At 47.5% G+C, this 71,612-nt stretch overlaps 2 long non-coding RNA genes across 2 annotated transcripts; one reads left to right on the top strand and one right to left on the bottom strand.

Annotated features, from left to right (window-relative positions):
- The first annotated feature begins 17,939 nt into the window (after window positions 1-17,939).
- Window positions 17,940-35,875, top strand: LOC108502752. Its single transcript, XR_001876587.1, has 3 exons — window positions 17,940-17,951; window positions 31,634-31,647; window positions 35,674-35,875. It is a non-coding gene; the product is annotated as an uncharacterized LOC108502752 (long non-coding RNA).
- A 2,799-nt stretch (window positions 35,876-38,674) lies between these two features.
- On the bottom strand, window positions 38,675-67,624 carry LOC108502747. The gene is made up of 5 exons (XR_001876585.1): window positions 67,406-67,624; window positions 44,541-44,625; window positions 43,998-44,113; window positions 40,328-40,437; window positions 38,675-38,770 (listed from the first exon to the last, which is right to left on the bottom strand). It is a non-coding gene; the product is annotated as an uncharacterized LOC108502747 (long non-coding RNA).
- Window positions 67,625-71,612: the final 3,988 nt, after the last annotated feature.

Below are 71,612 nucleotides of genomic sequence, written 5' to 3'. Positions count from 1 at the left end.
CCAGCTCCTGCTGCTCCCTGTTTTGCAGAGGCTGCTCATCGCTCTGGTTCCCCAGGTGAGGTTAAGGAGAGTTCTGCTACTGAAAACAGGTTTTTTTTTAATTCTCTCCACAGAGCAGACTAACTGCTTCAGGCATGACTGTGTGAACAAAAACTTTCTCCCCTACTTTTCTAGCTCCAGTTTACAGGCCAGCCACCAAACTCCAAGCACAGAGGCATTGCTATTATCCAAAAACATCTAATAATATTTAATCCTGCTAAGCTCCTGAACACGCCGATACCTTCTAGCAATGAGAGCTGCGGCTTAATTAACAGAGGTTAATTAATAAGCCAGAGAGTGGGAGGAGGAGGGAGGGGCAGCTTCACAAGGGAACCTGGTTCCCTCTCCTACACTCCAGCGAGCACCCGATGTGCTGCTGCGACTCTATTCTCAGGACGGTTCCCAAACAACTCCTGCTCAGGGCCCGTTTCCTCGCCGATCCCAAAATGAAGGATGGGGGTGCGGACGCTTGGCTGCTGCAAACCCGATCCCAGGCGCGTGTTCCCTGCTGTCCCCTGGGAGCCCGTGGGATGCTCGAAAAGGAAGAGAGCTACAGAGGGGAAAGCAGCAGGGCTTTCTGCAGGAGCCAAGCCCATCATTATTACGGGTGTTTTACGAGCTTTATTATTCCCATTTTCTGTCTGAAGGGACGCAGCCGACAGGCCAGCTCGGCACAGCGCCCTGAGCTACCCCCCCCTGCCTCTCTGGGGCAAAGCTTCTCCAGGCTGGAGAAAAACCTGTGCCAGCTTCAACATGAAGCCCTTCACACCCTCCTGGACACCTGAGCCCACCCCTGGGATGGCCCCATCCCCTGGAGTTGCCCATCACCCGTGCTGGATCAACAGCAGCCGCGTGTCAGGAGCCAATTCTGCTCCCCGAACAAACACAGCTTATTGTCCCAGTTCTGTTTGCTTTAATAAGATAATGAAAAGCTGGGTTTCTGCCAGGGAACAACAAAAAAATGCTACGTTGCCACCCTGCCAAAGAAGCACTCATGTCCCTGACTTTCCAGAGGGTGTCCTTTTAGCACAGCAGTGCCCTCCCCAGGACCAAATCCTGCAGTTCCAGTGGAGGCAGCACCCACCAAACACAAAACTCAGGTCTGCAACAACCATTTTACAGGAGTCTTGCTGGGGAATAAACAGCTGGCTGGCACGATCTCAGGTTTAAACACCAACTTAGCATCGCCAGAAAAGCATAAGTTATGTTGAAAGCACAGAATATCTCATTTTATCACTCAGATGCATTTCCTATCAAAAGACGAGCACAGAAGCCCAGAGAGCAACGTAGACCTAGAAGAAGATGGCAGTTCAACCATCACCTGGAAGCATTATTCCCAAACACAGACCTCTGCCCCAAAACTGGGATAAAAGTGGATGAAAGGAAATACTATTTTATAATAAATGAACCAGGAAAAAGGCAGAAGAAGCAGCAGGCAGGAGAATGGCTGTGGAAGGTGGGACATGGGCTGTGCTTAAGCAGTAAGACCAGTACGGTCTCCACTTGGTACTTGGCATTATGGCCAGCCCTGTCCTAAACCTTCCACTTTCTCATTTCCTTCCTCGAGAGGTTTTTTAAAGTAAGAAAAAAAAAAAAAAAGAAAAGTAAAGGGGGGGGGAAAGAAAAAAAGAAAACGATAGGGGGAAGAAGGGAGGAAAAAAAAAACAAAGGAAAAAAATAGCAGACAAACCACTTTTTTTTTCCTCCCCCACCACCAAATAATTATTGGGGTTTTTTGGCCAAGAGCAGATAAGGAATACTGCAGTGTTTGTCATCATTAGGTTAGAGGGACTGCCAAGCTGTAATAGTATTACAGCTGCAGGCATTGTGGGTAATGGCATGCAAATTGCTCCAAAGGCATTGGAAAGGAAGGCCATCGGCTGAGCAATGTGAAAAGGACACTCTCAAGTGCTCTTTCCGATGTAACTTTTGTGCTCTGCTTTTTGGGATGCTCTTGCAGAAGTTGGCAGGTAAAGCTGCTGATCCACCTCCAGCTCTAGTTCCGTGTGAATTCCTGCATCCTGTGGTAGGTCCCAGCAGCATTTGACTTCTGGGGACAGCCTGGGGGCAAGAGGAGCTGCCATCACTTACTCCTCAGAGTTCACCTTTGGTTTCTCTCCAGAGTACTCAAGAGAACGACCAAAGGATGGAACAGCTGGAGTGAAAGGTAAGCCCTGGGCAGCAGAGCCTTGCTCCATTAGGAGTGATGCCTGCAGCAAGAAAAAAGGGGGTGAAGCTGCTCATCCACAGCCCATCCGATGTCAGGCTGAGCTATCAGAGCTCAGAAACCATTGGAATCTCCGTCTCCCACTCTCCCAACATCACCACCTGTTTCTGTCTGCTGAGAGAAGAGGGCCCAGCCTCTCTACTCATACCTTTGACCCAGGGGGAATAACCCCCCCCGCCCCATTTAATCCAGCTCTATCCAGTCCCTCGAGTGACCTGAGAATGCCTTCTGCTGAGTTCAAGGGTCTTCTCATCAAGGACTGCAGCAGCAGCTAATTTTTTCCTCTGTCTTTTTTCCTCCGTGCAATTAAGTGCAGCTTCCTAATTGGAGTGCTGTGAACTATTTATAGCTTTATAATGACCGTTTACTATGGCAGCACTTAGATATTAGATAGGGAAAAAAAACGTCAGGAGCCTGGGAGGAAAGGTCAGCAGCTTGGGAAGGCAAAGCAGGGAGAGGCAGCAAGGGGAAAGAAATGCTGTTATTCCCTTTCCCACTGCTGAGGAGCAGAGGGATGAATCTCCACGCTCCAAGTTCACCAAGCACCAAGATTAGATCCTTTCTTTGTCCAGTCCTAAACCTGTGGGTTATGGGCAAAGCCAGGTTTTAGGGCTAAGAATGCAAGGGCATGCTGCAGCCCTGATTTCTGGGGAGCATGCAGAAGCCAACAGATGTTTTCCCAGATTCTCTCAGTCTGTTTGCCAGTTGAACTCTTCGATCTAATTGCTTTTCTGTGTTTTACTAAGTGAAAGAAGGGTCCCAAGGCAGGAGGTTGGAATTAGATGATCTTCAGGGTCCCTTCCAACTCAAATCATTCCGAAAGACCATTTATATGTATATAAGCAATCAGGAGTGGAGACCACAGAGCTCTTCAGGAACAGCATCTTTACAATATTGTGACATGAGCTTCTCCAAAAAGAGGTTTCCAGTCATACCGTTGCGAACAAAAAACCTCCTGCAAAAAGCAAGAATGTGACAGCATTAGGGGAATCTTATTTATTGTAGGTTTTTCCCTCCATCTCCTTCTGACAGGTACTCTCAGAGGGAGCCAAACTACAATCGATCTTCATCTTTGTGACCCTGATTTCCTGATTCTGAACTACGTGGGAAAAACCTAGCACCAACAGTGACTTCCGTAAAATTAAATAACAACAGCCAAAATCTGTGTTTTCCCAGCAGATGCCATGAATTTGAGGTGTTGTTTGTCTGGGTTTTTTTTTTGTCTCATTTTGTTTTTAAAGCAGTTACAATCAAGAGGAGACTCCTTGACAGATGAAGAGAGGCTGGTCCTACCCAACTTGACAGCACTATTTTAATAGGATCTCACTTGGAATCGTTAATAAGACGTCTGGAGCTCGCTTGAGTGATTGGTATGCCAGGACTGAAAACACTCATGGAGAAAGGAGACTCTTGTACACGTCAAGAGCTCTTTGTAAACTAACTTTTTGATGGAAAACTGGAGAAAAGGATGGATACGAAGTGCTGTCAAGGGGAGGAATATCTCAGTTTCTGGAGAGCCCACGGTCCCCTTGGCTCTCTGTCATCAAGGTCTGCCATATCAGCTGCTTCACATGGACAGTTCAGGGGGAAGGAGATCGAGACTGACCTCTTCTCATGCTTCATGCAGAAGAGCATATATCCCTTTTCCAGCAGCACACACACCATTCCTCTTCCCACTCCAATATTTTTAGCAGAGGGAAGCCTGGCCACGCTGATGGAGACTCTACCTGAGGGCACACCCAGGTCTCACCTGCCTCCCTTTCTGCTTCTGTTTCAGCAAAGGGTCTGTGCCTCCAGCTTCAAAGGCATATCTTGAAACTCCCTCTTTCAGGAGACTCATTTTTCATGCTGAATGAGATGAAATCCCCACTGTTACCTCATTTACATCTCAATACTGGTAAGTTATAGGTGGTTATTATTTATATACATGTAAGACATCCATTTCTTATTCTGTGGGATACAGTAAGAAGAAAAATACCCATCTTTCTGTTCGCCTTTTCTGGATTGTTTTTTTGTTTGTTTGTTTGTGTCTTCTTTTTTAATCCTTTGCTCAAGTTTGACTGTTGCTGAGAATTTGCAAATAAATAAAGGAGTGAACAGCCCCATAAAAGCTGATTGTTTCCCCCTCCTGCAAAGATTGTCTTTGTGAAGAAGATTAAAAATCCTTCCGTGCTGCAGAAGATAAAGGTATCCCTGGGCGAGAATAAGACATAAAAGAGGTTACTACATCCATCTCTTGACTGTGTGGACTACTAATTCCCACTGTTTTCATCCCTTCTTGGGCATCTTGACTCTTTCTTCCTTCTAACCATTAAAGGAAAAGTTGCCTTTGCTGAAAGCAGCATTGGCAGCAACAGTTGGGACATGAAGAATATTTGCTTTCCTAGCCAGCTGCAGGGAGATGGGATCTGTGGGACCATCCATAAAGAAAACATCTGCTCACAGCTGGATGTGAGGCAGCAGGTGAGGATTCATGCTCTTGCCTCACTCCGTGGCTTGATTTGGCAGTAAAAGGGCTCACCCCTGAGCTGGAAATTCCTTGTCCCGACAAAGCAGTAACTCACCACTCAGACTCCAAGGAGAGGTGCAATCACGGACCCAGATCACGAGCCTAAAGCTGTAGGTGCGATCCCATGACAGCACCTTCACCTGGCACTGACTGCCAAACCAGCAACCCACAGCCCTGCCAAGGCTGCGTTCAGCAAGGCTCTACAGAGAGCCCTGGGGAACACTGAAACCTCGAAAGCCCTGCTCTGGAAGTTCAGGAGGTTCCTCCTAAGCCCATACACCTAAGCGCCTCCTCCCAACCCCCGTGGGCTGGAATCAAATCAGATGCAAGAAGAAGGGAGCTGTTCCCTGCCAAAGTGCTCCAAGAGCCCCTCAGCACTTTCGCTGCTCCTCCCTCCACACAGCCCAGGGACAGCCCTGCAAGCCTGGGAGAAGCCGTCAGGTCCCTCCTCAGGAAGCACCGTAGGGAGGCCACACCACAGGGCAAACAGCCGGTGGGTTTTCCTTTCCCTGCCCTCCCAAAGTGCTTTGTCAGTGTTCATTAGAGGCACAGCAGGTTTTCCTGGTACCTGTGCTATCAGCAAAGCGGCTCCTTTTCTTCCTTGCTGACAACCTACATTCAGTTTAAGGGATTGAAAAGGCCTCCAGACTCAAAGCCTTGTAATGACTCTCCCCCTTCCTTTCTTTCCTCCTTCCCTCTTTCTCTTTAATGGTTTTCACTAAGGTGTTGTTTTTTTTTTTACCTTGCACATTGAGCAGAGCATGGAAGAAATTCTGTGTTCTCATTTTCTCTCTTCTTCAACGCCCCTGCACCAGCTCCCTGTTGCAGGGGGACATCAGCATCTTATTTCCCCTTCCCCTGATAGGTGGGGGTACCCCCACAAACTGGCCACCAGAGCTGAGAATGGCTGCTTAAATAGACTGCAACACCCAGGAGCTTGATGGACTTTGTGGGGAGGAAAAAATTGCTCCATTCAGGTACAATCAGATCCTCAGCTCTTCCCTTTCAAAGCCGAGATGAAGAGATTTTTTAGGCTGCCCCCAGGAAAACGTTTTATTTCTCTTTTTTTCCAGCCAAGAGGAGTCAAAAGAGATGGACAATGTTTCGTTTAAAAAATGCCAAGCAGGTTAAAATCTAGCCTTGGACACGTTTCTTCACTGCTAAGCAGCCGAGCCCACAGTCTGACTAACACAATTTCCCTCTTTTTCTGAATGATGGGATTTTTTTATTAATTGCCAACCTAGAAATGTGATCTTCTTGAGCAGCCTTTGAGCACAACAGGGAAGGGGAGGAGAGCTGGAGCCATGGTCCTCTAGAGACTCTGAGTAAGGCTGATTGATCGAAATCACTTGAATTTCCCCTATTATTGAACAGAAGAGTGGTCCTGGTTTGTCTCAGAAATGCAGGGAAACAGCTGGAAAGGAATCAGCAGCCCAGAGCAGCAGTGCCTAAGGAGGTACTCATACTGATAATTTTTCTCCTTTTTTTCTCTCACCTGCAACAATTTGTGGTGCCTTTAGCACAAAAATCCTTTCTGGCAAGGACAAAATCAGTCTTCTGTCCTTGCCTAATATTTGTGCAATATGCTGTACACTCCTTAAAATCAAGGGGACCCCAGTCACAGATGTGAAGGTCTCCTCCTCGAGCTGATTGCATGCTGAAGATGCTTCCCATGGGAATTGTGCAGGGGATGAGATGTATTGGCTCCTTATCCGTGCAGGGGTGGGGGTCACAGAGACCAGCCAAGGCTGGAGGTGGTAGAGAGGAGGGACTTTCAGGTTCTCTGCCTTTGAGGCAGTGGCTGACAGGCAGAATGCACATGAAGGAACATGGAAATGATGGAAAAAATAAGAGCACAAAGAAATGCATCACTTCAAATTTTCAGAACTGACTGTTCTGAAACAGAGGGGAACTCTGAGCCATGTGTAAACGTAGTTTTCAAGTCCAGAGTCCAAGAAAGACCTGAAGATCCCCAGAATTACCCTTATCAGAGTATGTCAACATCATGTGCCAGGAATGAGAACTACCCAGAAAACATGAAATGTGTGAATTGTGAGATCTGGGGATTTCTCTTCCAAGAACTTTTAATTTAATGTTTGATTCTTTTGAGAGGGAGAGAGAACGCACACCAGGCTAAGAAACACCACACGCAGCTTGTGAGCATTCCCCTAGAAGATGAAGGATTTTCATGTTTGCTCTGCTGATTCCCTCTCTGGCCCTGTGCATATTTAATTAATGCCAGCTCTCTATCAGGTAGAGGTTTCGAACATGATCCCCATATCCCAGATGGATGCCCTATGAGTAAGCATTTGCTACCTGAAAAAGTTCTGTGAAATGTGTCCAGACAGCTTCCTTCCTTCACTGTAAGTCATCTTTTAACACCAGGGATGGACTGAAGTCTCAGCATAGATGAAAGACCAATTGAAATCCTCTTGCTGGAACCCTCTAGGTGTTCAAAGGCTTTCCCAAGCCATTCCTCGACTAACTTTGGTGAACAGATACAGAAACTGAAGGCAACCATACTTCTGCCGACATCTTGCTGCCTCCCTTCTCCAGCACCCAAAAAGCTGGTGTGCCTTTGCCCAAATTCTCATCCTTGGTGAGGTCTCCCCTCTCTATTTCTTCTCTGCCACAAGCACAAACCCATTCTTTCAATTCCCATAATTCTGGAGATGTCCCTTCCACTCCCACAACCCAGACTGAACAGTGAAACCCTTTAGAGAATTTATCCAAGACCTGACTCACTCTAAAAAAAAACCAACCTGTAGAGACCATGCAAAACCTCACGCAGGGCAGCCGTGGTCGTTAAAGCATCTAATTATGTACTTTGCCATTACTAAGCCTGATTTGATTTAAGCAGCTCCCTGGCTAGAGCTCTGGGATATAACACCATGCTCTGAATCATCCCCGTCCCATCTGCTCCTGTCTTTGCCCTTCCCCACTCGCAGGTAGGATAACACGATGAGTGCCAAGCTAAATATTTAATGGGAGTGCTAATGGCTTTGTTAAGTGAAGCTGGGGCAGGGTGGGGAGCATTTCCTTGGTTTAGGATGACTGGACTGGGTTTGTGCTAATGGACAACCTGTACAGCCAAGTCCTGTGCTGGTTTTGTCCCCAGGATGCAAATACCAGGGCTGTGGGCAGATGGTGCCCAGCACTGACTCAACACTGAACAACAGCTTGCACCAGAACAGCTTTAAAGGAAGAGTATTTTGCATGCTTCTTTTCAGGTGAAGGGATCAGGCAGCCCCCCAAAGCTGTGGAAAATCTTCTTGGGATGATGCTGTGGAGCACTTGACCAAGACAAGGCAACTGAACCAGTAACAGCAAACCTGGCCTTGGAGTGAGCACACGATCAGGGCTGGACCAGCAGCTTGGTGGAGCTGTGCCAAAACTACCCCTTTTCACCTTGCTGGGATTTTCCCAACAGTTTGCAAATCCCATCAACAGGAGATAAAAACACCCACCAACGTTCCAGGGCCAGATGGTAGTTTATGTTATGAAAACTGCGATTTGTTTTCATGGAAACTAGTAAAAGGATAGTGAGCAAACCTGGAAAAACGTGGCTTACCCTTTGGGGAAGAGTATATTTTATGGACAGCATTCATTGCCACCTCTGTCCTACAGCTGGGACACGATACATGAGATCACCCTAAAGGTCTAACCAGGCCAAGAGAGGAACTGTGGGAACCAGAGACCACTGGCTGAAACTCAGCCTAAATTAGGGAGAAGTGGAAGAGAGGTACCTCACATGGTGTGCTGTCTTGCCAGCCAGCCAGCAGAGACAGTTCATTGCTGAACCTTTGTTGTACAGAGAATGAAACCATGGCTCTGCTCCTCATGCCTGGTGGATGAGCCTCGAGAACCACCGAGGACCGCCTACCAAGTGAGACAACAAAATAAAAACCAGTTACCAGCTTTGTGTCTTACAGCTCTCATTCTTGGCATTTTTCATCAAGTAACAGGTACAAATGGACCAGCAAGAGCAGCTTCTCATGCACTGGGCTTCCCCTGGGGCATTTCCACCTCTGGCTGATCTTTCTCGCCAGGTCTCCCCAACAACTGCCCCTGTGGCACAGTGTTGGTTTTGGCTGGATTAATCTCAGCCTGACCCCCTGAAAGCAAGGCCCAGGGCACACAAGCAGCATAAATCCTCTTGGCTACAGTGGCCCCAGGCCAGGAGTGACATCAGTTCCTGAAGAAGACTCATAAATTTCATCTGAGTTTCCTCCTGCTGAGTTTTCGTTTTGCTTGCAAGGGATCTGCAAATGCTTCATCTGTCACGAGGCTCCCCGTGATGTCATAAATTTGTCATCACAATGACATCACTGACAGACTAAGCAGGAGGAGAAAGGGCTCCAGGGCTAAGCCAAGGACCTTCTTTTTAACAAGTGGCAGTGATTCACACCGAAATGCCCCCAGGAAGCACTCGGAAAACGGGAGGAATTCACACTTTTCAGCCCAGATTTATCCTTTCTATTTAATAAAGTGAGACCTGGGCAGTGTGGTGGGCTCGGACACGTTGCTTCCAAGAGCAGGCATGCATCCCTTAACTCTGGAGGTTCACTCTGCTCATAAAACTGCTAAGCTGTCATGTGGAGGAATGGAATTTCTTGGAAACAGAGCAGCATAAACCCAGAAGCAAAGAGAGATTTTGGAGGGAAACAGGGCTGTGACTAGGCAAGACCTCGTTGGAGGTTGCTGTGGTACTGCACCTTAGCCTGGTGATAACCCTGTGGCCTCTTTTCCTTAATATGTATGCACAGAATAAAAGGGAAATGCTCAAAAAACTAAATTCCAGCATTGCTGGGGGAGGGGAGCAGAAGGCAATGATCCTGTTATTTGAAAAGGCTGGTGTCAGCCTCATTGAATTCGTGTAGATTCTCCTCCTTACAGGTACTTGCAAATGTTGATTTTTTGCATCCTTCAACTGCCGCTCTCCCCGGCAGGAGAAGCAGCTTTGGGGCCAGGTAAATATTTGCTGGCACCATTGAGTGCCATCATCTGGAAGGACGGCAGGGTGGATTCAGGACTAGTTAAGGATCTGTCTAAGAATAGTCCTCCTTGTCATGCATCCTCTGCCCTTGAAACCCCCCCCTCCTCCCATGGATACCTCAACACCTGGACAGCCCGGCCTCGGCCTCGCATCTCACATCCTGCAACACTGATCCTGCTGCCTGCCTTATTTCAGTGCTGGTACTCAAGGGCCTGATTTCTTGGCAGGTCATCTAGAAATCAGAAAACAACTCCACAAGAGAGCAGATCTCAGGGTAGGAAAACTAAAAGGGTTTCTGTGCCACAGCCTGTGATTTTCTGAGAGATGTTCAGCTGCTCTCTTGTGCTGTTGGGTGGGAAGAAAGGGCAGGGAGAGGACATAATTCTGCCCTAACTTGCTACATCATCAGTTTTCATTAAAATATTCTTCTGTCACATCTTTGTAATTTTTCATTTTGGAGGCAAATTTATTAAAGGTGTACTTCAGCCTGATTAAATTAAATAATGTGGCATTAGCAAATAAAGGTTTTTTTTTATCTCAGCATACCACCAAAAAAAAAAAAAAAGAAAAAAAGGGAAATTGCTGTAATATAAATAGCTATTTAATACTATAACAGAAGGAGGGGGGAATTCCATTCTTCATAAGCTCCTGACACCCATTTGTTATCTTCCCTTGGCCCCCCCACCACAAATCACTCTGGAGCCTTGCAGCAAAACCAGCCCAAATGTAGAGCAATATAATATCATGTGTTTTGCAAGATAGGTAATAACACATTTTGCACACAAACAAACCTTCGTAGCATACCAGCAGGTCCCTCCCTAAGCCTGCCTGTGCAGCTCGTAACTTCTTAGACTCATTTCAGGGCTATTTCCTGGTCAGAGATGGCTTTGAAAATGAGGCTGAAAAAGGTGTTTTGGCTTAGTTTTGTTTTGATTTCTGCAAGGCAGCAAGAAAGGGCAGGCCCTGTGCTCTGAAATTCTGGACTTGCCTTTGCTACCTTGCCTTAATAGAGCCACTTTGCCCATGTTTTTCCCTCTCAGTCTCTCCCAAATCCCTCTTAGAAAAGTAGAAAAGTAGAAAAGTAGAGTGTTTGGCTGATTTCTTTCCCCTTAGCCCTGATACAGTGTTTGGGTAATTCTAGGGCTATGAACACATGAGCATTTTTTAAGCCATATGTCAAACACAGCTCTCCCCTTCCACAAGCTTTAGATCCAACTGTCCCAGCAGAATGCTCAGATTCAGCCAGGGGAAGAAAGGAAAAGAGGGTTTTCAGAGACAGCCAGGTTTTTTCCTCTTCCTTCCTCACCTCTCTGAGGACCAGGGGAGCTCCCTTTCCCAAAGCCACCCCACTCCTGCCATCCAACCACCCAGGAAGGGCACTGGGGGCCTCTAGTTGGGAGCAGAAGGTGGTGCCTGGCCTTGGGGCTGAGAGGTCTCCAAGCCTTTGCTGCCAAGAGTAGGCAACATATCCAAAGCAAACAGAGGAAAAACTTGGCAAGTTTGTTTTTTTTTTTTTTGGATTGAGAGCTTCCCATCAGTTTCTGCCACAGCCAGCCCATGCCTCTCCAATGCCAGTAGCTAGAGATGACCAGGAAGGAAGCAGACAGACATCTCCAGCATTCCTCACCCAAGGAAAACCTCAGTGGGTTTCTTCTGATGGGAAACAGTCAAAAAGGTGTTGCAACCTCCCCTTCTCCATTCAGCAATCACTGTGTGGAAACCTGCTTAGCAAAAGGCATCCATCCTTCACAGAGGTTCATCCCCTCGGGCACACGCACAGGCAGGAGCACCCACAGTGGACGTCCCCTCTAGATACCTGTTACCCCATCCCCGTTCTTACTCTTGGCCCACTCATTTCCCCACAGGAGGCGAAACCAAACTGCTGCAGCACTGGAGGTGGGGGAACACAACCACCAGGGATTGCATCCCTGGAAATGGCAGGCAGGGACACAGAGCAAGTCACTTCACAGCAGCCAAAGGCCTGCTACCAAGGGGACTTGGTCCCAAGCCAAAATCAACCTCATCAGCTTTGCTAGCACGGCCCAAATCTCACCTTCCCTGTTTATAAACAGAAGCAGATGCAGGGTTGAGGGAGTCTGGGTGCCTTGGGAAGCGTTAAGTTCGGCTTTGAGAGGTAAGGCACCTCCGCGTTCCTTACATGTTTTTAACCAGCACTGAGAGCTGAACGTGCTTTTAAACAACACTAATGATCAGTCATCAGCTATTTGGAAGATTTCCATAGCAGCATTTGACTACTGGATAGCAATCAAGTCGATGAAGGCTTGCCAAGTTCTGGGCACTTGGCTGGCAGGAGAAATGTTTAGAGCTTCAGGGAAGACTCAGTGCGGCTTTTGATCCCCTCTAGTCCCGATGTATTTAAACAAAAATAACCCTTTCCTCCTCTCTCCCTCCCAACCACCATTTTCCTACATTTAATAGTTGAGGAGGCCATATATGTGGTTTTGACACATTTCTGCAGTGCCATTTTTAATGCAGTTGGCCCCCAAATGTTGTTATTGTTTCCCTATTGGTCACACGTCTGCCTGAATTTTAGGCTCTTCCCTAAAGCTCACAAGTTCTCTGCTTCCTGCAGCTCTCTGCTCTTATTTGCTATTGTCTTTTTGAGATATATTTCTTTGTCCCACTTCTCCCTGAAATGTCCAATTTGCTCCCACTTCAGCGTCCCATGAAACAAATGTTCCCTGTGCCTTTGGTCTTACCCAGTGTGTGTTTTTTCATGTGTGTGCTTGTCCTGAGCATCCTTTGCTAGCTCACTCCCTCCTCTCTCCCTGTCCTATCCTATCCTACCAGTCTGTGTGTGCATAGAGGAAGAAAAACCTGGACTAATGCTGACACTCTCCATCTGGAAGGCACCAGAGGGGCCGGCAGCAGCTGAAGCATAAACACCCCTGCCATTTCTTTGGAAAGACTCAGGGTCCAAAGCGATAAAAAAACATGGAAAGAAAGTAAAAACCTGGCAAGGAAGACAAGAACAATAACTTCTGAAGTGGTGAAAAACCCTGTTGGAGTCAGTCTCAAAGAGAATGCAAGAAGGTGGAGATCTCAGAGTGGGAAGCAATCTCTAGGAGCATCTCTCTCCACTGTGGGACCAAGGCACTGTCTGGAGGACTGAAGACAAACAAAATGTGTGGTGCTCCCCACTAACAGCACTCCTCTCCCACACAGGACTGTCCCCAGGGATGCAGATCTCTGGATGCTCTGGCAGCAGAAGGCCTAGTCAGCTCCAGGGGCAACTCCCCAGCCACCAGTGACCTGTATCAGCATCCATCAGCATCCTCACTTGCATTCCCAGTGAGGACTCATCCTGCCTCTGGCAAGACAGCTCTGTCAGCTCTTTCCCAGAGGAAGAGCAAAGTGTTAAATTAAACACCCTCATGTGTTTCTGAGTTCTTCTACACCCTTTGAGACACAATCTTATTCTTTTACATTAGTTCTCGCCTCAGATGTGGGTCGAAAGTCTGAGATTTGTCCCTCTTGTATTATTTCCTCATTTTCCAGCAGGATCTCAGCCGAGAACCACCTGTGCCAGCCTTTTAATGAGATTTGGGCTCTGCAGGGAGAACACCAGCTCCACACCAGCCAGAGTCCCTGGAGAAAGACCCCGTGGATGTTCTCCTGGTGCAGCAGGAGGTCTGTGGGATGAGTATGGGACATTCCTGTCCAGGGATTATCCATGCCCGGACTCAAGCAGAGGCAGAGCAGTGCAGGATCATTGCAGCTCTAATGAAAACCACTCTGATGATCCCCCCTCCCCAGCAGGCTGGGCTGTAAGCAGGGCATAAACACCTCGCAGGTTTAGGGAGCACCAGCTGTGTTACACATCTCTCGGGCACATTCGCTGCGGTGCTTTATTCCCCCGTTGGAAAAAATCCCACTTCTTAGAGCAGTACAGAACTGATTAGATTGAGGTAAGAGAAAGAGTGATGGAAAACGGTGAACAATAAAACCTGGGAGCAGGCTACAGTTTCTGGAGGAAAATAAGAGAAAATAAAGCTGATGCTTTCAAGATTAATGACTAATGACAAATAATTGTGGCTGTGGAACAGCAACGAAAAGACAGAATGGAAACAAGAACCAGACAGAAAAACTAGGCATTAGGTCTGATGGCGAATTTAAGGCCATTAATTCATAATTGCAGCCATTACAGCCAGTAGTTTCAAGTGAGTCCAGCAATATTAAGAGCTGCTGGATGTAGTGCCCTTACAAAAGAATCTGGCTGTTATTTAGGGTCCTAAGTGAAGGCTGAACTGCTGAGAAAAGAGCTAATCCTCATCTCACATCATGGGTGTTTATAGGAATCTGTGCCCTGAAGAAGGAAGGAAGGGGGATAGAGAAGGCACACACCCCCCCATCCCCTTCTGCAGGCACAAAATGAGCCACTTTGCCCACACTTAATAACTCCTGGGCTTTTATTTCCCCCTACATGAGGAGCAGATTCTCTGTCTCTGCTGGAAGCTTCAGAAGGCAGCAAACACCAGTCCCAGGAGCTGAATGTGCCTGTCCTCCCTTGCTTCCCTTTTTCAAAGTGGAAATCAAAGTATTTAGTGACATCCAAAGGTCTTTTCCCAACAGCATGGGGTAAAAGGCAGGGCACCAGGTGAAGGAAGGTGGTTTTCTTGTGGTTTGAACGTGTCCATCCTTCTAAGGAGGTGGTTAATGTGCTGCCTGTTATCGCATCCTCGTGAATCACTTCTATTTAATTTAATGAGAAAATTGACAATTCACTGTTACCAGTCCCTTGGAGACAAAGCTTGTCCTTCTCTGCATCACCTGTGAGTTACAAAATGGCCAGTTCTGCTCGAATCCTGGAATATTTACAGCTTGAGTTGACGGAAACAGAAGGAACACAGTTAAATCTCAAGCAAGATGTGTTCCCCTCAGATCTCGCATTCACAATAGACAGAGGCACTCAAACCAGCCTGACAGGGTATACAAGACACTTGGCAGCCTGGCAAAGCTTTGTTCCTCACAGAGATCAATCAAAGCAAGAGAGAGACTTGTCAGGGAAGTTTGGGATCAGCTGTTTTCTCCTAGTCTAGCAATGGTCTTCTCCTCTCCACTTTATTCACTTCATGCCTTTTTTTTTTTTTTTACCCAGGTAGGAAATCTCATCTGAGACTCTGCAAAGCATTTTATCCACTTAACATCCAGCTGGTTTGAAATCAAGAAGCTCTACCGGTCCCTTGCACCTTCCAGGAGAGCAATGTTATCATGTCATGGGAGTCATCCTGTTCTCTTCACCACTAACTGGGTGAATGACCAACAGCAAAGCAACGTTTCCTTCACAGCCTTTGGCTTCTCCTCCAGACTTTTCCCCTCCCCATTTAATTGGGATCAGACCCGCTTGTTTTCCTTGTGCTTGGAGCTCATTAGAATCCCCATCTATTAAACTGTATCTATTTGATGACAGAGAAAAACACTTTGACGTGCAACCCGAGAACATCTGATACCACAGTGAGTAAGAAGAGGAGGGCGATCAAAGCAGGACGGCAAGATGTTGTTTCCACTTTTTTTTTTTTTTTTTTTTGCTCATAATCCTATTTTTGCACGTGCCTACCAGATGTTCCCCATATCACACTCGGTACAGCCAGATGGCTCCAGAATCTCTTCCCCATCATGTATCATCAGCTACCAGTCATTTCACCAGTGATACATAATAGCCCGGTCCGAGGGGAGCGAGGTGCGCGGGGTAATTGCCTGCGCCTCCCAAAACATCTGCGCACACGTCCCTGTGGCACCGCTCCACATTCCTGCTCGCAGAAGCCCAAGTTGTGGGTGAGGAGTTCCCCCTCCGCCGGCCTAGCCGCCGTTAAACACCCGGTAATTACTGCGGGAGATAACCAGCATGTGTCACTACAACTCAATTACCGCGCTCGCACCTCCGCCCAGAGAGGTCAGAGGTTCAGCTTTACACAGATCGGGCTTAAAGGCGCTGTGTAAGACAAGGTTAGATCCCGCCACAGGATCAAGATGGGATGGACAGATGGACAACCGGAGCTGCTTCACTCCCCGGAAAGAGGCATTTGCTGTGGAGGAAAGAACTGGGACATCTTCTGTGACCAAAATTTGGGAGTGACTGGGCAGAATCTGAGTCCTGCCATCAGCTACGTTACCCTGTACAATACACCCAGTGCCTTTAGGACATGGTTTGGTGCAGATTTGAGACTCAGTGTAGCCTGATCTTACAGCAACAGAGTAATACTTAGAGCAGAACTATAAGAAACACCAGAATTAGGAAAATTTTAATCAATGGCAAAGGCTAGCATGTTTAGGACGAGTATTTGATGCCCCACCAAGGTCGGGAGGCAGTGGTGGGTACAAGTGCCCTTCAGCCCAGTTGCAGATGCAGCAAAGCCCTGAGCACTGCTGGCTGTGTGGTGCCAGAGCAGGAGAGGAGACAATTTTAAGAAGCAAATAAAATAGCAGATCAAATCTGAACGGATTCTTTCTGATAGGCAAGTGACAGTATTAACAACCTGGCAGCTCCCCTGGTGCCCCAACTTCTAAGGTAATCTCAGAGGAGAGCTGACAGGCAGATCAGCATCAAGAGCCATCTATGCAGTGAATGAGAGGCTCATCTCTCCAAACCTCCCCATCATCCAACCAAGAAAACGGAGCCCAAGCCTCTGGCTGCACTAATCCAAAGCTCTTTCCTACTCGATTTCCCTCTTTTTCAGACTGCCACTAGCAGGGCAGGCCTGGGAGGGTGCAAAGCCCCGGTTCAAACGGAGGTCAGGGATGAGGCCGTGCCTCAGAGGGGACAAATCCATCGGCCATTGCTGAGATCTGGGACAGCTGGGCCCCTCTGGCAGCTGCCAGCCCCTCCAAAGGGCTCGGAGCAGGGGAAGGCACTTTGCCCAGGGACGGTGGGGCCACGGGGCGATGGCTGCAGGGCGGAAGAGAGGGGACGGAGGGGAGAGGGCAAGGGGTGTCCAGTGATATAATTGACTGCTCGACTAATTAAAATTCCTGGGCTGCTAATTGGGGCTGGGATCTGCCTGCTGAATGCTCCCTCAGCGGCTTTGCCCAGAGAGAGGGGAGCCGGCATGGAGGAGGGGGGTGAAAGTTTGAAAGGACCCGGGCCCCTCGTCGGGGCTGGCAGAGCCCAGAGCTGTTTTGTCTGAGCAAGTTGCCAAATTACTTGTGACAAGTGAAGGGGATTGGAAATAATGGGGGTCTGTGAAAAGCCCAGGGCACAGACGGGGGGGATCCATGAGATAATGAGGAGGCAAAGCCCTCGCATGGTTGGGGGCTTCCCACCTCCCAGCAAAGCTGCAGGGACCGGGGTGTGAGGGGACCAGGAGGATGTGTGGGACATCTGTGTGACACTCCAGTCAATATTTGGCATGGAAATGCTCTGCCTGAGGCACGATGAAAGCAGGGAATGCCTGGAGGGGATCAGCCTGGAGCTCCCAGGAGCACTTGGCACTCCCTGCTCTCCCTCAGCTCCAGTTTTTAGGAATGGTCTTCAGACCCTCACGTCACATCACCAAAATCATGGTCACTTTTCCATTTCCCACCCCAGGTTAGGTATTTTCCATGTATTGACCAGCTATGTCGACAGAAGCTATGACATCCCAGCTGCTCACCTGATCCAGATAAACTCCACATCCCTATAGGATCCAGGTGCTCTGGCAGCACCAGACATGGGAAATCAGCAATCAGACTGCAATAATTAAAGTGTTCATTTACATACCAATACCCCAGATATGCTCCACCTCATATCCCTTTCACAATCATGCAGTATCCTGATCTGGAGCACGTATGAGTGCACACAGCCTATTTCTTTCTACTCACAAAAAGAGCCTATTTTTTTCCATGTCAACATGCTCTGTGTAATACCCAGTTGGTAATTTTAATATCTAATGCAGCGTCCAGAGAATTGTCACACTCAGTGAAGTGAGATGGGTGCCCTATTCACCTTGATTTGGAGAACAAAAATCCCTCTAATACTCTGGAGACACCCAGGAGATAGAACTTTTCCAAGCAAAGTATTGGGATACATCTGATTAACGCTGGAAATCGGAGCTGGGATGTACCACTTTTGAGAGGATCACTGAGCAGGAAAACATGGCATGGAAAGAGAAAAGAACCTGGAACTGACATCAAGTTTTTCACTTTTCCACGGGATTTCACATCTGTTTCACTGTGGCCTTCAGGTTCTTTCTTTTGGACAGAACAAAAATCCCCAGATTGCATCAGCTTGGTCTTTGTCATGCCCAGACACAGACCTGGTAGGCCATTTCTCCACTGATTTCTTCCTTCATTTTTCCTCCAGAAACTTGGTGGTTTGTTTTTTTTTTTTTCTTAGGGTTGGATTTCCCTGGAGAAGAGCTTCCAGGGAAGAAGCTGCATATTCTTTGCTCACAGGGGCATTGCACCCCACTATTTTTCAGGGCACCGGACACCTCAACTCTCCTCCTCCCCAGAGATAGCTGCCCTGGCAGGGACCAGAAGAAGGGGACAAATATGCCCATTTTTCATCATTTCAGTCATTTTTTTGAACACAGGACATTACTTTAGCCCCTTAGAAGCTGCAGGCCAGGGAGCTGTCGGATGCAGCGGACATTTCCCGGAGCTCTCCACAGCCTTCTTTTCTAGCTCCATCCAGCTGGATTCAAAGCAGATCTAATGTTTCAGCAGCACTGTGGGGACCTCGGGAGGTGCTGACATACTGGGTTTTTTTCCACATCAAGTGATACAAAAGGATGAAACTCATGTTTTAGTGGAGTTTTTTTCTCCCCTTTACTTCTCTAAACTCGGATTATCGAAGCTCCAGCTGAGCTCTCAAACAGGCAGTGTGCAAGTCACATTCTTAGCTTCAAAGTGCTGCAGCAAACCTATGTGGCAGCTCATTTGCTGCCTGGGGTTTTTTTTAAGCCAGAGATTCCCAACGCTACCTGGAAAACAGAAACCTGATTCCCTGTGGTTGCAGCCCTCCTCTCCCCTGAAGGCCACCTTATTCCCAGCACAAAGCAGTGACTCCTAAGCCACTGCTTGGCATGTGTCCTTGACAACACACCACCAATTCAGGACACAGAGGTTGGGTTGAGCTCTCCTGGACCCATTTAGGGCCTCTGATTTTTCCTATTCAGGAGCAAAATAACAAAAACGCTTTGAAATTGAAGCCTGCTGTAATTGTGATGGCAGTGCTCCTTTCCTAGAAAGTTCCAAAAGCCATTCTGTGTGATTCTTGAGGTCTTCATCCCCTCTTTTTTGTACAGGAAAACTTCAAAGCCCTGATGGGGCTGAGGGCTGCCAGAGTCAGCAGTAGCATTCCTGGGTCCTGTGAAGGCGGAGAGAGGGCACAGAGGGGGAAAGGATGGAGCTACAGGATTGTCTGCATTTTTCCTTAACAGTTTGGGGTCAAGCCTGATCCCTGGTGGGGTCAGCTCTTTTACAGTCTAACACGCCCAAGTCAAAGGAGACTGCCTCTTCTCCATGGGAATCCAGCCAGAGGGAGGCTCTGCAGCTCCTCCAGGAATACAAGAGTCGGAGGTGGATGGAGAAAAACGTGGGGAAAGGAGGGGACACAGCAGGGGGGAAGGACGTGGTGATGCTGGACAGCAACTGGATGCACAGGACCTGTCCCCTGCCCGGGGAGGGACCCATCCCATGGGTGCTTCTCAGCAGCATTGCACCCCAGCATCCCTTCTCATAAAGCACTGGGTTATATCCACCATGGGACCTGGTTTGAGAGCAGGTCAGCATAGGAGGTGATGTCAAGAGTCACAACAATCACCTAAAAACCCTTTGCATCATCTACAGGATGCTTCTCACCAGCAAAATTACCCCAGCAAAATTATCCCGGAAAACTGAAGTCATGGTGACTCCACAGCACTTTGCAAAACATTGACATCTCTGATAAGAAAGAAGGGAAGGAAATGAGGAAATCTGTGCAGCTGAGTAATACCTAAACGTGCCACACACCGGTGCTGAGAAAGAGGTTTGGGCAAAACAGCAACTGAAAAGGAGATACAGAGAAAGAAGAGTTGCCCACACTGCCCTGCTCACATGAACAGAATGGGATGTTACGTGCAAAGAGAAATAAGACATAAAACAGGAAGATGTCAAAGTTATTTTTTTTTTTCCAAATGAAAGCTCCATTACACAAGGCAAAAGGTGTGTATTAACTGCAATAAAAAAAGAAGCTTTTATAGAGATGGATTTGTCTGGCCTGTCCTCCTTAAACCAGAGGTTATAAATTGTGACGGATCATATATGTTTTTGGGAAGCGAAGGCAGTGCTCTCAGGAAAAAAAGGGAATTGGGGAATGGGTCTGAAAGTTCTCCAAGAAAAAGGCTTGGGAGACACATTTTACGTTAGGCTTTTTCTCTCATCTTGGAGCTGGTGTCGTTCTGATCCACAGGAGAAGGAAACTTTTTTCACTGTTCTCTTCCTACAGGCTCTGTTTGCAGACCTACAGCAAGGATGAGCTTAAAGCCTGTTGTTTGTGGACTTCAGATTATGAGAACGGGATAAATGATGAAAACACCCCATTCCAGCAGCTGTGTTATCTCCCTCCGTGCATCGATCTCGCCGCAAACATTCCAGCGCCCCAATTCCGCCGGCAAAGCCACTCAAGAATAGCAGAGCTCAGAGCAGCAAGTTTGAACAAAAGATAATCATTTTTATCTCTCCTCTTTCAAGTTTTTGTAACAAAAGCCTGTTCCTGTCTGGCCAAGGAACAGATCCGCCTGCCACAGCCAAACTTCAAATATTTCTGATTGACCTCACCCTGTAAAATAGTCACCATTAAAGTGTTCTAAGAATAATTCTCAGAAATCATGAGTCACTGTCTGATTTCGGCAGAAAGGGCTAAAATTATTAAATTATTCACTATGAATTATTCACTGATAATTACACTGTAGTTAGAGATCTCCGCGTAGACGGTTCATTACGAGCAAACCGCTTGTGCACAGTTAATATTTCACCCAAGACCCCACTTTTGTCACTGCACATCATATATAATGAAGCAGAAATATTGGTGGCCATTGGAGGCAATCAGAGAGAGATTAAATGTGGAGGGAAACTGCTGCTATTTTTAATTCTCAAACAGCTTTGCCAAGTGAAGCACCGGTCAGAGCATCACTTTCTCCGGTTTCAGAGCCAGCCGGGATGAGTTCCTTGGAGAAACACAGCACAGGCAGTGAGAAGAGGAGGAACTGAGCTGGCAACCACAGAGCAAATTCACCTTTTGCTCTTCTTTTGCTGATGACTGCTGGGAATCTTTCTAAATTCAGGCTCTTCAGGACTGCAGACGGTTCAGTCTTGCTTGTCCACCTGCTGCTCACACAGAGCTGTTTTGGCAACAAAACTGCTGTTTACCTGCCATTACACTGGCAGGGGTGGCACAAAAAGCTGGCAGAGAGGAGAAGGCCACCCTGAGAGCTTCTCACCTGCCAGGGAAGTGGGTGGAAATCTCGTCTCCCCCATGCTTCCAGGCAAGGATTCCGGGTTTTGTCGCCAAGAGCCACTTCAGCCTATCTGAGCTGACACCATCTCCTGCAGAATAACCAAAACAGCCCTTAAAGTCTGTGTGGGTTCTATTCCAAAGTGCTCCCAGCTCACCTGGTTGCTTCCCTTTCCTTTTCCCTTACCAGCTTGGCCTCAGTGATGCTGGGATGCAGAAACAGCCAGGGTGGCTTCCCTCAAGCCCAATCCCACAGAACACGCTGCCAACCAGGAGAGGGTCCTCAGGCACAGCTCCAAGAGCACAGCCTGGACCCCCACCAGCTTCTGGAGCATCCAACAGACTCTCCCAGACATTCACCCACAGCTCAGAGGTTTCAGCCTCCTCTGGGAGGCTCTCAACGCCCAAATAAAATCTACATGCCTAATGCTGTGAATATAAACTCCTCATTTTGATGGTCACACAACGTGGCACAGGCACTTGCCACAGGCAGGAGGACCAGGGCAGCTATTGTACATTGGGCCCCTGTCTTGGAAACATCTCGTGCTTTCCAGCTCTGCTGTTTCCTATCACGTGAACACAGCTAAGTAATCACCAACTTTTCTGGGCAGGGCTTGTGTGTCATCAGAGAAGTACACAAGTCACCTGGTTTCTCCAGTCCTTGCTACATCTGAGAAGGTACAACTGGTTCTTAGGGTGCATTTTTCTGGGGACAGCATCACGAAAATAACACCTCTCAGGCACTCCCAACTTGGGAAAAAGAGAGCAGAAGGGTCTATGTGAGAAAGTCTATGTGAGACTATGTGTTTCTATGAGACAATTTTGGCAAGGCAGAGAGGATGAACAGGGAGATGCTGGAGTCACTTCCTTGTCTCTGTGAGATTTTATCACACAAGGCTGGGGATGCAAGACTGTAAGTGTTATTTAATTCCTAATAACTGGTCATCCCATCCTCTGTTTCAGTCACTGCACTTCACAGACACAGGGAATGGATTTAATGCCAAAACCTCTCATCAGACCATTTGTCATGAGAAGTGGGAAGGGTTAAAGGCAGAAAGGATCTGGACATGTGCAACCAGCAATCCGGGCTGGAAAAAAATGTGCTTTCTCCCTTTTTCTGTCACCCCAGTGGGATACACCAGAGCTGGGGATGGCTGTGTCCTCTGATGTGGACAGACGAGGCAGAGGATGGGGACACTGGGATGCAGCTGTGTTGCTACACTCCACAGGGCCCTTCAATTGCATGTTGAGCAGGTGAGAAGTTTAACATCGTCAAAGACTTACAGCTCAGCTACTCATCCTGTTAAATAAAGAGTCATCCTCAGCCCACTTCAGATGTGCTGTCTCTTAGCTGTACTTGATACCCACAAGCTTTTTTAATTGGAAAAAGCAGCCAGCAATCATTTTATGCATTACCTCAAAATCCTATCCTATTTAGCTTCTCTGTGCAAGAACCACTTCCATACCTTGACCATCCCTCTTGCCTCTCCCTGAACCTTTCCCCATCCTCCCCTCTCCTGCCAGAGTCAGTGGCAAGCCACTCATGACGTGGATGCACCCTGTGTCACGGCAGAATACTGTTTGCTATTTACTTCCCTGTTTTCCTAGTAATTCCTATCATTTTAGTCACTTCCTCTGACTGCTGCTGAGAAGAGAGTTGGTATTTTCATCCAGCTCTCTATTATAGCCATCAGATCTCATTGGCCAGTGGTAACAGCCAGTGCAGAGCCCATTACAGCCTGTATAAAATTAGGATTGTTTTCTCCCTGGTGAAGGCAGCGTAGGAAAACAGAGGGACTTGCTCAAAAATCACGTGGCTTTTGTCCCTCTCCTTATCCTGAAGTCCTTAATTCTGCTCTTTTGGAGGGGTGCAATGGGTTTCCATACTTTTCTCCTTTGGTTTGGCTTTTTTTCCTGACTGAAACTCCTCACATTTCTGGCTCTTTACCTCGGGGAAGTTGAAGCAAAGGGCTTTCAAGGATGGAGTCATGTATAGTGTTACCTCAGCGTTGTGTTTTAAGACATTTCTCGGGCTTTTATGCTCACCCTCACTCTTTTTCCACACCAGCATTGATTACAGCAGGTAATTGTTTTCTAATTGGCCCGCAGCTGCTTATCTATCTTAGATAATTAAAGTGAAGAAGTAGAAATAAGAAAAGAAAACGGAACTTTATTCTTAAGTAGCCGCCTATCGACTGCCTCGATCGATTGGGAGGTCACTTTGGGCAGACACGCGAGCGGGGCACGTCCTTGACTGAAACACACACCCTGACAGACCCAACCTCTCACTCCTGCTTCTCTCACAAGGCCCACCTTTATTTCTCACTACACCACAGTTTCAACAACCTTGGCCGGACGGTACCTGCGCGAGACGTTGCAAGGTGCTAAAAAACTCCTCCGGTTTGGAGGACGCCACCCGACCATCCCTCTACCTCCAAGAGGCAACACAAGGAATGCCAGTGGGTGCTACAGACTGGTTTAGCTGGGCTGGCAGGAGCACACACGGACTCGATATCTTCAAGATCTCTACTCCCTTGTCAAGTTGGATTGAAACCAGACAAGGAAATTATCGACTGCTCAACCACGGGGCTAGAAAATCGTTGGGAAGGGTGGAGCCAGAGCACAGCCTGATGCACAGCCCAGCTCCCCTGTCAAGGAAGGCACCCCAGAGCCTCCTCATTGCAAACCTGCTGGATTTCACCTCCAGACCCACCCAGCTGTGTTTAATAGCAAGTGCATCAAGGCACTCCATCTTCTCACAAATGCTGACACCAGTCATAACTCAGACTCCCTTCTGGAAAGCACTTGCTGCCCAAAGCAATCAAGAAATTTTCCAAGAAGCATAAGAGTTCGGAATGAGGCTGTACTTTGTAGAGAGAGCTCGAGTTAAAATCCAGTTCCCTGCTAGCTCGGCAAGAAGGGCTCAGGTAGAGCCTTTGAAAGGCAACTCAAAGCAGCTGGGCTGAGATGGCAAAAGATGTTAGACCTGACCCAGTCTGAACAGCCAGCACATGCTACACACCTCAGGCAACTGAAAACCATGCACAGGGCAAGTGTGACAGAGATCCCACCAAACCTGGCAAAACAGTGCAGGTAAGTCATTATCAGAGCTGAGAAGATAAGCTAATGAGGGTCTGTAGATTAATCTGCTGGCACAACTTTAGCTTTGCACTTGGGCAAGATGTACAATTTAGAGCCTGTCCTTCTAAGAGCAGAAGTCCTGACTGTCTTCCAACATCTACCTCCTGCAATTTCCAAACCCAGCTGGGATGCTCGGCTTTACAGAGGCCAGCAAAACCTCCAGCACCTGAGTTTCAAGCAAACAGAGAGAAGCGGGGCAGAAACCACCCAGAAACCACAGCAGAGATGCGTTTGTCCCGCTGTAGATGTTCAGGATGCCACCAAAACTGTTGTACATTTCCCCCATAAACGATGGAAAATAAAAACACATACTTCTGGGGATTAATTTTCTTTTAAGATCAAAAAATCTCACCCCAGATGCCCCCATTTCTGACCTCTGCCTAGGAAGGGATCTCAGAAGACCAGCTCGGACCAGCAACGAGGACCTGTGAAGGTACACAAGAGGAAAGCCCTCTCCAGCCCAGGCAAGGCTGAAGCTTCAGTGTGGGTTAAGCAATGTGTGTTGACTTCAGCTGTCTAATTTCTGTGTACATCACCCGTAGACCTCAGCACAGCGACACTGAGGTGACACACACAAACCCCCCTCAATCGAGAGCTGACTTTCAACATGCCACTTCCAAAGATCACCTTGTGAACTAAGGAAGTCCTGTTCCACCAGCCACCCAGAAACCCCAAATTACATTCTCTTAGCACACAGCATGATAAAAATTCAAAACCAATTTCAGCAAAGTGCTTTTTAACTAAACTATATGGTTTTGTTTGCTATTCCCCCCACCCTCCTCTGCAAATCGTACTGGAAATGCTCCAAGCAGGAACCTTCTTTGTGTCTGTGCATGTAAAACTTCCAAGTACATGCTAATTCAGTTTAATTATGGATTTACTTCACTGGCTGCATTGCTAATGCCAGCAACAGCCAATATTTGCAGCCAAGGAAATGAGGGAAAAGGAAAGCAAGGTTTTCTGTGCTCGTGTCCCTCTCAAACCCTGTCCCTGTGTCCCCATCCATTCAGAACTTGGTGTGCAGGAACACCACAAAGATAACCCGCTCTTTATTTGTACAATTTATTAGATAATCTCCTTCTAATCGAGAACTAATTAAAGGAAGTGAATGCTTGGTTGGAAACGGGGATTAAAATGTGGATAATTATCATAAACGCTACATTTGTTGTTCCAGCCTGCTCTGCTCTCCTCCTCCCCTCTCCCTTTCCCCCCAGTCCCTCTCCCAGGCTGCTCCTGATAATGCTCAGACTGTCTCAGAGGGGGTTTGCTTTCACAATCAATTATTTTCTTTTTTGTCTCCCTCGCTAATGTTTCGTTTGTGTGAGAACATTAGTGAGAACTATTTTCTTTGCCTTGTAAATTCATTTAGACGACAGTGACAGAAGGTGGGGAGGTGGCAGCTGTAGGAGAAAAAAAAGGAAACAGGAGCATTAAACTGAAGCTTATAAATTATTTCATCTTCTCCAGACAATCCAGATCTGTCACTGCTGTGTGTGAGGGGAATTTTTTTTTTCTTTTTTGTTCAAGAGTTCCTCAGAGGCACAAGACATTGATGTATGTGGGAGGCTGATGGGAGAGTCTCTGCGCAGCTCTTTTTGCCTGCTCACCTGCCAGAGCTGCTAGCAAGGACCATGGTCACTGTGGTCTCATCAGACACAGTATCTAGGTCACAGCCAGCAAGGAAAAATTTAGTTTAACTAGTCCTGCTCGGCTAAAGCACATTTTAAAGTCCGTATCCATGCAGGCAGAGCCTATTGCTTTGTTGTACTGTCCACTCAGGACCACTTCTTGCTCAGGCAAGCATTTTGAGAAGCAGGAGATGGCTCATGTCAAGCCACACCACCTCCAAATGAGGTTTTGTAGCCCAGGAAGCTCTTGCACTAGAGTGATGTGAGGCTCCGTTCCCTCAGTGGCATCCTGCAAGCCCAAGGCTGATGACCCAGTGGATGGGAAGAACAGATGCCACAGGACTTCTCTCTCCCTGGATCAGATGTTACCCATGAGAACATAAATAATTACTCCTTTAAAAGTTCTGTAGGCAGAAGAAAAGGTGAAAATGGGGAAAAATGGGCATGTAGAGAGCAGGTCCCTTGACAGAACAAGACAAGGGATGTTGTTGGAACCATGGCCAAGATGCAGCAAAACGATGGTGGGTTTTCACAAGATACGTGGGACAATTTTTGTGTCTGGATTTTTTGAGGATTAGGCAATAAATAAAGTGCTAAAAGCACATAAGTGACAGGCAGATACTTTCTTTTTTCGTTACTTCTAAGGAGGAGAAAGTCTCTTCCTGCCTAACCTGTACCAGGCATGTCATAGTCCAGTGTGATGGCCTATCACCCTTCAATCAATCCCCTAGATTTTAATGGAAGGGATGTGACAAACCCCAGCTGAAAAAACACACAGTCCTTTGAAACACTGTCATTTAGTTTGCTTACGTGATTTTGCTTTTGGTGGTCTTTCCACCAGTCCTGGAAAGAAGTGATGCTCAGAGAGGCTGGCAAACGGCACGGAGAGGTTTCCTGTTCAAGGCCAGCATTTCCCACACCACCACTGCCACCAGGGATTGTCCCCACTCAATGGGGACAGCAAAACAGCCCTTTCACAAAGAGCACAAGATTTTGATGCCAATCCATTCCACGGCTTAGGGAAAGTACCTCTGACTTAAAACCATGCCTAGCTTTGGCACAGTTCAAACCAGGCCAAGCATAGATTTTCCCCCCTGAATCAGGGAACTCTGGATTTACAGCCATCCAGGAGAGAAGCCCTGTGTACAAATACCCAGTGTGTTAGCATATTGTTAGTTCTGAAAAATTTGAACTGTTACATTTCAAAGAGATATGTAATGCATAAGCATCTGGGCTCATGTATCTTTCTCATCATCCCTCCTGCCTTGAAGGAAGGTCTTGCTCTCTAAGAATCCAGACAAGAAAAACACTCCAACAAAATGAAAAGCAACCTGGCTGGTGATTTATATAAAAGATGACATCTCCAGAAATCCCAAACTTCAAAGGGGCAGCTTTCAGCTCGTGACTATCCACTTCCTCCAGCCCTCAAGGCTAGTGTCAGGATTTTACAGCCACGAGAATCATTTGATCTCTCCAAATGGCAGCTCAGTGGTCTAGCACACTTCTGGATGTCAAAAAAGCATGCACTGCCACCAGCAATATTCTGCAGGGGTTAGTCTTTGAAAGGACAGATTGAGGTGAAACAATTGAAAGATTCAGTGGCAGGAGGAGGAGGGGGGAAAGAAGGATATTTTAAAGGACAGTCGCATGCTGAGGGACTTTGTGGTCCAGCTTACGCGATGCTGGAGCACAGGGTTGGTGGCACAGAGGGATGTCAGAGGTTCCCAGGTGTGATGGCCATGCCAGCACAGTGCATCCACCTCTAAGGACTCCTCCTCATCTCACACAACAGCCTGTGGCTCCTGCAGGAGGTGCATGGAGTCTGTTTACAGGCTTGGGGAAAGCACACGGGACCGGGTGCAGGAGTACAGGTCTGCTCTGTGGCATCCCAGGGAAGCCACCATCCTCCTCCTCACCCTCCAGAACATGCTGCAAGTCCCAGCCCTCCTCCAGGACATGCAAGGGAGGGGACAGAAGAAGCTGCCAGGATAAGTAATTGGCTGCCTGCTGGTGAGAACTCTTAATTAGAGGCTTTTCAGCAACTAAATGTTTATGTGGAGTTAATGTATTTACTTTGTTGCACACACACTGTAATAACAGAGCACCCTTCCTATGCCTCAGCAATTAGAGAAGTGTATTGCAAACAAACAGACCCACCACCTCCCACGGATGGGCTCACACAGTCCCTTTCTCCACGGCCCAGAGCATCCCTGAGGGATGGGGTGGCCACAGCTTTCCCAGGGCAATGCCGTGGGTGACCGTGCTGCTGGAGCAGGGTCCCTTCGTCCAAGCAGGCAAGAATCTTTCCCCCATCCAGCCCAGAAAACGGAAAATCGAGCCCAGTCTTCACGTTGCACACTGGGAAAAACAGCTCTTTCTAAGCAGGGCACTGAATTGTGCACTGGCTGCAGTTTCTGAACAGATTGGAGATGCTGCGCTGCCGCAGTTTAATAGAGTCAGTATTTATTCCTGTGTGGGAGAAACACTCCATTATCTGGCTTATTAATTGTTAGTTAAGTAATGGGAAGGTGCCCAGAGCAGGAGATGAGCCCTCATCACTTGTTATTAGCTTAGAAACCGGCAGAAATAAAATAACTGAAGATAAATTATCACAAGTGCTGCCCCAAGTACCGCAAACTGACAGATCTGCTCAGAGGGGAATTCGCTGAGCGCTCTCGGGGGGAGCAGGGAAGAGAGAGCAACAGTCAGTCCAACTGGATACTTCTTTTTTTAATGAAAAGATTTCATCATCTTGCATTTTGAACGCCACTTTTCATGGCTGGGATCACATGGATATTCATGGCTGAGAGGGTATATCCCTGCTCCTGCAGGAAAACTCAATTTATTAGTCTATCACTGACAGCTTTTGCATTGGTAGCTTAATGCTGCACAAGAGAAAAAGAGGGGGGGGGAGTTATTAAAAAAGCAACTTGCAGCTGCAAACAGTCTGGCCTGGTCACTGCAGGGCTGAAATAGCCTCAAAAAATACAGGCAACCCCATTATCAGCAGCGGGGCCTGGAGCAGGGATGGGAGTCTCCACAAAATTAGTTTAACAAGGACATCGAGCAGCAGCCAAAAAACTACCAATGAAAAGATATGAGAGTCTGTCTTGAAACCCAGAGAGGTAAAAGCATCCAAGTTTCTCCAACCTTGTGACAGCTACCACACGTAAACCAGTAAAATCCAGCTACTTGTTGGGCATCCACAACCATTTCTCCCAAATCCACCTTTCAGTCATGGCCACAGAGTCTCAATTTGCTGGTCTCCATACAGAGTTTTGAGCTGATTGCCCATTCAGGCAGAGAATTCCTGTCTGTGCACAACGACAGGGAGGGACAGGAGGCTCCCAGCCACGTAGAGAGGAAGGTCTTGGATCCAGGGGCAAGAGTAGGGTGCCCACAGGGACCTGGATCAGCAGAAGCCACCATTCATTTCCAGAGGAAAGCAGAATACCATGATACACAGCATAAAGAAATTTATCCAAACTAATGTATTTTGTGATATAATTCAGAAGAGGCAGAGTTCTAATAAAAAGGAAAGTTAGTTGCTCCAGTCTTTGCAGCCATTTGCTCAGAAAGCTCATCCCAGCAGCCTTTTTACAGCACATGCAATATTTTTACCTGCAGATCTGTAGGTAGATAAAAGGGAAAAGAATAGACCAGGACCCTGAGCCAACACGAGCAGCACACTAACATTATCCAGAAAACAGCTACAGCCAAAGCTTTGGGCTAACCTTGCACACTGGAGCTGAGATTGAACCATCATCTCATCTGGGAGAACACAGAAGCACCTGAGGCAGCTCCCCACACTGCTCCCCAAGGAGGCAGCTCCAAGCAGCAAAATAGACACGGATACTCCAGATTGAGGGTCCAGCCCCAGATTGCTCCTTCCCCGGTACTTTACAGTAGTTAAAAAATTAATCCTAGAATCACAGAATGGTTTAGGTTCTCAGGGACATTAAAGATCATCTTGTTCCACTCCCCTGCCATGGGCAGGGACACCTTCCACTATCCCAGGTTGCTCCAAGCCCCATCCAACCTGCCCTTGCAGGCTTTATTCACGTGGTTCACTTGGTCACTAAACACCAGTGCTCCTAAGGCAGTAGGTGATCTCTGAAGAATTAGTTGTTCTGATTTCATTCTCCATATGCAGAGTTTTCCCCTCCCACTGTCCGCACTGCAGACACACAGCACCCTGAAGTCACCCCCAGAGCCCAGAACGAGCCCTGCTCACACCACAGAGTCCTTTTTCTAAAGAAGGTTTACGAGAGTTGTGCCACTTACCAAGCCTTATCATTTCAGGTAAGCATCTCTTACTCCATGTTTCATTTAATCCCTTCTAGCAATACAGCAATAAACGCTGTTTCATCTGCATCCTGCAACAGAACACCCTAGAGCCAAGCTCATTCCCAAAGGTTTTTGTTTGTGAGAGAAAAACCAGCCCTGGAGAACTCCAAAAACACTGCATCTAGCTCAGCCTCTCCACTTCCATGTGCATCTCAAGGCAAAACAGAAGAATTCTTTAGGAGTAACAGTGCTCTGAGAAACAAATTCACTCAAATCTGCTCCCACATCCACAGTCTCCAGATATTTCTTACCTGCTATCCCACGTCTTCAAGTTTCCCCTAACTTCAGCTGCCAGAACAAAGCAGAAAAGTTTGGGAGTGTCCCACTCCTACTTTTATAAGCTCTTGCAGCCACAAAACTGCTCACAGGTGGGCTAAGCAAGGCAGCCCGATTAGGCCTCCCTAACAAGATCATTTCAGTTAAGTGGATACATGTGTACTTTTAATTTTCTGAAGGCGCTTCCTTTGCTGCATCTTCCCAGAGGGGGTGGTCTACCTCCAAATTGCTTATCAATTGAAGAATGCTTTGCAAACCCTGTATTTTCCTGCACCTATCTTGTAACTTTGGGGGTCTATAACTCATTTGAAAGTGCTGGTGCTTGAAAAGGAGCGCTCTGTTCATGGGGACTACCTAATACCACAGAGGTAGATGAGCTTCAGATGAGATGAAAGGAGACAGACAAGCCAGAGAGAAGCTTTCCTCATATTATCTCTGAATATTGATAATCTGGGTTATTACTGCATCACAGGACTCTTCTCATGGATAAATTGTAAGGTTTATATGTGAAAATACAGCACCTGGTATGAGTATAAATGGGACTTCTCACAAGGGCTTGGAGTGATAGGACAAGGAGAAATGGTTTTAAGTGATAGAGGGCAGGTTTAGATTAAATATTTGGAAGGAATTCTTCCATGTGAGGGTGGTGAGGCCCTGACCCAGGTTGCCCAGAGAGGTTGTGGATTCCCCATCCCTCAAGGTGTCCACGGCCAGGTTGGACAGGGCTTGGAGTAACCTGTGATAGTGGAAGGTGTCTCTACCTGAGGCAGGGGGTTGGAACAGGATGACTTTTTAAGGTCCCTTCCAACCCAATCCATTCTGGAATCCTATGATTTGTTTCTTTTCTGGATTCGGGATGCTCTGTGTCCTAATCCCAGATGGAAACAAGGCTCCCTGGCTGCCATTCACACCTCACCCATGGAAAGTAATCTTATCTCTCTGACTTCTCCCTTCCCAGCCTACCTTGCTCAGCTTCTGAACTTAAGACCATTTTTGCTTAATTAAAAGGTTTTTTTCATCCTTCAGGGGCAGTTAGTGCTGTCCCTGCAGGTGCAGTTGTGTCCCTCTGTAACTCCATCCCATTGCAAGTGCTGGGGGTGGGAAGAGCTGCACTGCAGTGAGTTTGTGCTAAAACTTTTGCAAGGATGTAGCTTAATTGGCTGACAGGTAGAGCTAGACAGCACTGAAGAGATGGAGAGGACTTTAGCATCAGAGGTAGAGCGGGATGTGTGCCAGGAAAAAAAGATCCACGTCAAAGGGAGCTGCCCCAGCTCTTCCTCTCGCTGCTCCAGAGGCGATTTTGTCTTGGAGGAAACTCTCACGTACACCGTGATTTTTGTGAGAGGCAGGGACCAGAAAGGTAGGCAGGATGAAAATCAATCAGGATTTGTCAAATACACCGGAGAACTCATTTTTATGAGATAAGTGCCTTCAGAGGAAGTGTTGGTAGACACCTACCACATGTTCAGCCTACTTAGTGGCAAAGTATGCAACATTAATCACTGTCACTCCAAGGGGCCAGGTTCCAGCTGAACCACCTTCCTCCTTCAGCCATCCTCTTCCCCGCCCTCCCCTCCCAGCAAGAGGAGTTGCATCCACAGACCTGTGAACCTGCAAATCAGGCTGATGCTCTTGGCAGCTGCTGTACCAACCCATCACTTACTTGGTGCTGAGCCGCCTGCTGCGCTCCAGCCAGTTATATGCTGAATGGATGCCCATTTTATTCAAAATAATTAGCAGTGTGGGCCAAAACAGTGTTAGAGCTGCCTCCTGCCTCTTAGCAGATGAAGTTCATGTGCTGCTGTCCTGCTGCAGTGGGACCTTGCCCTTGGAAGCAGCATGAAAGGATTAAAGTGACTGGCTTGGCAAACACCTTTTTCTCAGAAAAATTATCAGCAGGCAGTGGAGATGCTTTGACTGTCTGGGCTGACAGCTGAACTCAGGAAGTCTGTGGAAAGAGTGGTTGGAAAGCAAGAGCAGACCATGGGAATCCAGAGCAGCACCGGAACAGAAGAGCCCTCAAGGACCCAAGTTATTTATGTTATAGAAGAGGAAAAAGTGATGTGCTTCCAGGATGTTATCTCCATCCTCCTCCACCTGGCTCCTGCACCTGTGGAGCATCATATGCTGCTGGGAGGTTTTGTGGTGTCTTACACACACCCATCCTGAAGATGAGTGAGGGGATTTCATCACAGCAGGGTGAGAGGACAGCCCTGTCCTAAGGGGGATTCACAATGGACTTCTCTCTTCCCATCTGTCAACACATTGGCAGGCGGTTAATATATTTTTTTTTTTATTGTTGCACTGCAGATCTTGTTCCCGCATTTTAATAGCCTGATTTAAGGGTCTCAGCTCTTATTTTCGAGGTGTGGCCTCGGGCAGTCACACTGGATAACACCTGATAGGTTAAATATTGCACCTGGGGAGCGAGGGAAACTGGTTTGTGGTAAGAGGTGTGAGGAGCCTGTGGATTGCACTGTTAAGAGTAGAAGGAGAGAAAGAAATGGCTAGGAAGGAATAAAAAGACCCTATTTTCAGGTTTTAAGCCAGTTACCATCTTTAGGGATTAGCTCCAGCTCAGGAGCAAATTGCCCTAAGGCCTCCTGTCACAGGGCTCTGCTCTGCACCACTGCAGCTGTCCTGGGGCCACGGGATTAGGGAGATGAGGCTCCACTGGATCTGTTCCTTGCAGCAATGGTGACATCTGTTGCATGAGGAGACGATCAGGATGACACCCCTTGATTTAATAGAACAGCAAAGAGAGACCACAAGGACCATAAACCCACTTCCACTCCCGCCGTCTCCAGAAAAGTTGAGTCAAGAGGTGCAGCCTCCTGCTCTTGCTGATCCAGGCTCAATTTGCCAGGCAGGGCTTGCTGTGGTTTATTTTTTGCTTCCCCCCTCACCCCTCCATGCATCTGCCCTGCCTCTCAAAGGCTTTCTGCTAGAAGGCTGGAATAGCAGCAGCCCCATGCTCGCAGCCCTTCCCCATATTCCCTTCTCTCCAGGTGACTGAAGATGCTGCCACAATTTTGGGAATACCTTTTTTCCCCCATTTAACATCACAATTGACTTCCTTGTATGTGTGACACCAGCCACGAGTCCTGCACCCAACACAAGAGGCAGCTGCCAGAGCTGGAGGTATACAAGGGCCTTGAGACTCTATTACAGGTGGCCACACAGGTTGCATTTTGGAAAAGGGGATCCCAACTGGACACAGAAGGTGCAAGGGATCTCTGGATCTTTTCTAGAGGAGAGATTCAACTTCCAAGCCATGCTGCTCCCTTCCCTGTGGCACAGACTACCGGTGGAACACACCACAAAGGTGAGAAAATTCGTGTGAGATCCTTCTACACCGGGCAAAGGAAAATAACAGAGCTAAAGAGAAGCAAGACTGAGCAAACACCATCCCCACCTCCCCCTTTCAGGGTTGTTTTATAAGGGCATCTGCAGAATCACAAGAGTCTGGGCTTTTTGGGTTATAAAGGGCCTGTGGTCCCATGGCAGGGATGGCACCAAATCCAGCTCTCCAGAAGCTGCCCAGCAGGAAGGTAACTCCTGTGTGTTTTGGGATCAGTTACCACGTGCTGTGGCAGTCTGGGGACAAGACAGACTTAGAGCAGCACATGTCATCCCACAAGGGCTTTTATGAGCCATCCACTCATAGCTCAGGAGTGAGGGAAGTCTAAAATTAATTCAACAGGTTGTAGCAGTGAGGGCAATCAAGGACCTAGAGCTCCATTTTGTGGAGCTGCTGTCAGCAGAAAAATGAAAGACCATGGCACGACTCTGTGCAAGTCTAGGGCACCAGAAAATAACATACCCAGCATATTCTGTGGTTATTGGACAAGGAGAGAAGGAAAGAGAAGGGAAATTAATAAAACTCAGGCTGCCAATGCCCCAGACTTTTCTTCTCTCATTCTAAAAAGTGGTAAGGATTCTGAAAATTAGGTGGAGTTGATCAGCATTAAACATTTGAAAGTCAAGGTTTTTAACTTGGGTTTATCTTTCCCTCTCAATTCCTACATCAGAGAAAGCAAAAAGATTTTGAATGCCATATATACAAACATTTTTTTTTGCCTTTTCGTTTTTGCTTTTGCTTAGCAGTGAATAAAAGCTTGATTCCTACATCAAACCCTCCAGAGCCCAGTCAGTCAACCCCCTGCCAAGGTTATCTCATGGCTTATAGACTGTTGGAGAAATGGATTGCTGCATGGCAGGAATCACACACAAAATAAACAACACTTATTTATGGGTTCAGGGAGTTCAAGGTATGACTTAAAGTCTGTGGTATCTTCTGGCTTTCTCTGGCTCCAAAAAGGCACAAGCCAGGATGAGCTGAAGTCTTGTTCTCACCCACAGGCACAGGAGCACAGGGGTAGTCAGAGGGCTGTTGTCACCATCTTCCAGCCTGGCTTACCTCCTGCTGTCAGAATTTGGTGACCCCCAGGCAGAGGTGCCAAAAGGGAGGGTGAGGAGGCTCCCTAATCTGCTCCTGCACAATGTCCAACCAAACAGTGAAATCTCAGCTGCTTCTCCTCACTCCTTCTGCTCAGAAGCCAGGGATTTATCCAGAACAAAGGAGAAGCAGAGAAAAAACCCGAAGACTTTGGATACAAGTATTTATTTACAGGTGCTAAATGATTTCTTGATTAATTCTGTAACCTGCTACTCACTCCTCTCCAGCCCTCAACATTCGGCGTTTCATGGGGAAAGTGTTTTGGTTCAACAAAGAGAACTTTCAGGCTGAAATGTGCCTGGTGTGGGCAGCAGGGCAGTAATTGGCTCGAAAAACAAAACAGTCAGGAAGAATGTGAAACTAATCTGAAACCCTTTAAGCCAGATAAGTGCTTTGGTTTGCCATCAGCGCATGTCTAAACTTTTCCAGACCTAATAAAGAAGCATTATTGCTGTAGCAGATGTTAAATGTGAGTGGTACTTCAAGGGGAGGGGGTCAAAGAAATAACATGTATATACATATAAATACAGATACCACAAAAGGCTCTCAAACTGCAGGCTTTCACGCCCCTCTGTTTTACAGTGGGATAACATCAAAATTAACAGGACAATATGAAGGGAGCCAACAAGAAACACGGAGAGAGACTATTTACAAGGGCCTGGAGTGACAGGACAAGGGGGAATGGCTTCACTCTGACAGAGGGAAGGGTTAAGATGGGATGTTAGGAAAGAATTCTTTCCTAGGAGGGTGGGGAGGCCCTGGCCCAGGTTGCCCAGAGAAGCTGTGGCTGCCCCTGGATCTCTGGAAGTGTCCAAGGCCAGGTTGGACGGGGCTTGGAGCAACCTGGGCTAGTGGAAGGTGTCCCTGCAGGGCGGTGGAACTAAGTGATTTTTAAGGTCTCTTCCCACCCAGTCATTCTATGATTCTCGGAACATGTGTTTACAGGAAAGAATGGCTATCCCAGCCTTTCACCAGCAGCCCAAACAGGATTTGAACACAGACTGTCTTCCCAAGTCCTCAGTGTTGCCCTTTGCCCCAAGGAGCACACACAGAAATATGTGGCAGATCCAAGGTTTTGGAGATATTAATAACACAAACAGTGTAAACCATTAGATCAGGCTCCTGCCTGCCAGGGAAAAGCCTGGCTATGGAAGGCCATTGACATCCTGAAATCCTGGGGGTTCCAAGGAGCTCTTTTTAGGTTATTCGTGATTTACTGCATGATATGGGATTCCCCTTTCCAGCCTGGGACCAGCCTTACTCAGAAAGAGTCCTGTGCAATTTATTACCTCTTCCCATCTAAATACAGCAGTACAAAGCAGATAATCAGATCTGTGACAATTTAATTATCACCCTCCTAAGGCAGCTGCCCCATCCTGACCCCGCTGGGGAGCACATGGTGTGCTAAACCCCAGGATTTGGCCAAGATGTGCTGGTAGTTCTGCAACAAAACATCTCCACAAGCCCTCCAGGGACAGCATCCTCTTTCCGTCCGTTGCCTTTTTAATGGGACAAAAAGGATTGAACCTCACACCAGGAATTGAAATAAATGCAAAAAGAGCCTTAAAATCTTTGCAGCACCCCAACACTGGTCCCTGCCTAGGGAAACACATCGAGGGTGAGCCCCTCCATCAGGCCTGAGGAATGCCCTTTTTTTATTGCATCAGGGATGCCAGAGCAGTTCAAGGCACAACAACTCACAGGTAGCAGGAATGATGTGTTTTCTAGAAAGAAGGGGGCAGGAAGACTCCTCTGGCAACATAAGTCACTTCAGATGGTGCTGCTTACAGGCCTCTTCCTTTAAATTGATTAATAATGACACATTCAAATGGACAACATAAATTAATTTCTGAATTGCACCATTAGTAAGTAATTAATTTCTTTGCTCTGTGAAACCAAGATATCACTGTTATCTAAATCTATAAAGAGAAGAAATGCTGAACGAGGACTCCATTAATGTAAAAATTGATTTTTCCATTTACCCTCCTCTCAGGGTTTTTTTTTTTATCTCCCCCTCCCTCCAGTGCATTTATTTTTCAAGTGGCTGGGGGTGGGGAGAGTAACCTAATTTATACTTCCAGTGGTAATCAAAACATCATGCATGCTCATTTCAACCAAATGATGTCATTATGAAGGCTGTTAAAGCTAGGGTTGCCTTGGAAACCCGAAATACTGATAGTTGAGGTCGGACATCTGAGTTCTCAGTAGGCACAGTAATGAGGGAATGGTGTGGCCCTGCCAGACCTGGCCTGACTGGTCATGCTGGGAAGATCACCCTACGTTACACAGATAGTCTCTTTAGACCTTACCAGGCTGCCATTTTTCCTGTTCCTCCCACCACCTGCCATAATCCATTAGTTTTGTGGAGCCAGGAGCAGAGAACCCTCTCAGTCTGACGACGAGCAGAAAGGACAAGGCGCGGGTAGGACCTGCTGGGCCCAGCAGGAAGGACATTCCAGCTAAGGGCTGCGTGCTGCTGGCCACCAGCTGCCTCATTTCTGCTTTGCCACCTCAAAAGACATACCTGGTGCCTCTGCCAGCCTCTTGGTGCAGCCCAGGATGGAGATTTACTGGGGACTCAGGTGGTCTCTGATGATCCAGCTGTAGCCAAGGTGTTAAATCTTCCTTTCCGTACCGAGGGACTCGGTGAATGGTCTAGGACACATCCAGCCTTGGGGTGACAGATCACATGTTCAGCATCTGGAGGGGAACGTGCAACAGGAGAGGGGAGATTTATTTTGGGTGCCCTGGGTTTTCTTGCAAAGGCCAGCAACCTCACAAACAAGCCAAAAGAAGACACCTCTGTCGCCTCTTATAGACCTGGATCCTTCAAAGAGAGGATTCTTTGAGTAAGAGTCATTTTAAAAACAATTCCAGAAATGGAAATGACTTTCTATCTACTACTTAGAGAAAAAAAAGCCTTAAATTTTTCCTCACAGTGAATATTTTCTTGGCCATTCTGCTGAGATGGCTTGAGGCAGCTGTGCCTGGTGTCATGGGGTGGATGGCAAGAAACAGCTGACACCCGTTAGGCAGCAGGTTTTGGGCAGCCCAGGACTTTGGTCCACCAACAGAAAAGGATGCAGAGTGATGTCATGGATTTGGGACAACTCCCTGGGTCTCCTCGGGGAGTTCTGCTCTTCCCAGCTCAAGGTACTGGGAGAGGAAGCTGAGGACTGATTGGAGATGCATTAGTGCTGCCACTTGGGTCCCTCAGCTGTGCCAAGCCACGATTTGACAGCTCCTTTCAGCTCTTTTTTACCTACACTGTCCCAGGAAGAACTCAGTGTCATCTCTGATCACATCACACTGAGCTGAAAGCCAAGTTTAAGGTATAGCTTTGAGAGCCAAGTGTAAGACACAGCCTGAACCACATCTCCAAACACAGGCACTGTATCCACACTCCAAAACAGAGAACTGAGCGAGTTGAATTATTTACAGCAAGTATTTTGGCTGCTTCTTTTTTTTCTTCCCCCTTCTCCTCTTGTTAAAGAGCACGAAACAAAACACACATACAAACAAGTCAATAGGATGAAACATTTACTGTGTGTTAAATGAACTCATTTCAGCTCCTCGATTAATATCCGGATGTCTCCAGTCACTGCCAGCGCTTTTTTCCCTTTGGTGAGTGTGTAGTGACATTAATAGCACCACGTGATCCTTCTCCTCCCTTATAGAGTCACCTTCCCCTTCCATGCAGGAGTTTCTCTTAAGCTTCATCAGTTGAAATTGTTGGAATGCACCAAGAAAAAAATAATAAAAAGAGCATTTCATAACATTGGCAGGAGCATTTCAGGCATGAGCACTTTGAATATTTATTTGCCCTTTGTGTGAGCAATCTCAGCAAGAAAAAGTCAGTGTGAATAAAAGGAATTGCAAATGCCAGCGGAGGAGCTCCGGAGTTCTCATTCACAAGAATATTTGCACAGGCTCCTGGGAGAATTAGCAGGCAAGGCAATACAAAATCTCTTGGAGCATCAACACTTTGGATGCTCCGTAATCCCACTTGTCTGATGAAAAACATCTCTTCCTGAGAGCTGGTTTGTTGTTTGTTTGTTTTTTTTTTTCCTGGCTTGGAAAGGCTGGAGAAGGATTGGAAAATCTGGGAGAATTATTTTTGCCCTGTTTCTGTGTCATAGTGCCTTGTATTCCCTCTGCCTCTCCTCTCCCATCCACTATCACTCCCTTGAGCTGAAATGGGATGAATAAGCTAAACTTCCTTCGGAAGTCCAAAACAAAGGGGGAAAAAGAGATGGACAAGCAGCCAACACTGTTGGAGCCATGGAAAAGCAGGGAACTCACAAGGAGAAGCCTGTCAAGGAGAAATTTAAGGCAGAACTTTATACCACAGCTCTGGATTAGACAAAATTCCACCTGCGATCCAAATGAGAACAAATCATTAAGGAACAGAGCCAAAACATCCTTCTGCTTGAAAAAGACAAATCAGGATAGCAGCATCCGCTGAGTTTTAGGGTCAGCAATAAAAGAATGGGGGCTATTTACTCATAATTAGCCTTTATGGGCAAAAAAATCCTGCAGAATTTCATTCTTGCCACAGGATTTTATAGGGTGGTTCAGAAACTTATCAGAAGGATATTTTCTTGCCCAGGTTTTCAGAGCATTTCTCTAGAACCCTGTTGGTTTCAGCCCTGTTAAATTCAATAACTTCCTTAAGGGAGTGCTTTAAGTGTCAGGCTTGATTCAGTTATATGAAGGGATAAGGGAATAATCATTAGACAGTGCACAGGGATGGGAGAAATGGTTTTGTGTGGCACCAGTCTTATTTAAGAACAGTCTGAATTTATAGATGAGGCTGATGAGAAAGTTGGAAGCAACTAATACAAGCATAAAAGACAAAAGGCAGGCAATGCATTCAGAGAGGGCTGGGACCAACTGGGAGACCACAGAGACACGAGGATGGTTCCAGAGGAGTATTTTAAGTGTTTTTAGATGTTTGCCTTGGTTTCATCAAGATGATGTCCTATGTACTCTTCCTGCCATTCATAATGTAAGCTATGGGCACTAGAGTTTATGTAAGAGGCTGTGTTGCTTGCTTTGCAATTAACACATCCTGCAATTAACAATCCAAACCACTGAAGTCTTTAATATTTCTTCTTACTTCTCATACAGAATATTTTACTTCTAAGATACTGCTGTCATTGTGCCTTAATTTATTCTGACAGTGTGAGCCACGACTAATCCTCCTTCTGAGTGCTGAGCACAGGCATAGACCAAAAACCCAAATCAGCACCTCTCCTTCCAACTACTCACCTGACATCCTCTCCAGAAAAGGGGAAGTGGATGAATGTGGCCTTCAGGAGACAGGGAATGCAAAGAAGGGTGAATGTATCACTCCACATCCTGCTCTGAGCAGGAAGTACCTGCAATTTGAAGAGGAGAAAAGGTGTAAGGTTGGTTTTTCAATGTCTTGCAGGAGAGGAGAGGCAGTTCCCAACAATCGGGTTTCTAGGGGCACATGTGAACTTAATGATGCTCTGATAGACCTTACACCTCAAATATCAAAAAAACCCCAAGCAATCAGACAGGTCCAGCTCCATTTTCTTCACTGGCAGAACAGAATAACACAGATTTTTCAGTCAGCGATTAAAGAGGCTGAAGCTTTCTGCTGCTAACGGAGGGTGTTTATCAGCACTTCCCAAAAGATCTGCTTCATAAACCAGTTATCCAGAGGTCACTCACCCACACCTGAGACCTTTCAGGAGGAGGCACCTCATGACTCCTCACCCTCTGAGCCTGACCCGTCCCCCTTAGTGGGACCCTTTGGGCCACCACCGTGTGGTGCTTTCCCAAGTTTGTATCCAACAGTGCTCAAGACATCCCTGAGCAACACCTGGTCCTGCTTTTGTACAAGGGGGGACAACTCCAAAGACTCTTCCCAACCACACAAATGCCTCATTTATCTCCAGAGTTACACAGCTCTTCTCAGCCCTACACTGGGTGAACATTTCCTGGTCCATCATTCCACACCCTTTTTACAGCTCCTGTGGGTTCATCCCTGGCCAAGAGCGTGAGACGCTCCATTTGTTTTGGCAAGAACGTCCCTGAGATTTACACCTGTAATTACACAGGTAACCTTTCCAACAGGGAATTTTAAAATGATCAACACTAAAGCAACCTACACATTAAATGTGATTAATAAGACGCTGGATGACTGCGAGTCTGCACCTCCCTGCTTGTTAAGCGCATCAACTGGAGCGTCCCTGACTGATCCCACCACTGTGAGACACCCATAAGTGGGCATTCCCAATGGATATAGCCTCTCTTCCCAGGCAGTGTCCATGGGAAGCAGGGTTAGGGTATGAACAGGCACAGAGGATGACATCCATCCCCTGAAGTTTCATGGAGGGTGGAGACTTCTTCCTGGGTCTAATGTCTTCTCCTGCCCCTCCTGCTCTCTGTCCTTTTGTCCCTTCCTGGTGGGAGCTGCATGGGTATGGCACAGCCAGAGGGATGCTGAAGAGGTGACAGCAGGATCTCAAGTGACAGGAGACAGATGAGCATGAGCCTGGCTGGGGGGCAGGTTAAATTAGGTGCCTGCTCCCTCAGCGCCAGGTTCTCTCTCCAGAATTGCCTTGCCATCCCCAGGGACACCTAATGGAACTCTCCTCTTTGCTCCCTGAGCAGGCACCAGCTTCACCTGCTATCAAAGCACCCACTGTCTGTATAATCGAGGAAAATAGCATCTGTCAGGATATCCATCATGCCCCACAGGACCCCCTCCCTCCACCAGAAAGGGTTGCAGGACCATAGGAGGGAGCTCTGCCAAGGAATCCAAGCTTCACGGTGTGCTTGGCAGGTTGCAACCGCACAGCACTATCCACACTCCTGCACGGGGTGGAGGTTTTAAAAGCTGGCATTTTGCTGCTGGGTTGCCCAAAGACAGTAAAAACCAGTCATAGTCAAGCCTGCATTGACCTTCAGTCCATGGCTACAGCACACCAGAATTACAGGAGAGATGCTGATCCTGCTTTCCTATTCTCTGGACAAAGTTATTGCATATAAATTGTGTATTGATTAGAGGCAGAAAACGTAAAGAAACCTCTCTGGGAAAACTGGAGGGTGGAAAGAAATTCAGGGGCTGACAAAAGAGCTGCTTTAATTAGGAAGGGAAGCAAAGTGGTGGGAAGAAAAAATAAACACAACCTCCCCTCTAGAGCCTCCCGCTCTGGATCTGAAAATCTGATCAGGAATCGTCTCTTAAAGAAAAGAAACTGGATTTTGGAGCTGGTTTGTCTGGGAAATGGAAACAGGAAAAAGAGCTGTCTTCCTCCCTTCACCCAGCACTGATGAGGATGGAGAAAAGAGCAGCTACACTTTCTGCTGCTCCTGGATTTTGCATGTGGAACAGCAAAAAAAAAAAGCCAAGATCACCTAACAAGTGTGTAACAACCATGCTCATTTCTGCCTTCTAGCTCAAAGTGCTCCAGGGTAATTACACAGTTTGGACTTATTAGCTGTAATTATTAGGTTCTGTAATTTGTAGAACGTGTTATTAGAGCGTGGGCAACCTCAAGTGGTCTAAATACACTCAGATAAGTTTCTTGTTTGTCTTCTAACTTTTCCTGCCTCAACAGTAGATGAGGTGCTGCTTTTCCTGCTGGGAAACCTCACCACCCCTCAGGACCCCTGCAGCCACCACGGGCTGTGGTTCCTGACCTGGGACAGATGGGACACGCATGGGAACATGCACAGCCCTGGCCTGCAGCTGATTAAAGGCTACAGGAGCCTTTTAAAAATTCGGCTCTCGCTCATACGGCCAAAATAGCATGTGGTGTTCACAGCAGAGTCCCAGCACTCCTTTGGATAAGCACCATTACGCCCGGAGCGGCTGGATCAGCTACAGGATTTCAGCTCCTGCCTCCTGCCCCTTTGCTACTGGGCACTGCCAGGACTCTGCCTTCAGCAGGATGGTTTCCAAATCACACAGCTACCAGTGAGCAGGAAATACAGGGTTTAATGTGAGTTTGGGTCTGCGTGAAACCCTTGCCAGTTCATCGCAGATGGGACCAGAGCCAGAGCAGGTCCCTGAGAACACAGTGCACAGAAATCAACTGGTTTAGGACTCTCCCACCTACCAGACAGGCTTCTCCCTGCCTCGGATTCTGTGTGGCTCGCTCCTCCTTTCTCCTGGACTAATCTCCTTGCTGTGTTTCTCTTCAGCCTCCCCTGATTTCTGGGGCACGAACTGGCCCCACACCTCCAGGTGCTTGCTCTGGTCCATCCCTGCAGCAGTTCCCTCACAGCCCAGATCCTACTTTTGCCCCCCCAAATTCAACACAGCCTCCCTATTAACACCCATCTCCCTTTCCAGATGAGAGAGAGCTGGCAGCTTGGCCAGAACTGGAAAGGCAGAGTCTGTGGGAAAGCCTGGGATTCCCACACCTCAGACAATTAGCTTCTCCCTACAACATTTCCCAGGGCAGCTTAGCTTTGCCAGTGCAGCCTTTTTTTTTTTTTTCCAAAATCCCTTTAATTTCACACCAGTGCACAAAACGGAAAAGGCAGTCGGCCCATCCATCCCTGCACAGCCACACACAGCCCTGGATCATCGGGGCTCCTGGTGGCACCATCCCTCTGTTCAGTAAAGAGGGACAACAGGCTTCCACCCTGGTTTCCACCCAAGGCTGGAGACACAGTGGATGCAGAGAGGTGAGAGATCCCTCCAAAGGGATGGAAGAGGAGAGGAGGCGAGCCAGCTCACTCCAGTCTCATCACCCAGAGGCATCTCAGATCCCGGCTTTCCTAAAACCCAGGGGGCTGTAGCAAAGTTGCCCAAGGATAGACAGCTCCACATCGTTTGCCTCAGGTGTGATGCCTCCAAGGGCAGGTGCCACCAATGACCACAAATCAGATGGTGCTGCAGAGCCCAGCTTGACCTGAATAAACTGCAGTGGCTGTGCCCAAGTTCTGTCTGACCCACCTTTGAGGGGTTTTCCTTTTTCCACAACATATGCCTTTAGGAAAGTTTTGCCATCCGTCCTTATGTGATATAAAGCCAGGTCTCTGCTTCCTTTTGGTCTCTGCTTATTGTTTTGGCTAAAAAAAAAAAAATCAAAAGCAAAAAAGCTTGTGAGATACCCTGGACTCCAGTGTACCCTTCTTTCCATTCAGAGTCAAGGAGGCATCGAGTATTAGGATACCTTACTATCCCACTTGGATCAGCAGTGAGGCTGGGCCACAGCAGCAGTATCCTCATCCCTAATCTGCTTATGGAAGTGTCCCAAAAAGCCAGGCAGGCTGAGGAGGACATCAGGCTCCCCACAGGAGTAGGGACTACCTGGGATAATTGACCTCTTCCAGAGGCAGCAAGTTCCAGCCTGACTAACAGAGCTAGTGCATCTCTCCAGGACAACAAAATGCAACACAGCACCACGTGAACAAGAATTTTCATGGCAATTTTTACTCTAATTTATGCGCGACTTCCTTTTCAGAGCCTCTAGTACCCCCTGAAAGAAGTACTCACCTGTGGGAGCCTGGTGGCCACCTTGCCCAGGGCCGAACGGGAGAGCTGTGGTAGACTAAAACCATAACGTTGTCCTTGGAACCACCTAGTGAGAGAAAAAAGATAATAATGTGTGACTATAATTTCCTTTTTGCTTCCTTGGAAACCAGCATCCCATCCATGATGCAAACAATGGGCTCCCCAAACAGACAAACTCTGGTTTGTCTTCCCTCTGGGGAAGCCTCTGAGGAACCTCCACTGAAGTCAGTAGAGCTCATTGGGGTTGACACAGCCAAAAGAGGGAGGCATGTGGACCACAGCCTCCAAAAGCAGTGCCAGAGGTGCCTGTTATGGTAGCTCCAGACTTCTGGCCACCAGCCAGCAGGTGAGATGGCCAGATAACCCAAAAGCATCGCTTATCTTTTTGCGTGCTTAACATTCGCCTCCTTGTTTCTCTTGTAGTGAAAAGCACCGTCCGACACTTTGAGATGAGATCAGATATAATGCCAATCATTAGAGTAGCAATTACTTATCTCACAGGAGCTCTGAGAGGCTTAATCAGTTGATATTTGTAAACCACGACGAGCTGTAGAGATGAAGGATGCAAAGCATCCGAGACAGCTCACAGCAAAGCCCAAAGCAGCTCTGCTTTGCCGGCTGAGCTCCCCTCAGAGCCCCGGCTGCTCCTCGCCGGTGGCACTGCACATGGTGGTGCTCAGAGACACCTAAGGGAGCATTTCCTGCTGCGTGCCAGCCCTGTGGAACCCAGCGGGAATGTGACACTAATGACATCCTTCAGAAATGTAATTAGCCTTCCTTCATGGCGAGGTACATTAGGGAGAACTCCGAGGCTCAGAGAAGTGGGCTCCAGTGGGTGAGAACCGAGGCTTGTGCTCTTGAAAGCTGCATTAGGGAAGGGGAAAAAAATAGCAAAGAAAACGTTCTAATATTACTTAATTACCCCAAGACATCCTGAGATGTAATTGAGCTTGGAGGGCTAAATGAGGGCTGCGCGTGTGAGACCGGCAGAAGTTGATGCATTTATAATGAGACCACTTTGCAAGGCAAACTAGGTCCCCATGGAGGGCAAAGAGGAAGGACAACAAGGGGGCTGGGGGAGTATCAAGGTGCCTGAAGATCTGCTGACCTCCAGGCCCTTCCCCTTTGCTCGAGGTGCAGGCCAGGCTGGATGGAGGCAGGATGAGTGTGGATGTGGGTACAGCAAACCACACACCATGGAATTAACTTGCTCATGGTCTGGATGCTAAAACCCCATAAAAACCCCTTAGTACCCAATAAAATGGTCAAGAGCTGCTGTATCTGACTGACAGTGAGACATCCCTCCATCCAGATCCAAACCTGAGTCATTTCAGCATCTCATCAGCCTCCTCGGGAAGCCTCTGGGTAGGGAGTGGGATGAGACAAGAGAACAAGTTGTCCTCAGGGCAAGGCTGTCTCTGAGATGAGAGGGGAAACCTTCCCCAGAGTGGCCAGTGTTCACCCCCATCGCTCCCATTAACTTTAATGGAAACCAGGCGGCTAAATCCCAGTACTGGAAAACATCCCTTTTATCCACAACACCAGAGGCCCAGTGAATGCTCACAAGCCCATTCCAGCCCTGATTTACATACTGTACAGAAGGAGACATTAAAATCCAAACGGTTTATGGTAATTAACACTCATTTAAATATTATACTGGTAACTATCACTTCCAATTCTTCTCAGCCTTGAAGGGGCTCTGTGTGCACGTACATATGTGCAGGGAGATTTTAAAGGGATACTACATCTTCTCTTCTGATTGCTGCTTTCCCAGAAAAAAAAAAAAAAAGGATGTCTAATGTTCATTAATTGTCTCACTTTGAGAAATTGCTGTGAAAAGTCACCGCAGGAGAGTGGAATTTTTTTACTATTATTATTTTTTTTTTGAAAGAAAGTAATAATGGGAAGCCCTGCCTGTGGCTGGGATGTATTGGCTGAGTATGGCCCTGATGAGGCTGTTTAAGCACTGTGATGGGTAACATAGAGCTATTAACACCAAGCTCCCTGTCACCAGAGGAATGAAGACTATGGAGATCCAACAGCCTTTAGGTAGGAACAAAATGCATTATTTATCACCAATTAATCTTCTTTTTTTTTTCTCTGCTTTTTCTCCTAAGCAGTAGGACTGGGGTGGGAGGCAGCACTGCCTAACTGGAGACCAAGGGGACCTATCAAGCACCTTTGCACTGACCTGCCCCTTTGTGATATCAAATATCAACAGGAAAGAAATAGGTTGTGGATAAATCGATAGGTTGTGGTACAAAATAAAGGTCTGAGAGGCTACAGGTGTCTCCCAGCCCTGTTTTCAAGGCTCAGAGCTGCTCCAGCAAGGCCAGGCAGGCATCACCCTGCACTGCAGTCAGAGCTGGACCACAGCATCCCCAGAGAACGAGGAAGAAGAGGAGATGCCCTTTGCTGCATCCTTCAGCACTGAGGGCTCTGTCTCTTCCCATCTCCTACAGAGGTTCCTCCTGGGAAGACAAAGGATGCAGAAAGTTGTCCCTCAAGGGATACCAAACAATATCCACTCCAGCATCTACTGTGTGTCCAGGATACCCAGCCCCCCTGAACCACAGAAATGACAGCTCTCTCAGGGAATAATTCCTGCACAGCATGAGGGAAAGGGCCATGGGGTTACTCTTTCCCTCTGAGCCCTGGGAGCATGGACAGGGAATGTGAGACCTGCACAGCACACTGTGGGATCCAAGTGTCAGGACAGCTGCTCCCCCAGTCAGTCTCACAGCACAAGCCAAATAATCAGCAAACCAGCAAGGGCAAGGGATCCATGTTCACATCCCATCTGAAAAAGCTGTCCAGGATAACTGACAGGCTCACACTCCAAAACATTGTTCCTTTCCCACCCATCCATGGGAAAACATGGGAACTGGTGGCAGAGCCCAGGAGTTGTTGCAATGCCCCTATTATACTAATGATGTTTTCTGCCCAAACCATCCCAGGTGTGGCTCCTCACTGCAAAACAGGAGAATCACCCCAATTCCTTCAGGCTTGGACCTGTCCCTTGAGCCACAAATCCCATGGGAAATACCCAGGATTTTCTTGCAGGGGACCACCAGGTGATGCTGAGAGACATCAGCAAGAGCCTGTGCCCATTCCGATTGCTTGACAAGGTCTTGCAAGATCCATGTTTGCATTAAAAAGAAATTAAAAGGTTTTCCACTCCACTAGCTTGCCCAAAGCCTGCATACTAAACAGTAAATGCTACCTGTGAGGTTGAATAAAACCCTCATAAAAAAAAAAAAAAAAAAGCCATCAGTCAGTGAATACATCATGAACAATGACATTGGGGAGGCATTGTTCTTCTCCTGCCTGATGGACCATGCTGGAACACCTGTTTCTTATCGTGAAACTGTTAATAACTGTCACCACCAAAATCAGTGCTGAAAATGTGTCATTAAGCTACTCCAACCACCACCTAACTATGAGGGGTGGAAAAAAAAAGCAGCAAGGAGGAATAGAGGCAAAACTAGACCTTGGATAAATGTCAAAAGCATAGCTGTCCACGTGTCCACTGAAAAACCACTTGCCAGTGGGGAGAGAAAAAAGAAAACCCACCAAACAAATCCGTATTATTAGGTGGCTCCTGCCTCACCAGCATCTTCTAGCTGACATGAAAGACACAGCTGGATAACCATAGGCAATTTTAACTGATTAACTACAGACATTGACCCTTTCAATTAATTCACTGGGGATTTATTTCGTTTTAATCATCTCCTTAAGCTACAGCCTCCCCGCAGAGTCAACAGCAAACCAGTGTCTGGTCCTTTCTCCACCAGCTGTTAAAGGGGTAAGAGGGATGGTTACCCAGGGGTGTTTAAGGTAATCCTGACTCAGGTAGGAATGGACTTAGGAGATGGACATTTGCAGAACACAACTCTTCAGGGACTGCAGGTCTTTCTCTTCCCAAAGAGACCTAGAGCAATGCAAAACTTAAATCTCCTACTTTCTTTCAGTCATGGAAATGGACCCGAGTTTTGCAGTGGAGGAAAAAAATCTCTCACTGTCATTTGTTGTGCTGCTCCCTGGCTGTATTAGCCTGGTCTCCCATCACACCACTGAAAGCTTTAGATCACTTTACTATAGCAAAAAAAATGGTCATTTCTCCCTAAAATTACAACCAGTCTCAGGTGTTCCTCTTTTATAGAATCATGGAATCACCAAGGCTGGAAAGGGCCTCTAAGATCATCGAGTTCAACCATCAACCCAGTACCACAAAGGTGTTCACCACTAAAATTCTCAGGTGCCATGTCCACTCATTTTCTGAACCCTTCCAGGGATGGTAACTCCACCACTTCCCTGTTCCAGTGCCTGACCACCCCTTCCATGAAGAACTTCTACCTAATATCAAATCTAAACCTCCCCTTCAAGGCCCTGGTTTGGTCTTGCTTTGGGCTGTTTCTGCTCAGTGGAACCCAGCTGCCACCCAATTTAACCCAGATTAAGTACATCCATAGAGATTTCGATGTCTTCTGCACTGGCAAAATAGTCAGAGATATGAAGGCTTCTTGTCCATGGTGGTCTACTGCCCTAATTAGCTGCCTGCTGTCAAGGACTGATGCTCTTGTGGCACTGATGGAGTTCTCCACTTTGTATAAAAAAAAGCATCAGTTAGAGGCAGCAACTTCATCTCCTAAATTTGTGTGAAACCCCCAGTTTTCAGGTGGGCAGCATGGGAGCTGACACTGGCCCCATTCACAAGGAGTCACGAGGAATGGTTTGAGCAGAGTCCTATCCAGAAAAAAAAAAAAAAAGTACATTTCACACTGATATTTTCTGTCAAAATGAAAAATTAGGTGGAAAATTCTGACTAGAGAAGCTCTTTGCCTTCAGCCTGGGAATCTGTACAGTGACAGCCTGAAAGCTTCACCCTCCTCGTGCCACACAGAGAGTCTGGGTCAAGACTATTTATATTTTCTTGAAATGTCCAAGCTTATTTTCTCCCACTTCCCCTTGATCCACAGCTCTGTCGCCTGGAAGAATTTAAAAAAGGATCCTCACTTCTCCAGAGGGGCAAGTACATTCAACAAAAAGATGCACCTGAGATGACCTTGAAACAAGCCCAAATTAATCTCTCCAGCGCGAGCTGCTGTGGAGGTAAATCTGTGGCTGGGGCTTTGGAAAGCGGGATACGGGAGGATGGCAGCCTTTATCTTCCTCTCCCTGACAGCCTGAGAAAGGATGGTTCAAAGGAGCAAAACAAAACACTCACCTGCATGACAGAATAGTTAACTTAATCCCCCCGAGGCAAACCCCGTTAGCATGTAAAACTAGGAGTGATAATTGTAACCAGTTTTCAACCTTTACTGTAGTGGAAATAATCACTGCAGTGGCGCTGCCTCACTGCCCAGAGACTCCTTTCTCCACAGATTATTTTAAACTAACCTAACAAGGGGGAGCAGGAGGAGAGGAGGATGTAAGATTAAAGATGAGGGGTAGGAGGGCAGCTACAGGTTGGTCTGAGCCGCAGCCTCTGCTTGAGAAACCAAGGCAAAAAACTAAGAAAACGGGTAAAACAAGCTGGATTTCACGCAGATGGATTCAGTCAGGCGAGCCTGGTAAATATATTTTTCTGGGAGATAACAGCTTTTATTTTTTTAATTTTTTTTTTTTTTTAGACAAAAGCCAATCTTTGTCTTTTGTGAGAGAGCTTGACCATCTGGACTTCAGAAATGCATTTGATATTGTGCCACATGGGCAAATGATTAGTTAAACTGTAGGAGGGGAACATTACGATAAGAATTATGAATCAAAGAAACGCTTTGCCTAAAAAAATAAAAAGATTATAATAGATAATACCAAAAAAGGAGGCAGTTTGGAGGGATTTTGCTGAGCAGGCTGTTCGGTCACCACTCACATTCAATGCTTCCTTAACAACAGGGGACCAACACTCATCAAACTCACTCCTTCGGAGGCAAAACAACACAAAACAAAGAGTTTTGGCATCGTTTGGAAGGAAATTATGACCTTGGGAACCAGACTGATGGATGTGAAATGACATTCAACGCTGCAAAATCCAAGGCCAGGTTTAAAAGACCAGTGGCAAGGGTGGAAAATCAGTGGAGATGACAAATGAGAAGAACCACCTGTGTGGCTTAGCTTGTCCTAGAACAGATATGGGGGCCCTGACACAGTGGGATTGTAAAGAGGCATCTACAACTCGAAGTATGCCCATGAGAGAGAGAAAAACCTGTTACCTGCTGGTGAAGAACACCTCCAAGGGGTCATATCTTGAGGCACAGTCGCTTCATGGGCACCTCATCGCCCACTTCACCAGGAGCAGGTGAGTCCCCCACCAGCTGCAAGAGACACTTCCCATCCCATGGCAGGGCTTCTCCCAGAGCCCAGAAATGTCATTTAAGGCCTTCTAGGCTTTGTGTTTTACAGATGCTCAGAAATAACCCCCCTGGGCTTAAATCAAATGGATTGATTGGAGATTGTCCGGGGAGTGCTGGTCCTTGTGGCAGCCGAGCCAGCCAAGCTTAGTCTGGAGTTAAGTACCACTCACTCACTCTGAGAAGACTTCACAAGAATACAGGTATCAACAGCTACCTCAGAAAAGCAAAACACTGAGGAACATAGAGAATATAAGATGGTCCTGTGCTCTGCCAGCACAGGAGGTCACACAGCATCTCCAAATCCATGTCTTTGTCATCCCTCTCCAATGCAACAACTGTCGCTGCTGGAACCCAAACCCACAGTTTCTCCTCCCTCAGGCAGCCCTACAAGGTCTTTGGAAAGCAGTAAGGGATGAAGTAAAGGGATTTCAACAGAAATTAAACTGAATTGCCTCTGGTGAATATTCACGACCAGATACTGCAGGCAAACATTATTAAGCCTCCTTAGGTAATGTAATTAGAAGTTCAGCCCCTTTTATCCAAATTTTGCACACAGAAAAATATCCATCATTGCATAAAGTGGGGAAAAAGGCTTTTCCTTCTATTTTTTTTAATTAATAAAGGGGTTTTTTAAAAGCCTTCTTTAAGCAGGTGAACATTTCATGAGGAATCCTGGGCTTGTTCTAAGTGCATTTGGATCCCTCCTGAGTAAACCAAGAGACAGGTTTAGTTTCTACATCAAAATATGTGACAATAATCCTCTCCAGGTGGCTGTTTGAGGGAGAAGACAGCAGCAAAGGCCTCTAAAAGGAGAATTACTCAGCTTTACCGAGCAACTTCTGTGTTTATGGGCAAAACCCACTCACTGTGAGCAAGAATGGTCAGAAATTGAGACAAAATGGGTTTTAGTCAGAGAATGTCAACTTGCCAAACCCAGGATCTCACACAGAGAGGGGAAAAAAGCCATTTCATATGACACATTTATTCACCCAGTGCAGAGATTTTTCAGCGTCATCTTGGAGTTGTCAGCGGTTAAAAAAAAGAAACCAAAATAAAAGGAAGAAAATAAGAAAAAATGGAGCTTCACAAAACACAAATAACCTGGTATGTTGGGTACTGGCCAGGGATGCAGATGGCTCAGATTCAAGCCCTTCAAAGAAGGGATTTGTACCTCTCTGTCTCTAACATTCCCAGCGAGGCCCCAGCCATAAACCAATCCTGGAAGTTTCACTCTCACCTTCTGTTTAAAAAACCCCAATAATTCAAAAGTATCTTGGTTTTATCTTGCTGTAGAAAAAGCCCTTCTTTTGAAATCTCAGGAAGGGCTGTGGGATGAGAAAGAAGCAGGTCCCTTCCCTCCCTTGTTTTGATTACAGCTTATTAGCATCATTGTTTGGTTTAAGTTTTCCCATAAAAATTCCATTCCCAGCAAAGACCTCGGCCGAAAAAGTAAGCAAAGCATTAATAGGAGCTGTCTCTCATTAAGACCAGTTTCCTAAGGAACAGGAGCTCCTCTGTGTGTGTGTGCACACAGGTCCAGCTCAGCCAAGCCACCGTTTAATAACTTTCCCCCAGTTTTGACACAGGGTAGGAATTGCAAACTCTTATGTTCCTGAAAACTTGATGAAAACAAATAGCTGGACAAAGGAGGAGGAACAGCCTGCCCAGCCTCATGATGGAGGGGAAATCATAGGAGATGAAGCTCTGTGCCTTCTCCTGCCAGCAGCAGCACTTGGCTCTCAAAAAAATTAATAAATTACTGTCAGTAATAACCTGGACTAAGAGGCAGGAAGGGAGAAAAGAGGCTTTTCTGTGGAGCTTGTCCTTCTCCCGAGAAGGGCCGACCCTCGCAGCCGGTCCCCACTGCTGGCAGGGTCGAGGGCTTTGCCACCACCAGCTCCAAGCAGATGGTGTGGACACGCCTGAGCTGGAGAAATCTTTTGTAATGAAACGCGTCTCCCAGAAATTAACTTCAATTAAGGCATGAGCACTTAATATCTGTATTTGAGGTATTAAGCCTTCAGCGGAGCCTGTTCCCAGCCTCTTGCCTCGCACCTTCCCCAGCACCTCCTCCTGTCCCCACCCAGCCTCATCTTCCCCTCATCCCTGCCCCCCTTGGGAAGGTGGCCCCAGTTGCTAATTTGCAGGGAAACGTGCAGGAATGTCGTGTCTCGGAGCTCTCGATCCCTCCCGGTGAATCTGACAGGGGGTTCAAAACTTGTTAAGAGGAGGCTGGTGGGAGGAAAAGCACTGACAGACAGTACAATCGCATAAGCTCCTTTTCCTCGGGAAACCAGGCTAAAAATAATACCCTGCAATTTGACAGCCTCAGCCCAGGAGAGCCACCAACGTGTTAGCGAGGGTGAGGAGCAGAGCCTGGATGGGTGCTGGCTCCCTCAGCGCCCAGCGGGTTCGAGGAAGGCGCAGGGACAGCACCCACGAGTCCAAACCTCACCCTCAACCTGCGATGGCACCTGCTGTCGCCCGCCACGGTCACTCCAGACACCAAGGTTCCACCACAGGGGACACAGGCACCCAGGATTTTGCGAGCAAAAGGGCTCCTGCAAGATCCCCCAGCTACGTACCCACAGCTTGCACGGTTTCACCGCACTGCTGCTTCGTCAGGCTCAAAAAAAAAAAGCTGGTTTACAGCCCAAACCCACGTTCCATCAATGCAAGAGGGAAAACTTGCTGTCACAGCCACAATTCCACATCCTGCTCCGGTGATGGAGGAGTGAAGCCTTTGGTAGTAATTGCTATGCACGGGCAGGGGGAAGAGATTCTGATAGCTTTTATTATCAGGGTATCCAGACGTAAAACGAATGCCTGCAATATTTATATATGTCATCACTTAGAGTAAGTAGCCTGATTTGTCAAACGGAGACAAGATTCGGGGATGTCAATTAGGAGGAGATGGAGGGCGAGGCAGGGGAGAAACCGCACGCAGGATTCATCAGATGCTCTATCCCAAATGTCAGCTACAAAACCACAAGGGGCTTTGACTGGTGAAACACAGCCAGAAACGCTGGAGAAAGGGTGAGGGCAAGGCAAAGGGTCCTGCTTTGAGGTCAGCCCTCTGCCCTCGGGGTGGGTGCGGGTGCTGGCTGGGAGCCCACAGAGCTCGGGGAGCAGGAGGAAAGGGAAGGTTTCCTTTGACTGCCCTCTAATGCCGGGTAGAGGGAAAAGGGATGGGTGCTGGAGGACATGGCAGGGAGTAAGGCAGTAGCACATGGGAGCAATCCCCACAAGGAGGTGAGGGATGCTGCCATAAGCCTGATAGAGCCCAAGAACACACCAAGGACTGAACTGCCTCAGTGTACACCCTCACAGGGTATTTTAGGCCACTGTTACTTGCAGGGATCCCCCTTTTTCCTCAGAAATCATTAGCCCTGCAGAGAAATGATGGACAAAAGTCTTGCTGAAGATTGGGTTGTCCTCCTCCTATAGGGTTAAGTCGTCCCACGTGTCCCATTAAAGCAGCATCACAGGGATGGGGGTAGAAGAAGGAGGAGACCTCCACGGAGTATCGTCTTCCAGCCTGACAAAGCAGGATCACCCCAAAGCACTTCAGCCAGCAGCAACATTCAAGATAAACCAGGGAGAAGCATCTGGTTAAAGATCCCTTAGAGATGCAATCACGTGTGATGTTGTTTGCTCATCAAGGCAAAGGAAGGACACTGCAAGAAGCACTTTCAAACAGTGAGAGCTTACTCCTCAGCCCAAAAATTAGTAAGGATCAAGGCCAGGTTGGATGGAGCTTGGAGCAGCCTGGTCTAATAAGAGGTGTCTTACTGCCCATGGCAGCAGGGTTGGAACTGGATGGTCTTTAAGGTCCTTTCCAACCCAAACCATTCTCAGATTCTATGAATGAAATAACTAAAGTGTGTTTTGTCACTGAAAACGGTCACCCAGGCAAGGTTTTGTTCTTCACCCTCTCAAGAGACTCATGACAGGCAACATCCTGAAATGTCAATACCCTGCATGCTCTCTGAATCAATGGTAAAGAATTTATCCCGTGGCAAAGAGCTCCACAGGAGGAAGCCACAATGTGGGGCTGCTGCAAAAACACAGCCTCAGAGTCTGCCTCCCCTGGGAAGCAATGTCACATCTCAGGTAGCAAAATACCCAAAAAGACTCCCAAGAATGTCACCTGGTGCCAAAGTCACCATGAGGAGTCTTGCAGGAGAAGGAGCAAACCCCTAAGCAAAGCCAAGGGAAATGCTGACACTGGGATTCGTCTTGCTTAACTTAATAACTGCAGACACCTACATCTGAGCTACTCATTCCACACACCTGTCTCTCTGTAATGAAGAGAAATAGGCACTGTTAGGACACAAATCGATTTTAGGCGTCCACAGGAGCAGATAAAACCCGAGCTGAAAGCGCTTGTGCGGGGAAGTCGCAGCATTGACGTCCAGGCTGCCCGTGGAGCGAATCCCTCCCAGCCACGAGCAGGGGACAGCGGCAGGAGCCGGCCTGAGAGCAAGATGTGTCTTCACAAGAGGAGAGCTGATGTCTGGAGACAGCCATGGCTGACAGGCGAGCTCCAACACCCTCCTCTCCGTCAGAGCCTCCCACCTCTGGGGACCGGCCAGGAGGGAACGGGGATGACAGACACGTTAGCACCTTCTTCTTGTTGACAGCTTATTTTCGTCCGAGCTTTCTCGTCCTCCACTAATTATTTCCTTTTGATTTGGAGACTTCAGATGGAATGATGTGGCTGTGGCCTCTAGCTACTGTCGTGGGGCTGAAGAGGGGGAGAAAAGCCCTGAATGACAGGAGACTCAGAGAAGGCGGAGGCTCACTCTTGTCCTTGCATGCAGAAAGCAGGAATTTCTCTTTAGAGACTTCTGGTGCACATTTTTTGCCGTGAGGGTGGTGAAACAGTGGAAGAGTTTTCCCAGAGAGGTGGTGGATGCTCTGTCCCTGGGAATATTCAAGGCCAGGTTGGATGGGGCTTTGAGAAACCTGGTCTAGTGGAAGATGTCACTGTCCATAACAGGGGGATTGGACTAGGGGGCCTTTAAAAGTCCCTTCCAACCCAAATTATTTTGTGATTCAATCAATCTTCAGGCCAGACCTGAGAGTTAGAGTATGCTGCACTGAGTTTTGGGGCTGCACAGGTTTGGGACTGACTCAAGGAGACCAGAAAGGGTTGAGGTCCTACAGTAAAAGAGCACAGAGCAGGTACCCAAGGTGGGACAAGGAGGACGACGTCTAGAGGCATCCAAAAAGCAGCACAGATATATGCAGGGTAATCTAATGAGCATGTTTTCAACCCTGGAGGGCCACTCTATCCACTCAGGCCCCATGCTGGGCACAAAGCATAAATCTCTGCGATGCTTCTTTAAATTAATCCATGGGAAGAGACTCACTAAGCAGCAGAAGGTCAGCGAGGGTGATTCAGACCAGTGGTTTGGAGAATTCTTATTCTGACCGATAACCGAAGCTCAGGAAGGAAAAGGGCACACGCTCGGGGAGGCAAACAGCCTGCCCACAACCACAGCCCCTGTGGGGTGTGAAATGCTCTCTCAGCCCCGGCTCCAGCATCACTGGCAGCACTGCTTATCCTGCAGCTCGCAGCTTTGGGGTACCACAAGCCAGCAGCCATGAAGATTAACTTGCTCCCTGCTCCCAAACCGTCGGGGCACACACAGGACAGTGAGAAAGTGCCTGAGGGAAGGGCCAGCAGGTGTGATGTGAGCCGGGCTGAAAGGCCCCTTCTCTCCACACCCTCCTGGCCAGCGGAGCTGCAGTGACCCGAGGCACCAGTGCACTCACAGCACGTGGGGACCAACGTGGGGCCAGGCAAGGCACCCCCAGGGCACGAATCCTCCACCCGCTTGCAGCTTCCTCAAGCCCATACATTTGTATTAAATGGTCTGTTAGAGATTTGCCAGTAGTTTTCAAGCTCTGACAGCCCTGTTTTTTATTTCAGTTGCCTTTAAGCCACCTCATGGAATTTTCATATATAAATATGGAAATATGCAAAACCCCGCAGATTTATAGGATCCGACACTGTGGTTTAAATGAATCCCCCATGATCTTGTCTTCTGCTCATGCCCCCTCCTACAGCACCCCTTCCTCTGGTCTCTGGTGCAGCCGCTCCATGAGGAGTGGTAATCCTTCCCAGGCAGCTCCAGAGCTCCATACCTTCCTCTGCCTCCCAGCCTACTAATCTCCCATCATTTACATAGCTGGGATACAGCTCTGCTCCTTCTCTCCCACATCCCTGAGAGTGTTCAAGGCCAGGTTGGACGGGGCTTGGAGCAACCTGGTCTAGTGGAAGGTGTCCCTGCCCATGGCAGGGGGTTTGATCCAGATATTCCCTTTAAGGTTCTTCCAACCCAAACCATTCCATGGTTCTGTGATTATTCTATGATTCAGTTTTGAGCTGGACAGGGCAAGGCAGCCCTGGGGATACAACTACAGTTGCAGGCAGTGGAGAATCCACACTGTGCAGCTGCAGGAAAAGCCTTGGTCAGATCCTGTGTGGCTCCAGAGAAGATGGACTCAAGACAAAAATCTCTTGGGCATGCAACTCCCACAGGGAAAAGATTCTTCTGTCTACAGCTCCCACGCCAGGAAAGCCCTGCCATCGCTTTGGGGTTAAATCAAAAACTAAAAGCTCTGTCTGGCACCACATTTTTGCTTCCTGCCCTGCTGTGCTGGAGGATCACGAGGGAAAAGCTGACTCGGAGGGGAATTGGTCCCACAGCTGTGACGGGAGCCGAGGGCAAGCTGAGCTTTCTTTACCCTCAGTGAGACAGAAAAATGCAGCATGTCCCTGGGGATGCAGGCCCTTGGCACGGGGGTGAGCTCCTGGTGATTCTTTTGGACTGAAAACCCCTCGGGGCCTGCTTGGAAAAATGCCTTTCCTCTTTTCCAAATTACTCCAGAGCAGCTGAGCGCAACAAAAACCAACCCCGAGCTCACAACCCCGAGAGCACAGTCCCCCTGGGCAGGGCTATGTGGATCCCCCAGAGAGGGGCACGACCAGGGGCTCCTCTGAGCTGCACAGCCATCCCACACAAATTAAAAATCTTGTAAAAAAAATATATAAATAAAGATTAAAGTAATGGTGGCCTATATGAGGCTGATGCTTCCCCGGTTTAAATGAGTGAAAATCGATTAAAAAAAGAGAAAGTAATAACGTATGTTTGTTAGTAGAGTGTTAAAGAAAGTCAAATCAGTAACCTGGAGAAAATTGCTCCTTCAGTAAGTGCAACAAGAGCTGGTTAAAATCATCTTCCAGCAGCCATATATTTTCTTATAGGTGCCCCATATTCCCCCTGAATTCCAGCTTGTTTAACCAGCTCACTGCAGCGCTGAGAAGGCAGCTGGAAAATGGCTGTGGCATCCTGTCGACCTCTGCCTCTCCCACTTGTTTTGAGAGAGAAATTGGAAGTTTGGCTCCTGAACAAGAGCTTGGTTTGTAAAGCTTTGAGGACACACAAGGAGGAAAGCCCAGAAGAGCTGGGACTGATTTCTTAAGCACAAGCACAAGCAATGCAGCCTTTGTTTAACAAACTGGGGAGCTGAAAACACAAAACATCTTTGCCTGGGAGAAGGCAGCACCACTTCCTCACCGAGTTTAGCATTTCTCCTCGACTATTTTGTATTATTTTTTTTCCTTTTGGCCTATTTTCTGCATCAAGAGAATTTCAATTTCCCTCCAAAAGCAACTTGATAAAGATCATAAGAAGATAAAAAAGTGGGGAAAAAAAGTGTTGACGCAGCTTTTCCTGAAGGAGATGCCTATAAACAGCTGTACTGGAGCATGTAATTCTTTCAGATAAAGCATATTTGTTATTTTCTAAGACACTTTAAATTTAAACCCACAAGTTTGGTGTTAGGCCTGCACTTGGTTATCAGATTGACACATCCTGATTAACCAAGGAGAATTAACCTCTCAGAGTGCAGAAAAAGCTGATTATTTAAAATAAATCAAAGATTCTTTTCCAGTTCAGATCACACGGACAGTCAGTTATTCTAATGCATTTTTGGCTGCACACGTCCTGGCATCCATGGGTTTGCTAAGATGTTCTGCCAGCGACTCCCTGCAAACCCTGAGCTTTTCCTGCACACACCTTCAGCCAGAGCCTTTCCCCCTGCCAGGATTCACTGGGGGGAGGCTAAGGAAGGGCAAGGCATGTCGTCCTGGCTTGCCAGCCCCCAGCAAGGTGTGCCCAAGCCTCTGCCACGTCTCCTTCACTCCTTTCTCAATCCCTTCCACCATCTCCCACTTCATCCCCGGCGTGAATCACACCACTCTCAACTCGTGACACCATTAGCTTTTGCTGTCACCAGAGCTGACAATTCAAAAGGCCCTGGAGAGCTGTCTGCAGAGACACAACAAATGAGATCTCTTAATTAACACCTCCCTTAACTAAATGAATTAATTTTATGCAGCTGATATGTCGCGTCTTCACAGTTTGAGGGTGACTGAGTAGCTGAAAACATCTCTCTCCTCAGAGCTATTGGAAGGACTTTTTTGCTTGACAGTGTTTCTGTAAACAGTCCCTGCTCCAAGGTGGCTGTGGGTGTGTGTCAGTGAAAGGAGGGAGGGATACCTCTGGAAGCAGACCAGCTAGCATCCCTCTGCTCCAGCATCCCTCAGCACTTGGGCTTCCAGGAGAAACACCTCACCTGGACCAGGGTGGGGAAGAAACCCCTCTACAACGGAAGAGATGTGAAATGTTGACTCTTGCATCCTGAAGTGGCTGCAGAGACAAGGCAATCCACCTCCTTCACTTCCCCGGAGCAACACCAGCAGCAGCTATGCCAAAGCGTGGAGAAAAAGCCAGGATGCTTCACCTCTCAAGTGAAGGCCCCTGAACACAGTCTTGCAGTGAGTGCTATAAAACCTAATAGCAAAGATTAAAACAGAAAGGACTTTGGCACATGAGAGTTGGGATTTCAGCCCTTGAACTAAAGGGTTGGATAAAGCAAACCCCACACCCTCACAAGCAGCTCCCAGCTTATATTTAAATGTGGAAGATGGCTACACATTGAGACTTCATATCCAGCATGGATCCTGATGTATCCATCACTCAGCCAAAGCACTAAGCATGGCATAGCTCAAATTTTATACCTATACACACCCTCATTTCCAAGTCCACCTTTCCTTTCAGTGCAGCTGACGCACACATGTGCACACTGGCCTTTTCTTTCATCTCTTTTCCCTTCACTTTTCTCTCCCTTTTAACCCAACAAGCAGGGTCCTCCTTGGGAAGGAAGGAAGGAAGGAGAGCTTGGCTCTGGTCATCATGCCCACAACTTGTTTTCTATGAAGCAGCCACTGGTAACATGATAAAAGCCTCCTCTCTGCCCTTTGATGGCTGAGGAAAAAAAAAAACCAACCTGAAAGCTTACCACTAAAAAAGATATTCTCCTCCGGGTCTGAATCACCAGCACAGCTTTTGGTCCTTGAAGAAATGCAATAATCCAAGGGAACAGACTCAAGGCCAAAATCAGATTGTATTATCCAGGTTATCACCAGGGCGCCCTGCAGAGATGCAGCCAAGAATTATTTCCTCCTCCCTCTCTTTCGCCTGGTGGAGCATGACAGAGAGAAAGACTCTTGCTAGTTTTTTTTTGTTTTTTTTTTTAAGGAAAATAATTAGATTTTTCAAGAGGCTTGGATTGAAAATCAATTTCCCAATTAAAAAGCGTAAGGTTTATAGTTGGTGCACGATTTAAGTTGGGACTATTTGTTTGTCTTCTGGGATCAGTGCAAAACCCCCAAGCACCACCGTTGTCACTACTGGGACAAAAACTTTTAAAATAACCATTAAGGGAACTGTTTTCCTGCTCAAAACCAGTTTAAAGGAGGGGTAACAAAAAAGACAATACCACGTGAAACTGCAACGGGCAGCCAATATTGAAAGGTGTTATAAAGCAACATCTGCCTTCTTCACAAGAGCAAGTAAAACAGTCTCCAACAAATCCGAGGTTGGTAGAGGTGGATTCTCTGATGTGTGCTAAGGGGCTGCTTAATTCTGAATTTCCCCCCTGGGGGGGTACCAACAGCACCTCTTCCTTGCCCAGCTCCTCTGCTCACCTCCAAAGGAATTGGTTCAAGGCTTAAACTCTCTTATCGCCCACAAACAGAGCTTGACCTCTGCCATATTTGCAGCAAGTCCTATTACTTTGGGGTGATTCAGAGCTAGAAGCTGATTATTACAAGCCAGGAAGGAGAATTCTGACTCTGTGGTGTTTACAGCTTTTATCACAGAAAAATCCACCTGCGCCAGCCATAAAAACAGATAAAATCTCCCAGCGAAGCCTGCTCTCCTCAAGATCCCACGTCACTAACAAGTCCCTGTATGCTCTGGCAGTGGCCCCCCCAAAGCTGTAAGGCTTTTCTCCCTTTTTTCTGGCCTGTGATCTTGGCTTAGAGGAGCTCTAGAGACAACCTGAACGGTGCCAGCACAGCACATGGCCGTGCTGACCAGGGTCAGAGCAAGTTGGATCAATGCTTCCTTCACCTCAGCATCAGCACGCACTCACAGCAAAGACCAAGGGGAGAAGGAAGAAAAGCAAGTTAAAAAAAAAATTTATATCTCTTTTCGTGTAGCAGGGGAGTTACTTTCACACTCAGAGCACAGGAAGCTCATTCATGGCGGTGCTTCACTTGCTCCCAGGCGTCAGGGAGATTTTGTCTCCTGCCACTGCAACATAATCACAGTCACAGAATCCCAGAATATGCTGAGCTGGAAGGGACCCACAAGGATCATGAAGTCCAACCCTCAGCCCTGCACAGGCCCATCCCCAAGAGTCACACCCTGTGCCTGAGAGGATCATCCAAACACTCCTTGAGCTCTGTCAGCCTTGGGGCTGTGCCCACTGCCCTGGGGAGCCTGTTCAGTGCCCAACCACCCCCTGGGGGAAGAACCTTGTTCTAATATCCAACCTAAACCTCCTCTGGCACAACTTCAGGCCACTTCCTTGGGTCCTGTCACTGGTAGATGTTGGTCAGTGAAGCCAACAGTATTCCAGAGTGTGACATCCATCCAAGCCCATTCTGAGGTGGATGGGGTTTACTGCCATAAGAAAATGCTGACTGCTTCCTCTAGGAAAGGGCTGGGCAGTGGGGAACTGCCTGCTTAGGCCAAACACCAGCAGTGAGGGACCTGAGCCATTATGAGAGGGAGGTGTGGGGAATGGGAAGGAGACACTTGAGGAGCACCAAGGTGAAGACACAAGTTGAAGAACAGGAAATCCAGGAGGTGGCCCAAAGAGAACTTGGAGGGAGGATTGGTAGTAGAATAAGGAGCAGTGCTGAAGTAGCTGCAGGAGCCCGAGGGTGAGGAGATGTTGGAAAGCCATCACAACAAAGCCAGGGTCATTGGAGGAGGAGTGCCAGGGGTTGGCACCCGAAGGAGATGAGACTGCACACAGCCTCAAAGGCTTTTAGGGTTTCTCAGAGCCCTGGTGCCACCAGAGAGGATTTGATGAGCTGAAATAAAACCCCTCACCTTGCATTTTAAAAAGTGTCTATCTCCTGCAGCCCAAGAGGGAAGAGAAGAGGAGGGGGGGAAAAGTGCAACCCCCTCATACAAACTGCAAAGGAAGGAAGGAAGGAATTGGGAAACATGCAGAACCCCAAGCTTGACTCACAGCTATTGATGGAAATTAAATGAGTTTGCCTGCAATTGCCTCCTTCTCACAGTTTTTTCCCTCCCCCAGCCCATCCTTTGGTCTTTCTCACCCAGAGAACCACTAGTTCTAGTGGACTCTTTCACCAAAGCTTGAAAAGACAATGGAGCTCACTAGGAGGAGCTTTCCCTCCAGGAAAGGCAGCCCTCCTTTTCTCATCTTCTTGAGGGAAGGGCTTAGCTTGTCTTGGTCCCACCTAAATCCCAGGGCCAGAAGAAGCTGCAATGAGTCCAATAGTCATGACCGAGCTCAGCTTTTTGATCAAGATGTTCCTCCAAACAAAGAGGGACGATCCTCTGCCTGCTGAAGAAGGAAGAGTTTCTGGTTTGGAATTTTTACAAAGCTACTGCTTCCACAAGAGAGGGAGATATTCATCAAAGTTCACTTTTCAGTGGAAAAAAACCTCCCCAAGATAACCTGGAGTTCCAAGGGGAAAAAAGCCAAAGGACAAAGCTGTGTGGGACTGCTGGAGGGCACGAGAGCTCAGGCAGCACATCACCGCCGTTTGGATGCCCTGAGATGACATTATCACTTTTATCCTCAGCTCTCCTTTCCAATTCCCAGAGAGTGAAGTGAAAGAAGAAGTTTTCTGAGGGCCAGGCAAGCACAAAGTGCACTTTGACAGCGCTACCTACACAGTGCCTGATGCCTGTACTCATTGGGACAGCTAAAAGCAGCAGGGATAAGCCCAAGAGAGGCATGGGAAGACCATGGAACATGCAGTATCTGGGGTCCCAACACTACTGGTGTGGTGCCACTCACCCCCCCTCCACTTGAGGTGGAATTAGCCCCTTTACTTTACAAGACACAAACCCATTTGCTGCCCCACTGTTACCCTCTCTCTCCCTCCCCAAGTCATTCTCGACTCTCAGCCTTACTGGCTTCTTGAGGACCGTGTTTAGAAGCTCACAAATTTCTTTTCCTTCATTTTAAACAGTTTTTAAAACCTAATTTTTGCTTCCCTGCTGTCTTCATGGACACGCCTCAGCTAAAAATGCAGCTCAATGACATATCATTCATTCAGGACCTGAGAGGGAGCAAAGAAATTGTTCACTCACTCCACAAAGAAGCATAAGGAAAGCCAATATTCCCTCCCATTCCTGCTGTTCCATTAAACTAATTTTATGCATGAGGTGAGATTGCATCTTTCCTAAAAATAATAATAATAGTAATAATAATGAATACATTTTTCTCCAGTGACAGCATCAGTGATGAGGTTTTGCTTTACCACAAAGTAGACATTTCCAGAGAGCACATCTAGAAGCTGTCTGGTTAAAAGTGCTCCAGGAATGGCCAGAATTAGCAGCTGAAGGAATTTATGAAGCTTTCTGAGTTATTCTAGAGCAGAAATTTTAAAGAATCACACACCATGTGAAAGATATACACAAACCTGTTTCCAAAGCAGTGCCCTTCTGAGGGCAAATCGATGCCTGGAGGATCCACGACTGGATTGAGAGAGCAAACTAAGACCACTGAAGGAGAGATTCACAGGTAGTAACTTTATGAAGGATTATGCTTAAATGAATCCACAAAATGTGACTCTGGACACAGATGCCAGATAGCACCCTGTGGGGAAAAAAAGGATATCCAAAGTGAGTAGGGAAATCTCCAATGCCCACATCACCTGCAGAGAGCTTGAGGGTGATTCCACTCATTCCTTCCAAGCCCCAAACCCCTGTTGTAATGAGGAAGGGGACATGGGAAGATAAGTAGATAAATCAAGTACTTGCAGAGGTGCCAAGAAATGCAGAAGCAGCTTTGGAGAGAGAGCACATCACAAGGAGACATCTCAGGAGAGAGTCTGTCTGTGCCATGCAAGGAGAAGGACGGAGGAGAAAAGCTTTTAGCACCTGTTTGCTTGCACTTATAAATAAGAAAAGAGGCAACTGCAGTTAGAAAGGACAGTAGACACTAATCTCTCCTTGAATCCTGGTTGCTGTCCCCTCTGTGAACTCCTCACTTCACAACGGCTGCAGCTGCAGGAGGAGGGAAAAGGCAAAGGAATCACATCCCGCTTCCTAACGGAGGCGGGCACGGAGGAGGCACAGCTCTGATCACACATGCAGACACATTTCCCAGAAAGGAAAGATGAGAAACATATCACCTATAATTAGAGGGCAAGAGTCGTAAATACAGCAGCGAAATTAAAAGCGGAGGTAAGTCCAGAGCGGAAAAGCAGAGCTTGAACACACTCAAATCTCCGTCCCAGCTGCAGCGTTTGACCAGCCCTTGGACCTGGTTTGCACTGCCATGGCACTCAGAATTCCCAGCCAAAGGACTTCACACATCCAAGATGATGGTGAGGGCTTAGCTAACAGAGCAATCCTGAGCATGCAGCTCCTCGTGCCAGTGGGAGACGGGAAAAAACCCTTTTCCACAAACAGCGATGGAGATGCCTACTCCCGGGATTAGCTTCCAGGGCTGGATATGTTTAGCATGGATGACAGAGTGCAATTATTGTAGAGCTGTTACAAGCAAGGTTACAGACACCGTGGCCACTGATGAAAGCACTGAACATGCTGTGCTAAGGAGAGTGTCTTGCTATTTACAAACCAGCACATGAGGTCAGGGACCACAGCTCCCTTCAGCCAGAGGCCACAATAAAACTGCTGTTTAACACTAAAGGATGCCCAGACCACCTTTTCCCCCTGCCACAGGGTGCCCTGAGCACCCAAGTCTTTCTATTAGGTGGTTATGATCCACAGCTGTGACCTCCACACCTCACCAAAGCAGTCCAGCCAAATTGATAAGGTCCACATCAGCTCGCCCTTGGAAGCCCAGTGTCACTTGGCTTTGCATCGTCTATCAGGAAAAGCCAGTGAAGAGAGCGAAGTCCTGAATAATAACAAGCAACAAATAAAGGGAGAAATGTAGCAAAGCAGTTGGCAAGCCCAGTTCTCTGGTCACAAGATGGACAGAAGGCCACTGCAGCACACACAGCAAGCTTTTGGTTTTCCCTCTCCGTTTCGGGCACTCCAGAAGTCTGTATTTTCTCCTGTAGGAGAAAGTTACGGGTGTTGGCACCCTCTGGCTGTGCTTTAGACTAAAGATACTCCTAACACCAACTCCTCACTCCCACTCGAGGGTGAGACAGAGCTGGAAGACTTCAGTCTCTGTGTTGTGAAGATACACCCATAACCTCTGCTCATCAGGAGACCCAAACAAAGCTGTGCCAAAGACTCGACACTGCACTTGCAAAAGGCACTAAACACAACCAGTGCTGGACGAGCCGACTTCCCTGTCGATGCCTGGTTTCACAGCAGAGATGAAAAACTGCCTCTGACAGCCCAGCAAGCGTGGCAGTGAAGCTGTGGAGCAATGCCAAGGCACCGTGACCTCCAAGTCCTGCTGAGGAGACCAGCAGGACTGGGAGCAGCCGACCGCAGGCAGCAGCAGTCCCGGCTGGAGTCAGCCTCCTGGCTAATTCCACTAGCATGTGGAGAGAAGCCACACCATCAGCTATTCCCCAAGTTATTTTTAGGACCTGATGACTTTCCTGGAAGCATGCCATGGCAGCGGGTCACAGGGATGACTGCAGGAGGGATGAGAGTGGCCCCTCTGCCAGCACAGCACTGGCAGCAGTAGAGGTTTGAAAGGGTCGCTGATAAACACCTGAGTGTACCAAGGGTGAACTCCAGCTGCAATCCCTCCATCCTCCTCCTCTCTTTCCCCTCTCACCTGTGGAACAGCAGCCAGTGCCAGCCCCAGGGCTTCCCACTGCCTGCTCTGTCCCCACACAGCCTGGAGGGATGAAGGGCTGGCAGCACTGGCACACAGGGAATGCTTCATCTCAAGGCCATGGACGAGAGTCCATAACTGTTACTGAACAGGGAGACCTGGAGACAGAGCCTTGCCCTTGGAATGGGATAAAGACAACAGCCAAAAGCCTCACAAGTTGGGTCCCAAAGTGAACTGGCACCTCCCAGGCAAATGGCACCCACCAGTCAGGGTGATCACTGCCCACAGCCCTGACCAACACCTAAGCTGCCTTGGTATCTCCTAGACTGCTTCTGGCCACGAGGAGAAGGAGCTCAACACTTCAGGAGGGATTAGGCTGAAAATTAATGACATTTTCCTTCATGCTGTCAGATAGATGCACCAGAGAGGCATGAAGGAAGGCAGCTCCAGCAAGGAATTCAGCCTGGTTTTCCACCTCATCTAACATGTTCCCCCCAAAACAGTCTTGGAAGCAATGCATTAGGACAATGACAGTGGGAAGAGGAGATGAGAACTGGACTGCCCACACATGGGAGAGCGGCGGGAGGTGAGCACAGCGTTGCCTTTGGGTTTGAGTTACCACAGAATATTTGCTCTCCACCTGCACTCAGGGGAAACACTCCTGTGTGCGGCACAGCAGGGCTTGGCTGGTGAAATCTTAATGCTGAGGCACCCTGACTGAGCAGAGCCAAGGTAAAGCTGAATAAATAAAGAGAAGGTGTGAGAATCTCAATATTCCTTTTGCTGCTTTAGAACCCAAATCAACAAAGGTGGGAATTGAGGAAAAAAATGTGATATGCAGCACTTTGAAGTCATTTTACAGATGCACAAGACAAAGGGCTTTTTGGGGGGAGAACAAGACACAGCCCAACTGCCTCATACTTGACTTTATAAGGTTTGACCTTATCTGATAAGGGATCAGAAGAATTATAATTCTGACAACAATAAATCCACCTTGGGGCCATATCCTATGGGTTCACAGAGGTGGTGAGGGGCTGGAAGGAGCAAGCAGTTCTGCAATTTAAATTCTTACCATTTCACCCCCGTTAAAGTCTTACCCCGTCAAAGAGGAGTTTGAGCAGTCCCAACCCGTGCTGTGCCCATGATATCACTCACCCCACTGCTGAGATCTGTCCCAGGGAGCACCACATAGCTCAGGAGATCGCAGCCCAGATCCCTCCCTGAAGGTGCCAGGGAAACCACAATCCAAACCGAGTGTTCTGCAGAGCTGGCTTCTCTCAGCTGGGGACCCCCACAGTCCTTCCTCAGTGACTCATCTATGAGGTCTGAGCACCTGTTTGCCCCCCAGCATGGAGGGAAGCCCAGTACAGCCCAGAGAATTCCCACTCTGCTGAGAAATTCCTCATTTTTATCCTTCCATTAATGATTTATTCAAATTTACCTGCATGCCAATTATACGTCAAAGCATTAAGAGAATAAAAAACCTTGATGCGTGCAAACTGTTGCTTACTAAATTAGTTTGGTTGGTTGTATTGTTTAGGATTATTTTTTTAATGCATTCTGATCCCATATCTGCTCTACTTTGCTGTATGAAAAAAAAGAGCTGATAAGAATGAATCTAAAACCTGCAATAACGACAGGGAAGGGGAATAGAGTTTTACAGAAGATGGGCATTAAGGGGGTTAGAAATGCACCTTTTTAAGGCAGCAGATTAGGAAACGAGGTGAAGCATCATAGCAAAGGGGTTTTATTCTGGCTGCCTTGAACTTCCACATGCCCCCCACCCCCCGAGCTTCCCCATGTGATAAGATTGATCCCGATAACTAAATATATAACTGAAATTAAACGAAGGCGGTGTAAAGTTCAAACAGATGCACTTGCTAGTCCCTTGCCAGAGCTGTGTGCATGCAGAATGGGAGCGTTGGCACCCAGCTTTGCTCCCTCATCAAGAGGAATTGTTGGAATATCTGATGGAGCACGTATAAGGCTCAAGCTGGTTAAGCAGTGACAGTCAGGGAATATGAATGAACACAAGAGTTTTTAAAGGCCTTAGAGGAATTAGGTGCCCAAAACACACACAGGCAGGCATTTAATTCCCCTGAAAACCCAGTATTTCAACTACCTTGCTGAAAAGATCTCTTTAGATAATCCAGAAAGCTGACATAATACCCAACGAAAGTTTTTAATTTTCCTTTTTTTCTTAGATTCAACATTATGATTCGGTTGCAGGAGGAATTTGGTCTTAGCCTTCTCCTCACAAGGCCTCCAAGCCTTTTGGGAAGTTTCAAGGTGCATTTCCTAGTCATTATGGTAATAAATGAAGAAAAGCTCCAGCCTAGTGGAATAGGTACAACCTGCAAGTAGAGAAATCACTTTTCTTCCTCACACCCACTCACATCCATCCACTGCCCATGCTTTTAGCAAAAAAAGTCAACTTAAACACTGCCCCATTGCTGCACCTAAACCAAACAGAAGCATCCAATGTCATGAGCCAAAAGCATCACTGGTGCCCTCCTGGAGACATTCCTGTAGACAAGGTGAGCTCAGCGACCTCACTGCCCCATCCCCTTCGCAACAGTGTGAGGGAAATACCAGCAAAGGCACACAAACAGCCAGTGAGATTGCTATAAAGCATCTCTTGTTTCCCAGCCCTAGAAAGAGCTGTGCAAATGGGATATCTCCCAGAGCTCAGACTGCAAACTACTGCCATCAGCCTCCCGAGGCTGCTCAGCATCCACGGCTCCCAATACTTTGGAATTCCCCAAAGTCCTTCTCCATCAGTGGGAAAAGTTATTTTCAGGGCCATATTGTGCCAGGGCTGGAAACAGGCTCTGATTACCATTTTATGCCTGTTTAACCCAAGCAGAAAATATCAGAGTCCAACACTCCAAGGACTCTCTTACCTGTGTGGGGTTTGGCAGAGACACCTTGGTTGGAGGACACCATCTGCCCCCGTCTGGCCTCCTCCATGCAAGAAGGACAAATGGACAAAGAGGAATTGGACACAGAGATTTAAAAAAAATAAATTTCAAAAGCACCAAGAATCCTGCAGGCTCCTGACCATGTGGGGAAGTTATTACTGTTAGAAGAAAGCCACCTGCATCAGAAGGGAGCGAAGCCAGCAACTGAGATACATATCAGGCAACAGGAAGGAGGGTGGGACGTGATGAGAATTGGCATAAATATGAGGCTGAGGCAGAAATCATAGGAAAATAAGGGAAGAAGAATGAGCGTTGGGCTGTATGGCATCCCTGGGTCATTGGATCTGGCCCTCCTGCAAGCTCCTGCTAAAAGCAGGAAGGGTTTCATCCCCCTCTATTCCCACAGGAAGGCTGGTCCATAGCCCGATCACTCTCTAATTGTCACAAACGATCTTCCAGTTTCCAGGCTGAATTTTTTCTGGGCCGGTTTACGTACGTTTATTCTTGTGCCAACACTATCCTCGGGCATAAATAGTTCTCCTTGGCTGATGCTCTCCCCTCCCCATCTTCCGCCAGTGTATTTATAGGCAGCTATCTTCCTCAGCTTTCATTTGCCTAATTTAATTAAGTCAGGCTTTCCTCATCTCCCCTCCAAACACACACGAGCTCCATTTCTTTTATCATGTTAGCAGCCCTTTCCCAGTCCTGGCTCTGAGGAAAACATGAAGCACACAATCACCAGCAGTGATCTCTCCTGGAAAATGGATGCTTGTGAGCCGAGTGCCTAATTGCAAACTAACAGAGACTGGCTCGTCTTTTATCCTGTCAGCTATTTTGAATCAGTTAAAGATCATAAATAGTGTTCTGGAGCATAAGCAGGTCCCATAGTGCTCTGCAGTGTGTTCAGTTTACATTTTGGCTGAGTTGTCTTGCTGTAATCCTGAACCAGTCCTTCTTTTTCCAATTATGCTACAGCACTTTGTAAAACCATACGATGTCCATCGGATTAAATATTATCCTATTTGGTGTCAGACAGCAGCTCATATTGCAAAAGGAGAAAGCTTTGGCCAGCAGAGGGGAGGACAACAGGAGGTTTCATTCCTGCTTTTCTTGGGAAAAGAGAACTTGATAGCAGACTGCACGGGATGGAAATATTGCTGTTTCACTGAGCATTTGGGTAAGTCTAATCCATGGGCTTCCTAACAACTAAAGATCACGAAAAAGTAGCAAAACGTGGCAACTTGGGGTGGTCCTGTGCGGGGCCAGGAGTTGGACTTCGATGATCCTTGCGGACTGCTTCCAACTCAGGATATCCTGTGATTCCATAAGATATACTCAGGTGATCAAGGCCAGGGAACTTGGACCCAAGAATTTTAAGACAACTATTCAAGGAGCCATTTGAGCTGTTTTAAAGCTTATTTTAGTAAATAAAAGCTTCCAAATTATGGGAAAAGCTAACATGTACATATCCTATGTATGCACATAGGATATGGTGAACAAATCCACAGAGTTTTAACCAAATTTGACTTTACACTGTCTTGGGGGTGGTAGAATTTACTGCTTCTTGGGGCCGTCCTGTGCAGAGCCAGGAGCTGGACTTAGCTGATCCTGGTGGGTTCCTTCTAACTTAGGATATTCTACAATTCTATTTTGTTTAAATATATGTTGAACAATGGTAATAATGTTAGATCTTTCATGCCACGGGTATTTCTAATTTTCTAACTAGATGCTGATATTTCCTTCAATATGAGTGAAAAGGGGACAGATTAATAAATGCAGCCAACTACCTGAGGACTCAATCTTAGAGGTCCTTTCCAACCTCAAAGATTCCATGATTGTGTGACTCACCCAGGATATGGCTCAAACCTGGCTGTGAGGCAGTCGCCATCCTCTTTCCAGGAGGTTTCTGAATATGACATCTTAAGAAAAGCAGGGGCTCAGAAACTCAGAATACTGTCTTTGCAGCTGATATTAGGCTGACAGTTAAAAAAGGACTCTGTTGAAGAGCAACCCTGCTTTTTAACACGTCTGATAATGTTTGTTAGCCCAGCAAAAACTGGTATCTGCCTTGTGTAAGCATCTTCTCTCCCCTTCTCACGATGACCTTGAGCAGCTCTCCAGCTCAACAGCAGCCTTGTTGCACTCCACGCAGAATAACAAACTTCTCATGCTTCATCTTGGTCTCCTCTTGACATCAACCAGTGCAAGCTGTCCCTTGCATCACCAAAAGCAGAGGTGAAGGGGTACAGCACTGTTTCAGTGGCCACTAGCCCCAGAGAGGTGCCACTGCTCTATGAGGCAGTGCAGAGGAACACGGCATTGCCCCCGCATGCTGTCACATCACTGCTGAGCGAGGCACTGTTCCCACACTGCATCTCCCAACTGCTCGTTGCAGGACCGGGAACAGCTTTGTGGGATGATTTTTGATCACCCAGCGAGCA

Source organism: Lepidothrix coronata, unplaced genomic scaffold, assembly GCF_001604755.1.
Source record: "Lepidothrix coronata isolate B3197 unplaced genomic scaffold, Lepidothrix_coronata-1.0 Scaffold124, whole genome shotgun sequence".
Taxonomy (NCBI): Eukaryota; Metazoa; Chordata; class Aves; order Passeriformes; family Pipridae; genus Lepidothrix; species Lepidothrix coronata.
Note: the sequence above shows the minus strand (reverse complement) of the source record. Positions and strands in the feature narration are given on the sequence as shown.